The sequence below is a fragment of the Brachypodium distachyon genome, chromosome 3 (genome assembly GCF_000005505.3).
Source record: "Brachypodium distachyon strain Bd21 chromosome 3, Brachypodium_distachyon_v3.0, whole genome shotgun sequence".
Lineage (NCBI taxonomy): Eukaryota > Viridiplantae > Streptophyta > Magnoliopsida > Poales > Poaceae > Brachypodium > Brachypodium distachyon.
In genome coordinates this window covers 4,776,285-4,845,113 of record NC_016133.3, presented here as the reverse complement: position 1 = coordinate 4,845,113, position 68,829 = coordinate 4,776,285, and the positions used below count along the sequence as shown (strand labels likewise).

The 68,829-nt window shown below is 43.8% G+C and overlaps 9 protein-coding genes, 2 long non-coding RNA genes and 1 other non-coding gene across 13 annotated transcripts in view; 8 read left to right on the top strand and 4 right to left on the bottom strand.

Moving 5' to 3' along the window:
- Positions 1-4,060: 4,060 nt before the first annotated feature.
- Positions 4,061-4,804, bottom strand: LOC104583959 (E3 ubiquitin-protein ligase RNF38). Its single transcript, XM_010238004.1, has one exon. The coding sequence runs from the start codon at positions 4,802-4,804 to the stop codon at positions 4,061-4,063; it is 744 nt and encodes a 247-aa protein (XP_010236306.1).
- A 5,580-nt stretch (positions 4,805-10,384) lies between these two features.
- LOC104583958 (acidic leucine-rich nuclear phosphoprotein 32 family member B-like) lies at positions 10,385-10,882 on the bottom strand. The gene has a single exon (XM_010238003.1). The coding sequence runs from the start codon at positions 10,880-10,882 to the stop codon at positions 10,385-10,387; it is 498 nt and encodes a 165-aa protein (XP_010236305.1).
- A 4,495-nt stretch (positions 10,883-15,377) lies between these two features.
- LOC100824702 (amino acid transporter AVT6B) lies at positions 15,378-18,996 on the top strand. Its single transcript, XM_003571023.4, has 6 exons — positions 15,378-15,808; positions 16,224-16,795; positions 17,372-17,524; positions 17,628-17,831; positions 17,917-18,382; positions 18,479-18,996. Exons 2-6 carry the CDS (start codon positions 16,372-16,374, stop codon positions 18,609-18,611), a joined length of 1,380 nt encoding a protein of 459 aa, XP_003571071.1. The 5' UTR covers positions 15,378-15,808; positions 16,224-16,371; the 3' UTR covers positions 18,612-18,996.
- Positions 18,997-19,413: 417 nt separating this feature from the next.
- LOC100826555 (biogenesis of lysosome-related organelles complex 1 subunit 2) lies at positions 19,414-28,263 on the top strand. Of its 2 annotated transcripts, none has more exons than XM_024460718.1 (3): positions 19,414-19,595; positions 27,326-27,610; positions 27,786-28,263. In XM_024460718.1, exons 1-2 carry the CDS (start codon positions 19,488-19,490, stop codon positions 27,593-27,595), a joined length of 378 nt encoding a protein of 125 aa, XP_024316486.1. In that variant the 5' UTR covers positions 19,414-19,487; the 3' UTR covers positions 27,596-27,610; positions 27,786-28,263. The 2 variants fall into 2 exon arrangements, with proteins under 2 accessions (XP_024316486.1, XP_003571077.1); XM_003571029.4 differs by having other exon boundaries at positions 19,416-19,595; positions 27,724-28,263.
- On the top strand, positions 23,627-24,174 carry MIR7711 (microRNA MIR7711). Its single transcript, NR_126991.1, has one exon. It is a non-coding gene; the product is annotated as a microRNA MIR7711 (primary transcript).
- Positions 28,264-30,258: 1,995 nt separating the features above from the next.
- Positions 30,259-35,367, top strand: LOC100822551 (alpha/beta hydrolase domain-containing protein 17C). The gene is made up of 6 exons (XM_003571016.4): positions 30,259-30,779; positions 33,201-33,237; positions 33,319-33,555; positions 33,626-33,673; positions 34,446-34,879; positions 35,026-35,367. Exons 1-6 carry the CDS (start codon positions 30,433-30,435, stop codon positions 35,096-35,098), a joined length of 1,176 nt encoding a protein of 391 aa, XP_003571064.1. The 5' UTR covers positions 30,259-30,432; the 3' UTR covers positions 35,099-35,367.
- A 3,455-nt stretch (positions 35,368-38,822) lies between these two features.
- On the top strand, positions 38,823-39,772 carry LOC104583957. The gene is made up of 2 exons (XM_010238002.3): positions 38,823-39,133; positions 39,227-39,772. Exons 1-2 carry the CDS (start codon positions 39,040-39,042, stop codon positions 39,439-39,441), a joined length of 309 nt encoding a protein of 102 aa, XP_010236304.1. The 5' UTR covers positions 38,823-39,039; the 3' UTR covers positions 39,442-39,772.
- A 1,422-nt stretch (positions 39,773-41,194) lies between these two features.
- On the top strand, positions 41,195-43,053 carry LOC104583450 (lycopene beta cyclase, chloroplastic). Its single transcript, XM_010235648.3, has one exon. The coding sequence runs from the start codon at positions 41,301-41,303 to the stop codon at positions 42,774-42,776; it is 1,476 nt and encodes a 491-aa protein (XP_010233950.1). The 5' UTR covers positions 41,195-41,300; the 3' UTR covers positions 42,777-43,053.
- Positions 43,054-43,092: 39 nt separating this feature from the next.
- On the bottom strand, positions 43,093-50,052 carry LOC100845909 (protein STRUBBELIG-RECEPTOR FAMILY 8). The gene is made up of 16 exons (XM_003571009.4): positions 49,514-50,052; positions 49,283-49,415; positions 48,556-48,627; positions 48,416-48,481; positions 48,273-48,344; positions 48,092-48,163; positions 46,913-46,984; positions 46,764-46,829; positions 46,617-46,682; positions 46,205-46,533; positions 45,386-45,642; positions 44,612-44,883; positions 44,389-44,524; positions 44,151-44,290; positions 43,923-44,079; positions 43,093-43,582 (listed from the first exon to the last, which is right to left on the bottom strand). Exons 1-16 carry the CDS (start codon positions 49,590-49,592, stop codon positions 43,424-43,426), a joined length of 2,148 nt encoding a protein of 715 aa, XP_003571057.1. The 5' UTR covers positions 49,593-50,052; the 3' UTR covers positions 43,093-43,423.
- A 4,839-nt stretch (positions 50,053-54,891) lies between these two features.
- Positions 54,892-57,261, top strand: LOC112271761. The gene is made up of 2 exons (XR_002965120.1): positions 54,892-55,215; positions 56,815-57,261. It is a non-coding gene; the product is annotated as an uncharacterized LOC112271761 (long non-coding RNA).
- A 9,181-nt stretch (positions 57,262-66,442) lies between these two features.
- On the bottom strand, positions 66,443-67,580 carry LOC112271760. The gene is made up of 3 exons (XR_002965119.1): positions 67,439-67,580; positions 66,967-67,342; positions 66,443-66,884 (listed from the first exon to the last, which is right to left on the bottom strand). It is a non-coding gene; the product is annotated as an uncharacterized LOC112271760 (long non-coding RNA).
- Positions 66,826-68,829, top strand: part of LOC100843472 (putative multidrug resistance protein) — an 8,912-nt gene continuing 6,908 nt past the window's right edge. The window contains exons 1-4 of the mRNA XM_003571001.4: positions 66,826-67,224; positions 67,311-67,365; positions 67,509-68,145; positions 68,235-68,778. Of these exons, the coding sequence (XP_003571049.1) occupies positions 66,991-67,224; positions 67,311-67,365; positions 67,509-68,145; positions 68,235-68,778 (1,470 nt within the window). The 5' untranslated portion in view covers positions 66,826-66,990. The remainder of the gene's footprint in view (positions 67,225-67,310; positions 67,366-67,508; positions 68,146-68,234; positions 68,779-68,829) is intronic.

The window sequence follows — 68,829 nt, the reverse complement described above, 5'->3', positions numbered from 1 at the left end:
GCTTCCTCCGGGGACGTCCGAGGCGGCACCTAGGACGAGGGAACATGACCGGCGGCGACGGGGGCTTCGGGCGGTGATGCTCCGGCGACTGCAGTGCGAGGGAGAAGAATCCGCGCGCGTCACGGGGTGCGCGAGGAGGTAAGAAAAAACGGGCATCAACTAATTTGGAGCTATTGCTCACCGGTTAACCGGCGACGTCTGCGGGATTCCGGCGTCGGCAGCCTGGCGGCGAGATTTTGATCGGGCGAGAGGGGGAAACGGCTACGGCGTTCGAGTGCTTTATAGTGACGCGCAAGGTTCGGAGAAAGGTGTCGTGGGCGAGCACGACGCGGGTAGCCGTCGTCCGCGACGCGGCCGGAGAAATCAGGCTGGGCAGTTGGGGAAGAAGACCCTGACAGGTGGGCCCCACCTGTCAGAGGCTAGAGGTGGTTCGGCGCGCGGGGTTGGGCCGGTTCGGTCCAATTCGGTCACGCGGCCGGTTAACAGGTAAGTGGGCCGGTTCGGCCCATTTGGCCGGGCCGGTCTCGGTTTTCTAATTTTTTTTCTTCTTTCCTTTTTCTTTTTTTTCTATTTTCTGTTTTTGAACCCCAAAATTGATTCAAAGCTCCAAATCACTCCAAATAAATTGCAACAAAATTTCTAAAATCAAATTTTCATATGATCTAACTTTTGGGACAAGAATTGCCTCAAAATAAAATATTTAAAATACATTTGCCTATAAAATGGCTTTTAGGGCATTTTAACTATCAAAATAATTTGTTCTTTCAAAACAAATTCAAAAATCAAATTATGGGGTAGCTGTATATATGAATTAAACCCCTTTTTATGCCAAAACCCTCATGGGTTAAAATGCAATTTAACCAAAAGCAACAACAAAGACCAAAATCAAATAAAAGCACTTTTACAAGGGGTTTTCTGGGTAAATTTTAGGGTTTTGAAAATGATTAAATGCAAGGGTGACATGATGCTTATGCAATGCAATGCATAAGGAGAGTTTTGAAAATTTGGGATGTTATAGGTGTAAAACCCTACGTCCTGCTTCTGAATTTATATTAGCCAATGAACAGGTGTTTACAGGTTGCCGGGGAAGCCCCCGGGTGTTCTCTTCCCTTTCTGCTAAGTGGCTACTTGCTACTTTTAGCTAAAGACCCGAACTCTAACTCCACTGGAGTGCAATCCAAAAAAAGAAGCTCCCAACCGTTGGCGTTGGTCCTCCTTTTATACTCAAGGGGATACCACAGGTGCCTCGGTGCATGGGGGACAAGTGTCGAGCAAAGACCCTAGGTAGCTTGCCCTCCCTGCGCTGGCATGCATGTATGGTGCAAAGTGCTGTAGCTGGGGCGGTACGTGCCTTAGATTCACTGCGAGCCACTGTCACTCACTATGGGCTGACTAGACAGGGAACCATCCTTCTGTCGGAGCATTTAATGCTTGTTTGTGCCATACTCCACGCCCTAACCAATCCTGCACAAGAGGAGCCTGCCGAGCGGTCACGTGGCGCCAATACTCTGCTTGCATTGGGCGCCGGTCCTACTGTAAGCGCCTGCGCCGCCAGGGAACACCCTCCTCGGCAAGTGACCTTCCCGGGGGGCACCCTGACGGGAACCTCCACGCTGCCACCCGGAGCAACCCCCGCAGCCTGACTAGTCCTGCCTGGCTGGTGGCTTCCCGGGCAGCTTGCACTGCGCTGTCCGGGGTGCCGTCCTTACGGGGAACAAGTGAGGCGACCCACGCGTTGGGCAACGGTGGTACCCTGGTGCCACTGGTGCGACACCTAGCTATCAGCGTTTGTTCTGCCATTAGTATTGGAAAAGAACAGTGTTTTGCCTCGCACACTAGAAATAGCATTGGAAAAAAAAACAGAAGTTTGTCTCACAAACTAGAAATAGCATCCGAAAAAATAGTGTTTTGCCTTGCACATTAGAAACAGGGGGAAATTGGCCAGGGGACACCGTTATTTTGCGGTCATTGCCCAAACACACTGCTCGATTGTGGATTTGCCCAGTATACCGTTACAATTTTCGGGCCATTTGCTGAAACACACCGTCCGTCCAAAAAAGGAAACTCCCATGAAATTACAGTCTTACCCCCTTCTCATGTTTCTCCGACCCGAACCGTTCCCTGTTCTCTTCCTCTTTTCTTCTCCGGTCACCCGTGAAGAACCCTAGCTGCGGCCGTGCTGCCCCCGCTACTGCCTTTGCTTCGGCCGCTGCATGCCCGCCCTGCTCCGTCGCCCCCAAGACCGCCTTCCTCCGCCTAGGACGTCCCCATCCCACAGCAGCCTACCGGGACCCAATAGAGACCAGCGTGGCAAGGTGTCGCTGTGCTGCCCCGTAAGGATTTGCCCTCAGGACCATCTCCTGCCTGCAATGATTTGTTGATGATATGGTGTGATTTTTGACCCTGAGTGTGGTGGTCCAAGTTGGCATCCACCTCACCTTATTCTTCTTCCTCGTCCTAGGCATTTGGTCGAGCAATTGGTGTGCAGCAGAACGTGACCCATATCCTGCTCCTGCAGCTCGCCGCTGCCAGCCCGCGGCCTCGCTCGCAATGACCATCGCGGGAGAGAGCACATTGGAAGCGCTCGGGTCCGCCGCATGGTCGTACATGGTGCTTGCGTGCTCGCTGCCGTCGATGGAGAGCAGCCCGAGTTCTCACCCGGGTCCGGCAGCAGCGGGCGGGGCGACGAAGCCCTGCACCGTGAGCTTATCGCCACGGCTTTGCTGAACCACGTGATGTTAGTCTGCTGCTACTGCTCTTGGCTGTGACCCGGCCGGTCGAAGCCATCGATAGAGAAGTCGTTGAACTCGTCGACGAGGGTGTTAACTGGGGCAGCACGGCCGCAGCGGTTCGTCACGGGTGACCAGAGAAGAAAAGAGGAAGAGAACGGGGAACGGTCCGGGCCGGAGAAACGTGAGAACGGGATAAGACTGTAATTCGCGGGACTTTCCTTTTTTGGACGGGCGGTGTGTTTCAGCAAATGGCCCGAAAATTGTAATGGTACTGGGCGAATCCACAATGGAACGGTGTGTTTGGGCAAAGACCACAAAATAACGATGTCCCCTGACCAATTTCCCCTAGAAACAACATTGGAAAAGACAGTGTTTTGCCTCGCAAACTAGAAAATATAGCATTCAGAAAGACAGTGTTTTGCCTCACATACTAGAAATAGTAAACTAGAAATAGCATTGGAACAAATACTGTTTTGTCTCGCAAACTAGAAATAGCATTCGAAAAACAGTGTTTTGCCTCGCGTACTAGAAATAGTATTGAAAAAAATATTGTTTTGCCTCGCACACTAGGAATAGCATCGGAACAAACAGTGTTTTGTCTCGCAAACTAAAAATTATTAATAGCATTAGAAACAACCAGCACTTGGTACTGCAGCTGCTGGTCAGTACTGTACAGTGACCTATCAGGCCTACGGTTTGAACAACAGGCGACCAGGTTGCCGCTCGAGCTGACAACGCTTTGCTCACCTAATTACGTACATACGGTTGTGTGTATATGATCCCAATGTAGTAAACAACCGGATGGACGGCAGCGATTGTAGGTACGGTGTGGTCGAGACCAGCCGTTTCTTGTTCTTAATTTCCATGTGGCACAAGTATGGGTGCAAAAAAACTTAAGGTTTGTAAGCTGCTTGAGATGGCCTCGTATTTTAACTCGACTCGAAAGACTCTATTTTATGTGGTTGTTAAATTATGACCAAAATAGCCAGGAAAGTTATGTTATACATGATGAGTGAATCATGAAATTTTCATCTATCTAGCTCGAAAATGGCTTGAGATCGTTTGCTAGGACCTCTCCACTCTACCTTTTACTCGAGTCAGAAATTAAACTCAGTGGTTAAATAATTTATTTACATTTTCAATTACTGGATCGACAAAGAAACAAACACAGCCAGTAGAGCCTAATAAGATTGTGCATAGCTAGCATAGCAAATTTATATAACTGAAACAAAACGAATCATGCACACTAACAATTCCACTAATTAAGCTAAGCTATACCTGTCACCGAATCGCAAAAACAACCAATGTCCAAGATCATACCTGCGGAGCTAGGCCTGAGGTGCTGCACCCTGATCATCAGCCCCGCCTGCAGCAGCATCATTCCTTGGCAGTTGGCCCCGGCACACAGGGCAAGTATCCCTGATTGCTAGCCAGGGCCTGATGCAGTCCCCGTGGAAGTAATGGTTGCAGGGGAGCCACACGGCGAGCTCCCCCGCCGCGAAGACCTCCCTGCAGACCGCGCAGGCGCTCAAGGCCTTGTCTTCGTTCACCGGCGCCTCCGGCAAGGCCTCCACCGCCGCGGGCGACGCCGGCAGCGCGGGGAGCTCCTCCACGACGACGTTGTTATTGGCTACGACGTTGTGCTGCCCGTGGCCGTGTTCGTTGTCGGAGTCGGAGTCGACGATGATGATCAGTTCTATCTCCTGATCCGGGACGGGATGAGGCGCCTCCACCCCTATCTGCGGGACGGGATGAAGCTGGTACCCTATCTGCGGGACGAAATGAAGCTGGAACACTATCGGCGGGACGGGATGAACAATCTGGACGGAGCTGGAGTTGGAGTTGGAGTTGGAGTTGTCGGAGTCGATCTCGATCACTTCTATCTCCTCGGGGACGGGATGAATCTTGACGGCCCCCTCTAGCTCGGGGGCGGGATGATCCTCCCCGACGGCTAGCTCGGGGACGGGATGGATGGAGGAACCTTCCGCGGCGCCGGCGCCGTTGACGGATTCGTCCTTGCTGGAGCCGTCATCGTCGCTGATGACCATAACCTCGTTGCTGTGGTCCGACATCGACTGTGGAGTGTGGAGTGTGAGAGGAGAGGGGAGAGAGAGAGGCGGCGTCGTCGGGTCGGGGAATCACACTGGTTACCCTAGTCTCACTCTCAGACCAAGTCTTTAGATTTTCGGGGATCTCTCGATCGGGCTGGGCCGGATCGGAGCTAAGGCCTCAATAACTGCTTGGGGATGCATGGGCCTTAAGCCCTTAACAGGAATTAAATGACTGGTTTTAAATCTTTTAGATTTTGCAGTAATAGAAAGAATTTTATTGAAAAGAATTAATTGGTTTTTAAATATGATGAAAAAAGTTGGTTTCAAATCTTTTTGATTTGGCAGTAATAGAAAGAATTGATTGGTTTGAAATCTTATAGATTTCTCATTCTCAACGTCATGCAAAAACACTTCTTCGAGGAGCAACTCGATCATATATATCATTCCAATGTCAGTAAAAAAAATATGGTAAGCTTGCGTCTAAATTTTGATATCTGCAGGACGAATCATCGAGTTTTGTGTACTCAAGTGTGTATCAATATGTAACGAGCTAGCTAGTGAACCATGAAATTTTCATATTATCACACAGATCGTTATAGCAGCTCAACCTTTTGCTCGAGTCAGAATTGAGCTGATCTAGATATCGCTCAAACTCAACTTGTTTGAACCTCTAGGCACAAGATCAAGGTCCTTTATATGGGACACAGGCCAAGATCAAAATTTAGTTAATCTCAAACATCTACACGGTACAGATGGAAATCACATCATATGCTTAAAAATTATAACAGACATTAGAGCATTGAGGACCTCCAAAGAAAAATCTGCATCGACAAATGGTTGGTATAAAAATATTCAGCCCTAGACCTAGAAATTCATTCTTCTTAGATATGCTCCTATTTGTTTCTTTTCCTCTCTTTTTTGAGGCCTTCTTATTTAGTACAGCTGTAGTATATGAACTCACGCAGCAACTCACACCATACAAACGCCACACACGCACGCACACCACTTGCTGCGTAAGCTAGATCTTACGAACTATACCTATCATGCACGCTCTAATAGATTCCTAGAGCAACTAGGCCCCGTCGGTGATCCGTGCACGTCACACTACCACCAGAGTGCACTAATCGTGGACCATCTACTAGTAGAAACACTGTTCAAATGAACAGTGCCGCTGAGGCAAGCAAGTCTGAGACCTCAGTCTTCGAACTCGCGAGGGCGGGCTGCACCATCTGCGCTAGGTGCAGTCCTCAACGTGTTTCTTTTCCTAAATCCACGAAATACAGTACATGGCACATTTCTTTTTTACTAAAACACTGATTTTGTTTGATAAACATGTCCCAGCAGATATAACTAAGTAACACGAAATATAGTCTGCCATTGTCTGATCGGCTACACCAAGCTTCCGCATCGTGGCGTAGAGGTCTTTTTTGGGAAACTTTCACCTTAGCAGCCTGGTCCCTCTGGCAGACACGCAACGCCAAGATCTTCGAGAACAAAACGCACACTGGAAGGCCAGGCTCAAAGCTGATCTAGCACTACTCTCGTTCAGGTCTCAGAATGAGGAATTTAAATCTAATCTAACTATAATCCTTGCTACTTTGTAATCTGAAAAGACCTTAGCTCTCGGTTCCTTTTGTTTCCTTTGTTTCCTTCTTTTTGCTTGTACATATGTAACACATCTTGTGGTTTTTAATTTAATACAGTAGGAGCTTCTCCTGCTGTTTGACCCCGGTCAAAAAAAAAACTAAGTAACAATGACTAAACCACATTGTCATATATAGATTAGTACTCCCTCCGATCCTAAATTCGTGTCATAGTTTTAGTTCAAATTTGTACTATAGTTCAAATTTGTACTATAGTTCAAATTTGTACTAAAACCACGACAAGAATTTAAATCGGAGGGAGTACGTACCAGTTTCTTCAAGTATAAACAAAGACTAGCTAGTTAGTCAATTTCAATTAAAAAGTGCATTAAAATTTGTTTTTGCAGGCAAGTACCGGTATAGATCACCTTGATTGACCTTGCTGCTTGGTTTGACAAAAACTGATTTTGTTTGACAAACATGTCCCAGCAGATATAACTAAGTAACAAATGACTAAACCACATTGTCATGTATATCATATAGATCGTTAGCAGCTCAACCTTTTGCTCGAGTCAGAATTGAGCTCGCTTGTTTCATTATACGAGCTGACCAAGCTTAGGACCTAGATATCGCTCAAACTAAACTTGTTTGAACCCCTAGGCACAAGATCAAGGTCCTTTATATGTCACAAGCCAAGATCAAAATTTTGTTAATCTCAAACATGTACACAGTAGAGTTGGAAATCACATCGACAAATGGTTGGTAAATATTCAGCCCTAGACGTAGAAGTTCATGCTTCTTAGATATGCTCCAATGTGTTTCTTTTCCTAAATCCACGAAATACAGTACATAACACATTTATTTTTACTAAAAATCTGGTTATGTTTGATAAACATGTCCCAACAGACATAACTAAGCTAGTAACAACAAAGACTAGTTAGTCAGTTTCAATTAAAAAGTGCATTAAAATTTCTTTTTGCAGGCAAGTACCACCATAGATCACCTCGATCGACCTTGTTGCTTGGTTTTGACAAACATTGTGGTCCGATGTTCATGCAATAAGATGTTAGGGTTCTAAAATTCTCCTTCTATGAGGACTTCCTTTCTACTTCTTACAGTTCATATGTACTACCTCCGTTCCATTAATTCTTGTCAAAATCTTACATGTATCTAGACACTTTTTAGGAATAGATACGTCCATTTTTTAGCAAATTTTAGACAAGAATTATGGAACGAAGGGAGTATGTGAGACTTCTGCTTGCCTCAGATTGTCAGATGCAATGGAATCCAACCAAAAACCTAGTGGTTAAATGATTTATATTTCATATATAAAGAACCCTTCCTAGCCTCAATGATCATTCTTAAATTAAGATGTTTAACTAGGCAAACAAACAAAAGCCAGTACAACAGCATACTAATAATTACTAGCCAAATAAAAACTAGCCAGTAAAATAGCATACTATAATTTCATGAGCACAACAAATTTGAAACTAGAACAAAAGGAATCACTAAAACATTTTCGCTAAGCTGTACATGTCAGTACATTCCAAGACAAATAACATCCAAGATCATACCTGCTGAGGTGCATCCTGACGGGCCCCAACACCAGAGTTGGCGGTCGCACACGTACATGGCAAATGTCCTGGAAAACTCAGTGGTTAAATAGATTTATATTTGAGATATAAAGAACACACCTCGCTAGCCTCAATGATCATTCTTGAATTTAGATGTTTAATTAATTAATTGGTAGGCAAACAAAGAACAATACGTAGATGGGGAATATATACTAAGAATTGCATGAGCATAGCTAATTCTAAACTGAAACAAAACGAATCATGCACTATAACGTTTTCACTAAAGCTATGTATAACCTGTCAAACAAACATTGTCCAAGGCCATACCTTCTGAGGTGCACCTTGACGAGCCCCTGCCATCTCCCGTTAGGAGTTGGCAGCACAAGACAGGAATAGTGTCCTAGAAAAAACAATGGTTAAGTAAACTTATATTATTATTTAAGAAAGAGTGCTCCTAACTAGTTTGGGTTATCATTAATTCTTGAATTCAAATGTGAATTGCATGAGCATAGGAAATTTGGAACTGAAAAAAACAAATCATGCATTACATTTTAAGCATATGATGATACATGTCACAAATTCCAAAATAACAATATCCAAAATCATACCTGCTGAGGTGCGAGCCCCAGCATCATCTGTTGGGAGTTGGCAGACCCACACAGGGCAAGTGTCCTAGAAAACTGAGTGGTTAAAGATATTTATATTTGATATATAAAGAACACTCTAGCTAGCCTCAGTGGATATTAAATCTACATGTTTAATTAATTACTAGGCAATTAAACAACAATGACGATACATTATACTAAGAATCACATGAGCACATAGCTAATTTGAAACTAAACAGAATAAATCATGCACTAACATTTTCGCCAAGATATACTCCCTCCTTTTCACAAAGTTTGGCGTATTTGGTTTTGTTAAGAGACAAGGCTTTAACCAAGAATTACTTTATTAATATGTGATTTTTAAGACATGAAATTTATATCAATAGATTCGTGTTCAAAAGTTCTCACTGATAATTATGATTTCCTATCATATAAATTATATATTGATAAAGTTATTGTCAATGTCTTGTCTTAACGAATCCAAATACACCACGTTTGTGAAATGGAAGAAGTATATAACAAGTCACTGAGTTTGAAAACAAACAATGCATGTCCAAGATCATATCTGCTGAGGTACCTTGACGAGCCTCAGCATCATCCGTTGGGAGTTGGCAGGGGTAGACATGAATATAGTACTGTCCCAGAAAAAACAATGGTTGAGTAGATTTATATTTGATTTATAAGAACACTCCTAACTAGCATATACGATCATTCTTGAATCAGGGCGGAGGCAACATGAAGCCCGTGCGATGTGGAGGCGATGGCCGAAATGCCACGGAGGCAACGCCAAGACCGTGAGGGAGCGATGGAGCCATGTAAGTGTTGGAAGCCGAGATATTGGCTGAAGTGCACCTTGTTTCCTTCCATGTTGTATGTATGCCTCGTTGATCAAAGCGCCCAATTCAAGGTGCTACGAATTTATTGTTTGGACTTAACCCGCCAACAGTTACTTATATTATATTCTCTTTCAAACCTCTTAGGCTGATGTGGAAGGAAAAAAAAGCAAAGAAACTGTCTCTTGCAGAAGAAACGGCCTTGGCACACAGACCAATACTCCGCTCGTTCGTTTCAAATTAATTAGTTTTACATGCAGTCTTTTGAAGACAAAATAAGCCTAAGGGACAAAGTACCAGTTGATCTGCTTTATCATATTCCCATGCAATTTATTGCATGATGCATTCGATCTTTCTCCGATCTCTACTTGGCCTCACTTCCATTCATCGGCTAATAGATTATAGATTAAAATCGTTTGCCTAGGAAAAGTGAGAGGCAATTATTTATAGGCATTTTGGAAATCTAAATGTACAAGTATTTTGAGAAACTTGCAAGGCCTATATGTGCAACTCATTTGAAACGGAGAGAATACTTTGCAAAGAAAAGTAGATAGAGAAATGAGTATGATCGGGCGTGGGTCCAAACCAAAACAGTGTCTTGGGAGAAGACATCACATATTTGTATAAGAAGCAAAATAATTGAGGAGGAGAGACAGATGAGACGAGGTGGATGTCAGAGTGACGCTTGTTTGTTCAGGATGCTCTAGGAGTTGGGCATAACAACGTATGCTTGTCTTTTCCCTTGCTCCCCAAGTGCCGCTAAGGTTCAGTAGAGCAAGCTACCATACTCAATAAAGCAATAATAATACAGTAGAAAAGAAAAAAAAATCGTAGACACCAAAATATGCAAGTCCAAACTTTTGTAGGAGACATAATAAAAATCAAATCACAGAGTTTGTTACTCCACATATAATGTGGTCCATTTCCTCATCTTCATAGTAGGAGTATTCATATACCACGAATCCTCGATCCAGCTCTCGTCCTCTTCCATGTCTTCTTCTTCATCCTAGCTGGAGTCGTCGCCAGATTCCTCCTCGCTGTCCCGATCTTCTTCCTCCTCCTCGCTGGAGCCGTCATCGTCTTCTTCGTCGCTGATGTCCATCTCATCCTCATCGCTCTCCAAGTCTTCGTCTTCCTCCTCTTGATCTTCCTCGCCGGGGATTGGGCAATAATCCTCGTCGTTGCTGTCTTCGTCGCCGTCATCCGAGCTGACACCGCCCATCCGCTCGTCCTCGTCGTCCTCTTCATAGCCAGAGGGAGGGTTGTAATCCTCGTCTTCATCGTGGCTGCTCATGTCCATCTCACCACTCTCCAAGTCTTTGTCTTCCTCTTCCTCGCCGGGGATTGGGCAATCATCCTTGCCCTTGCTGTCGTCGCCGTTGGAACGGCTGCCACCGCCCATCCGCTGATCGTCCTCGTCCTCCTCTTCGTGGTCAGAGGAAGGCTCGTAGTCCTCGTCGCTGTCGTCGCCATTAGAGGGATCGCTGTCGCTTGCGTCCGACATGGCTGTGGAGTGGGAGAGAGTGTGGCGGCGTGGTCGGGGATCTGAGCAAAGGAACCGCACGTATATACGTACCCTATTCTCAGACCAGGAGGACTAGGGTATAGGTGGCGCTCAGATCCAAGTATTTAGATTTTTGGGGATTTCTCGGGGCTGGGCCGGATCGGACCTAGGCCTCAATAACTGGCAGTCCAAGATTAAGCCTGGTTAAGGATGGACCTTAGGAATGGATGGTGGATTTGGCAGTAATAGAAAGAAATGATTAGTTTTAAATCTTTTAGATTTGGCAGTAATAGAAAAAATTGATCAATTCAAATCTTTTAGATTTGGCATTAAATAGAAAAATCATAAATCTAAATTCTTTAGATTTGGCATTAAATAGGAAAAATTAAATGAGTTTAAATCCTTTAGATTTGGCATTAAAGTTGAAATAAAACCTGATCTCATTCCTTTTTTTCGAGAATGAACTGATCTCGTCCTCAACGTCATGCAAAAGATACTTCTTCCATGAGCAACTCCCAATGTCAGTTAAAAATATATGGTAAGTTTGCATACTACGTTTTTTTAAAGGGCATACTACGTTTTGATGTGCAGTAAAAATCATTGAGTTTTGCGTAGTCAAGTGTGTATCAAGCTTTGCGCAAAAAAGAATAATGTGTATATCAAGCTGAAAGTCTGAACTCTATCGACTATCGTATATGACTTATTACCTAGGCTCTCGACCAGGCAGCCGTGCCCAACATACATCAAGACGCATGACTCGTCGGCATCTGCTTCTACACTTGCCCAAAATGTTTAACTAATCTAAGTAATTAACCATGCTTTCGACATCATTTGCGATAGTTCGGCAAATTCTCTATATCTTCTCTTCTCTCCAGCAGATTCAGTGACCGTACTATCCTGGTCGGCAGGCGCGTAGGCCGGGTCAGCGACGGGCCCATGTTGGCCCAACAGCCTTAGGCAGCCCACGCAAGAGAACCGATGCCCGGGAGGCCAAGAGATGAGACAGCCCCAGGTGGGTCATTCCTCGGCAGCGCTCGCTACATGGGCTGGGTGTAACGAAATTAAACCATTGTATAAATGGAGAATCTGCTCACAAAAATAAGGGAGACATCTTACTAACTTTTGCACATAATCCTAAAATATCATTGAGTTTAAGCGGTTGGTGGGATTTCTGCCTTTGATCTGAACCGTGCGATTCTGTCCAATAACTTAGGATGATAATTACAAGTTTGCACTGAGTGAGAACATTTGATACATCGCCGGTTTATAAGGCAAGAAAAAAAACACCTATATTTTGCCCTATTTGGTTAGGTTTGAAGTGTGAAATTTGACTTTTGGCTTATAAGCTTAAAAAAAATCTATTTATGTGATTTTGGTTTTGACTTTTTGCTTATACCATCGTCTAATAATATATCCAGTTAAAAACCAAACACATAAATAAGTGTTTTTTTATATAAACAAAAAAACAGAAATTTCTCCTCCTGCTCCTTGTTCCAGTTGGTTTATAGCCAGAGCTTGCTGCCATGGATGCTCATGGTGGAGCTTCAATTGAATCTCAGAACGAAGGTACTGTATGGTGTCAAGCTCGTAAAGACAGATATCAAGGGAGTATGTCCGCGGAAGACCGATCCAGTTTCGACGAGGCTCCTGCGAGCTCGATTCGTCGCCAATGAACTTGAATCGGCGAAGGTGGCTCCTCATGCATGCCAGTGAAAGGCTAGTGGTTTGAAATTTTTATGTTGGAAATGGTACAGAACATTGTTATTGTCCAATGATTTTGTGCGTGTTGTGATAGATTGATTTGATGCTACAAATATATTCATTGCTACATACACTACAGCTAAATGTTGCATACGTTGGTTTTTGTGTTGCATATGTTGCGGTCTTTTTTCTAGATGTTTTCCTACGATAAATGAGAATTTATTACATGTGCATTATTATTTTTGCTACATGACCATAACTAAAATATTGCAAAATTTGCGGTGTTTTTCGAGAGATAATGTTGCAGTCATGTTGTATATACAAAAATGCTACATGCCAGAGTTCGATGTTGCGACGATCGGATGGATGAGATGTAAGTAGATCGGACGGTTACAATTGATCATGCATTGTGTTTTTCCAATCAAGTTAATTGTTAAGCATCCTATATATCATCATGTGTAGTTTTTGTTTATATCTACACGTATAGGTGGCCAACGGACCAGGTCCTTTTGAAACCCCATCGGGCATGACAATCCTAAGTGCTTTTTCTAGCCTAAAGGCTAACTAGTGCAGCTGCACTTTTAGCATCTCACGAGCGCACACCCGAAAAAGAAAACAAACTACGCACTCAACACGTGCACCCGCGGTGGTCCATGTGCAGTGAAAATTAAGCATGGTCATCGCGCAGTAAACGGATACACGCCGTGCCTCACATGCGTGCACGTGAATTTTCTCTGTGCTACCTCCACTAATGTGTGAAGTACACTTAATTTTGTTTCTTAAATATTTCAAAACACGATAACTTTTGAACCAGGCATCGGAATTACGAACCGTTTTCACCGTTGGATCTGTCGTGACGAGATCTTCAAAACTAGACCACACATGGGCGCATTTCAATGAATATTTTTTGAGAAGCAACTTTTTATTAAGAAATAGCAATTTTGACTCAATTTTTGCAACTTTTTCTCCACAACATTCTAGACAACCATAGCACAACATACAACTTTGATTGCACTACAAACAACTTTGGCTTCTCTGCATTCAATATGGCAACCTTAGCTTCACTACACAACAGACAACGCTAGCTTGTTTTGCTGGCAACTTCACGCCACAACAGGAAACTTTAGTGCTAGAGTTGCTAGTACGATAGCAATGGTTGTGAATATGAGAGTCAAAGTTGTATACAAGGCAAAGTTGCCTGCATGAAAGTTTCTAGTGTATCAAAATTGCAACCGGCGGGAGCCAAAGTTGTTATTATGAGGTCAAAGTTGCCAGTATAGGAACAATAATTGCACATATGGAGTCCGAGTTGGCTATAAAAATCAAAGTTGCTAGTACGAGAGTCAAAGTTACTAGTATGGGAGCCCAAGTTGCTAGTATAAGAGTGAAAGTTGTCTACATAGGATGCTAGGAGCCAAAGTTGCTCGAATGTGAGTAAAAGATTCTAATATAAGAGAAAAGTTGTTAGTATGACCATTGCACCTATGGAAGCAATAGTTGCTATCACGAGAGTCAATTGCTAGTATGACAATCAAAGTTGCTAGTATGAGAGCAATAGTTGTTAATATGACTATCATGTCCTCACAGAAGAAAAAATTGCCAACACATTAGCGAAAGCTGCTACCGGGGACGAAAATTATTTATGATGGAGTGAAAGTTGGTTGGAAGGAGCCAAAAAATGCTATTTGGTGGGATCCAAAATTGATAATATGAGAGTCAAAGTGACCAGCATATATAGAAGTGAAAGTTGCATGTATAGGAGAGAAAGTTGCCGGTATAGAAACCAAAGTAGCAAACGTGGGAGTCAAAAGTCACAAACACAAGACACATTTGTCATAAATTAGTAAAAATCGCGACTGAATGCGCCAAGATATTTGCGATAGAGTGAAAGTTGTCAGTATAAGAGTCAAAGTTGCCCGTATTATAGTCAAAGTTGCTCGCAGACAATGCAAAGTTGTCGACACAAATGACACAATTGCCCACAGACGCTTGCGAAAGTTGTCAGCGGGCACACCAAAGTTGTTGTGATGGAGTGAAAATTGTTAGAGTGGATCAAAAGTTGATACCCGTCAGAAAACCAAAGTTGCTACTATGAAGCCATAGTTGACAGTGTGGAAACCAAAGTTGCAAATATAGGAATGTGAGAAAGTTGCAAAAAAACCTCGAGAAAGTTGCATTGTTTAGCACAAAAGTTGATTTTGAAAAAATATTTGTCAAAATATACCCAAGTGGTATCTAGTTTTGAAGATCTCGGCGCGATAGAGTCGACAATGAAAACATATCATATTTTCAACGCTTGGTTTGGAAGTTATAGCATTTTAAACTTATTTGTAAATAAATTGTCACGTACTGTGAGAACTGCATAAGAGGAGAACAAATGCTTGACATACTTACGTGCGGATGTTGGGTTTTCTAAATGCTTGCCAACGAGAGGTTCGGAATCGCATACATCCGAGAGAAACGGTTCTTTTAGTTGGACTGCAGTTTCCTAATCGGTCGTTGGCTGTCTAATTTAAGCGAGTATGGCTAATGTGCTAAACGCGCCTTGCCTGGGATTCGCTGGAGCGGGCCTGCACGGTCCGGCCCCTTATAAACAGGTCAAGCAGGCCTGGGCTGTGCGGATTCCGTTAAGATTCGGCCCGGACGGTGCGGAGTGTTAAGACGCGGCCTGGGCCGTGCTGGCCCGGACCGGCCCGTTGGCCCACTCCGGAGTACGGAACAAAACAAATCTCACCGACGCGTTCTCCTCCTCGCTCGTCTTCCTCGCGGTGCCATCGACCCGTCTCGACTTCGCCCACCATTTTTGTCGTCTCGCTGCGGATAAGGGCCGGCCAGAGACATCCCTGTCACGAGAAAGGCGAGGCAGCAAGCAAACGCACGCGCGGGAATAATTTAATCGGGAAAGTGAAGACCCAAGCGGAAGCAAAGATAAACTGCGCAAGGCAATACCGGGAAGCAATACGAGATCGGATTAACTTCCCATTTTTCCGTGGAAAGTGGGGCGGCGTTGCGGCGGCCAGGAAGGCAAGAACTTGTCCAGATTTTGGATAAGCGGAGACGGGGCGGCCTGCCCGCCCACACGGCATTCGCCTATAATAAGAAGGCCGGAGGTGGGAGAAAAGGAGAACTCTGTCTACACACGCGCGCACGAAATTCTTCTCTCCGATTTCTGTCTACTCTGTTCTTTGTTGTTGGGGTCGAGCAAGTGTGGGCGTTCTGGGAAAGGTATGATCCGCTCTACCATTTGTGCTTGTGCCTTTTGGTTGTTCATTCACATGGATCCGTGGTAATGGGATTGAGTTAGCTTCGTTTGGGGCTTGATTGGCGGAGTAGCCCCGATTGTGTCCTGGAGAACTTTGTTGGGATTTGGAGAAATTCCAAGATTTTAATGTTGTGCTGAATGCTTGTCCATGGTTGCACTGAACGGATTTTGAGTGATATTCCTGTATGAGTTCTGCTGGTAGGATTGGGCCTTGGAGTGGCCTACGTTATTTAGTTCTTGGTTATCATCAAATCATACTTTGTATGTCCTGTCAATAGTAGGTTGTAATTTGAAAGCTTACTTATTTCCTGAATAATTGCTTCCACCATTTTCTCAAGATAATTGAACTTGGATTCTGTTGTCTTAACTCATGACAAGGTGGATAGTGGATACTCCTAGAAAAGAAGGCTTGAAGAAAAGTAATAAAGGATTCGGGTTCAAAATCAAGATTCAGTTGTCCTAATTGAGAATCTGCTTTCAGTAAAAAATTCAGAATCTGCACACACAAACAGGAGGTTTGAAACAAATGGGAATTGGGGATGGGTCAACTGGTGAAAGCCAGTATGCAGCACACAAGGAAATGCGAGATGAGACCACCCCACTTCTCCCGGTCAAGGCAGAAGAGGAAGAGGGGATTCATGAGTTCAATGGAGCCTCTTTCTCGGGTGCAGTTTTCAATCTGTCAACAACCATCGTAGGGGCTGGAATTATGGCCCTGCCAGCGAGTATCAAAATGCTAGGCATTATCCCTGGTATTTTGATGATCATCCTTGTGGCATTGCTCACTGAGGCGTCCATTGACATGCTGGTCAGGTGCAGCCACCAGGGCAAGATCACATCCTATGGGTGGCTGATGGGTGACACGTTTGGTCAATGGGGAAGGATTGCACTACAAGCATCTGTGGTGATAAACAACATCGGCGTCATGATTGTATACATGATTATCATAGGTATGCCTGTTGCAGAACCCTTTTTTGTTATGCTTAGTTACGATGTAGAGTTGTACTGTCGAGTATTGAACACTGGTAGTCTGGTAGTATAAATTCAGGTGCTACTTTGAGTTGCTTGTAGGCAAAATCTAAATTCCATTGGAAGCTATTTAGTTTTGTAATTACTCAGGTTGAACATCGCAACACGAATTCAGGAAAACATCCCTATTTGGTGATACCATACTGCTTGCAATGTTTGGTACTTGTACTTATTTGGTTGAGTTCAGCTGATTATTGACTTAGATTATTTTCACTAGAGATGGGTTTCCTTTTCTTTTTAGTAATTAACCACTTAGGTACTGTTAAGTGTTAACATTGAACTGTACTTGTAGTTTGATCGACCTTTTTCCACTGTACTACATGATATGCTCCAATTCGTGTCCAAGTGCTGTGCTAGATGGTTACTTTCCACTTGTGATAATTGGAATAATTGCAGGAAACGCCGAAATTATCTCTTATTAGTAATCATTCTATCCTTGTTTAGACCTTTCAATTTTCCTCAAACTACTGTTGATACTGTACATTCATCTTTACTAGGGGATGTGCTATCCGGAACATCGACTACAGGTGTTCATCACCGTGGTATCTTTGAGGGGTGGTTTGGACCTCATTTGTGGAACTCTCGTCCTGTTGTCCTCCTTGCCACGACACTTTTTGTGTTTGCTCCATTGGTGAGCTTCAAGCGATTGGGTAGGTTGTCATGCATTGAAGAAAGATGTGCATTATGTAAAAAAAAAATCCTTTATGGTACATGAAATCAATTCATTTGCTAATAGAATATCTTTGGACACAGATTCATTGAGATACACATCTGCTCTATCAGTTGCTCTGGCTGTGGTCTTTGTTGTCATCACTGCTGGAATTGCTATCGTCAGGCTCATAGAAGGAACTGCAGAGATTCCCAAACTGTTCCCTGAGATACATGAAATCAATTCCATCTGGGAACTCTTTACAGCTGTGCCGGTTCTTGTCACTGCCTACATTTGCCACTACAATGGTGTGTCTTCTGCTTCCTACATGGTTTGCTCTTGCTGTTGTGAATTTCTCTGATATCTAAAACGTTTGTTTTCATGATTGGACAGTTCACAGCATTGATAACGAATTAGAAGATAGAAGTCAGACTAAGACAATTGTGCAAACTTCACTGGCTCTCTGTTCAAGTGTTTACATAGCAACAAGCTTCTTTGCATATCTGCTCTTTGGCGAGGGTACCCTGTCCGATGTGCTTGCTAATTTTGACTCCAACCTTCATATTCCATTTAGCTCTGTCTTCAATGATATAGTGAGAGTTAGCTATGCAGTCCATGTCATGCTCGTTTTCCCTATAGTCTTCTTTGCTCTTAGGCTAAATCTGGATGGACTTCTTTTCCCCACCTCAAGGCACATTTCTCGTGATAACCGAAGGTTCACCATTATCACAATCTCTCTCCTTGCTGTAATTTATCTTGCTGCCAACTTCATACCAAGCATCTGGGACGCGTTCCAATTCACCGGTGCTACAGCTGCTGTCCTGATTGGTTTCATCTTTCCAGCCATGATCATACTGAGGTAATTAGCATCATATTTGTGTGATGCACATCTCATGTTTGTAGGTGCCCTTTTGGTTTATGTGTTCAATAATTATTCCGCTTGTTGTTTCTGTAGGGATGCTTACGGAATCGCAACCAAGCGTGACAAGGTTTTAGCTGTCACCATGATTGTGCTTGCTGTGTTCTCCAATTCTGTGGCCCTATACAGCGACGCTCTTAACATCTTCTACAGGAAGGTGGAGGCCTAGGCTCCATACTCCAAGGGAGCAAGTCCAGCCTACGGTTAAGAGTGAATATACGCTAAGTTAGTATATTGCGCAGTCAAGCAGTATGATTTCATGGTGGCCAATTATTTTTGTTTTGGACACTTGAGAGGATTCTGTTTGCTGCATTTGTCTAGTGTTCTGAATACAAGTTGGCTCAACATCTAGATGAGCAATTTGTGATAAGACCGCGGTGTTTGTGCCTATGCCAAAAGAGAACAATTTTTGTTCTGTAATTTTTATTCAGTCGTCTTGAGGAAGCTGTTTATACGAAATAAAGCATCCTGAAAACTTGAACCAATTGAGGCACTGTTGTGGTTATGTAATTTAAATTTCCAGCAACTGATTTACACCTCTGAATTCAGTTTAAGAGTCGTCCAGTTCTGAGATGTGTACAAGTATTGACTTCTTACATATTAGGATTGTACAGAGGGTGTTGAGATTTTTAGTTTTTTTAGTAGCTGTGCTGAGATTTAGTTCGTGGTAAACAAAACATAACACGAAAAATGTAATTGAACTAGATCTTTGAACTCAGAAAGAGAAGAAAAAGTTTTTTTTTTTTAAGAAAGAAGAAGAAGAAGATTACTCTCGGCACACGAAACATGGCTAAAATAAAAAAAAATTAGAACCGTGGCTAAAATAAATAAAGGCCTTTACCTTTTAAGGTTGGGCCCCCGTTATGGGCGGCCCAGAAAACTGGAATTTTCAGCTCCAAACAGAAAAATCGTCAACACAAGCGGACAAGCCCAACCCAAGCTAGGGTTCTAAATATTCAAAAAAAAAAGGCTAGGGTTCTAAAATAAAAGAAATTAGGTTCCTGCCCGAGACGGCGTACGGCGCGGGAGGGAGTGAGCGCCGGCGATGGCGACCCCAGCGAAGGTGGTGGCGGCGGGGCAGAGAGACGAGCTCGCGGAGTCGCTGGCCGAGCTCTTCACCAACGTCTCCCTTATGGTCCGCGGAGAGCTCCAGGTCCGTTCACCCCCTCGCGCCCCCGCAGCTCCCGCGCCGTTTCCCAGCTTCAGATGGTAAATCGCGGGTCTTGTCGTCGGTCGCTAACTGCAGATATATGTATAAATTGGACCTAGAAGAAGAGAGATTTGATTCTTGCGCTGCACGCGCCCAATTGCTTAGTTGTTATTTGATCAGCTAACGCGGTAATTTGATCGCGCCATAACCCTAGCGTAGGAACCGTAGCTGTCCGTTGAGGTTTCATAGTTAGACCGACGCATGGATTGTCTGCGGATTTGCTATCATGGGGCTTCGTTACAGTACTCCCATTTGTTTTCTAACGCCTCAAATCTAAGAACGGGCAGCATTGGTGTCCGGTAACAAAAGGAAAGTAATCTTCCATTGGTGTTGAAATGGCTTTTGTGTTGTTGAATTAGTGAGACTAGATGAGTTCTCATCCATTGCATACATGCAGGGTCGGTCCTGAGGGCGAAACTAGAAATTGGCCCCTTACATTAATATAATACTCCCTCCGTCCCATATTAAGTGACTTTCTATTACATGTATTTAAACGCTTTTTAGGCATAGATACATCCGTATTTGGGCATATTTGAGTCACTTGATATGGGACGGAGGGAGTAATCAATATATGTATAAGGGGAGGGCTACATGGTGCGTGCGCACCCTTTAGCTCTGCGCGGTGCGCCCTTCTAACATCCTGACCGACCCGCATTAGGAATCTCCATGCAGCCCTCTGCTTTCCAGAAACTGCTCCCACACGCCTTGGGTTCATTTGTTGTTTTGCCGTACGAACAGGTACTACTCGTTCATGGATGTGTGCCTTGCTTTTCTTCCTCCGGTGCCTCACGGCATCTCTTCCTTTTTTTAACTGGCCTCACGGCATCTCTAGCAGTGACAAAATTTACTTCAGTAGAAAAGATAAACACGTACACATCAAGAAGTTACTACAGCTGGATTTTTATTTCACATATACACGTCAGCATAAGAGCACAAATTGCTGGAGCTAATTAACTAGTTGGTGTAAATCTCAGAACTAAACGAGCATGTAATTAACTACTTGATGTAGACCAAAGTCACGATTATGTAGAACTAAATTCCATGCGCCTCCTACATCCATAAAAAAATTCACAACTCTGCATAGCTCTGCTACCCATCCAGCTTTGACACCCACCTGTCTTGAAACCTGGCAGACAAAACAGGTCCCCAAAACTAGTAACATGAGATATAAAGTTTGCAGAGAAAGTAACAAAACTGAATTTACGATAATTCTAGAACACAATCTAGAGTATCTGGATGTAATCCAGAATCTGATGTGTTTAAATTAAGAAGAAATTGAAAAACTTAAACAACAGGACAATATAGTTTACGATCTGCCTTTATGTATGAAAAACGCTTAGTTGTTGTGCTTGGTATTCCCTCCGTCCCATATTAAGTGACGAAATATTACATGTATCTAGACACTTTTTGGCGGAGGGAGTACTTTTTTACACTTGAAGAGGCTAACAATAACTGGACATGACCCAAACTTGAACTTAACCAAAAAGTTACTTCTAACAATTATAAGAACTACATCCACTGAAAAGCTTACATACAGTACATATAATAAGCAAGGAGCAAGAAAATGCATGTTAAACTTCAGGCAGTTCACTTATAACCACAAGGAGAGCATGGTAGTTCAGTATCACTAGCCATGCTTCAAAAGTTAAAGTACAAAAGAAGAAGAAAATCAGACTAACTACAAAAAGTTACATCTGAGTAAGAGAACTACATCGTGTGCACACATAATTACCTCTATTGACTACAAAAGTACATCCAACGAATCACATACAAAAAACAACAACTAATCCTAGTAGCTTGAAAAGGAACTCCACACATCTACTAAAATTTACTTTGTCCAAGTTCAAAGTAGATGTAACTTTTAACATCACAATTACATCTAAAAAATCAGGAAAGTAATTCTTAACATCAAAACTACATCTACTGAACCCATGAAAGTAACTACATATATTGAAACTACATCCAACAGAATCGTAAAGTAACTCTTAACCTCGAATTTACATCTAACTCACTTAGATGTAACATTTAAAAATGAAAACATCCAACAAGAAATGGGATCCAATTCTTTTGCAGTGGACTAATGGAAATGGATGCATCATATATGAGCTACTGCCGGTGCTCGACGTAGAAGTGCCCGGTGAAGAAAGCGGAAAGCTCGTACCAGGACGCTGCCGTGGTGATCAACACATAGAAGGGCAAACACAACCACCCCATCTTGGCCAACCAGCACCAACTGCACGTCCACCTTCGTCGCCGCACATCACCCCCACTTGAACAGAAACACCAGGTCCGGATGTCGGCGCTGCCCGCCCCCTTATTCCCTCCCGCTCCGGAGCCAGCGCCACCTTCCTTCCATCGCCGCCGACGCAGCAGCACGGAGGGAGGCGGCAGCTGTGCACGCGGAGGAGGGAGGCGGCATCGGTTTGCGGAGGGAGGTGGCAGCGGCTCACACGGTGGAGGGAGGTAGTGGCAGTGGTTCCCACGGAGGAGGGAGGGGGCGGCGGCAGTTCATGCAGAGGAGGTGGCGGCGGGGGCCTGGTGCGGAGGCCCTCGTGGGATGAAGGCCGGGGAAAGGAGGGCGGTGTGCGGCGGCCTGGTACAGAGGCCTTTGCGGGAGAAATAGAAACGGGAGAAAGAGATGTTACATATCTCAAATGGATCTTCAACTATTTCAGCTTTGAAAAGCTTTTTTCAGCTGATGCCATAGTCACGGGCATGGTGAATAAGATCCGATAAGCAGTAGAAATATTAGGATAACAAATTAACAATCCACTTCTCTAACAAATTCAAGAATCTCCACATATGGCAAAGTCAACTACATAACACTTAAACTCGGATATAGATCATTTAACTCCTTATCAGATGAACCACCTGGAGAGAAAGTTGTTGCAAATTTAGTGCAAAAGTCTTTTAGTTCAGAGCCATCCAATGACTTCAAGATTGTTGAACTCGTTCAAAACCCAAATATACTTTTGAATAATTTGAAAGGCCATTTTTTTAAATCTACTTGTCATTATTCTAATTGCCACATCTACCAGAACCAAAATGTAATCTCAGCTTTACATGATTGTTTTATCGCAATCAATTTCATCAAACTTCTTCCTAAAAGCATGATGTTTTACTGTAAATGATGGCTCTACAGCCATATTAGATGCAATATCTTTGGCAATGATGACGCTAGAGACAAACACTTCATTTGCATAGGTATCAAAAATAATTATACATACCTTTTGTTTGTTGTAAAGTAGACTCAATGCACATGGATGGTAATTGCAACTTCTTGCCCACTGTATTTACATAAAATAAAATGTCATGCCAAATAACCGTAGCAAGCATCAACTCCAAGCCGCCAAGCGGCTTCAAATAGTTTTTTGCATCACTTATATCCTGTTTCGATACCACCATCTTCACTTAACTCAAGGAGAGCTGATCGTACCTAATGAGCTTGATATCTAATTGTTTTGACACTTTTCATCCGACTCTCCCAATGAGTATTACACAAAGGTTTCACAATTAAACGGAAGTTAATCCTTCCACATGATAAAGCAAAACTTCTCATCTCTCCATATAACCAACGAAAAATACATATATCTGTTGCACAGTTCCAAAAAGAAAAATTTACCACGACATTTATCCATATCATAAAGAATGATATTAAGATTGTGGCAAACACATGGCGTATACGGAGCTCTTGGATTTATATGAAGCAACCAATTTTGCACCCCCTTGTGATGTTGCCCTTCCATATTAAAACGATGATCATAACCTTGAGCCCTAATGTAATCAATATTAAGACCAACGAATTTTATGAAATCAACCAATACACTAAAAAGTCCTCAACTGAACCAGATGTGTCATGCACTATCAAGAACCCAGGAAAGTACTCCTTAGTTTCTATTTTGACATCAAACGTATCAACACATCGAACTAACAAACTCATTTGATCTTGTAACTCACATGTGGGGTACAATCAAGGATAATAGAAACATACTTAGCCTCTTTGACAATCTTGATGATAGAATTTCTAAATTAGAAGCCATAAGTGAAATCAACTCATTCTGAATTTTATGACCAAGATAACGATAATGAATCTCTTTGTTTTAAATGTCTAAGATGTTTTTGCATTACCAAGTCAAATTCTGCAACTATCGCAACACAAGCTAAGAAGTTACCCTTAAGGTATTGTGAACTTGCTCACTGGATCTTCTAAAAGGCATAGCGTAAGGGATGTCTTATTACGAATAATTGCCATTTTGAAATTTCTTGTTGAACACAATTGGCTTTTAGAGGAGCCATCGAGCAACTTTACAATGAACTTAATGGTAATTTCTTAGCTTGTGATGGGATCATTGCAGAATTTGATTTGGTAATGCAAGACCATCTTAGGCGTATTAAAAAACAGAGAGATTCATTAGCATTATCCTAGCCATAAAATTCAGTATGAGTCGATTTCTCTTATGGCTTCTAACTTGCAAATTTTATCATCAAGATTGTTAAAGAGGCCAAGTATTTCTTTGTTATCCTTGATTGTACTCCAGATGTGAGTCACTAAGAACAAATGAGTTAGTTGGTTCCATGTGTTAATATGTTTAATGGCAAAATAGTATTTTAGTTGTTCCTTGATAGTGCATGACACGTCTGGTTCAAGGCTTTTTAAGTCTATGGTTGATTCCATAAGTCTTTTAATATTGATTACATGAACAGACAAGGTTATGAATTTATGATAACAGTTATAATATGTAAGGACAAACAAAACGGGGTGCAAAGTCGGTTGCGGACCTTTGTTTTGCCATGTGCTTGCCATAGTTCTAGTCTCATTCTATGCGATATGGCTAAATCTTGTGGCAAGTCGTTTCCTTTTTGGTAAATTGTGCAAAAGATATATGTATTATTTGCTACTTCTACCCAAAGATGTAATGTTTTGCTTGACCGTGTAGAAGGTTTAACTGTGAAATCCTTGTGCAATACTCTTTGCGAGATTCGGGTCAAAAGTGTCAAAGCAATTAGATATCAAGCTCCTCGGCTAAGGTCCGCTCTACTTGAGTTAAGTGAAGATAGCGGTATTCTAAAAAAGGAGAAAATAGTGGTACAAACCCCAAGGATAGGAGTGATGCAAAAAATTATTTGAAGTGGTTGGCAGCTTTGATTTTATACTTGGTATGGTCATTTGGCATGACATTTCATTTGACGTAAATACAGTGACCAAGAAGTTGCAATCATCATCCATGTTCATTGAGTCTACCTTACAACACATACAAGGTATAAGGAATTAGTTTCACACATATATTTGATACCTATAGAAATGAAGTGTTTGCTTCTAGTGCGATCATTGCCAAAGATATTACATCTCAAATGGGTGTAACATCATCGTTTCCAGTAAAGCGTTGTGTTCTTAGGAAAAAAGCAATTTGGTGAAATTGATTGTGATGAAGCAATCCTGCAAGCTGAGATGGATTTAAAGTTAAGTACTTTTTGGTTAGGCTTGATATAGAATCAGATCTTTGACATGTAGATTTCAAGAACTCTAGTCATTCATAAATTTGGGTTTTATGAGTTCAACAGAAGTCATTGGATGGTTCTGAACTAAAAGAATGTTGCACTAAATTTGCAAAAACTTTCTCTCTAGATGGTTCATCTGATGTTGAATGAAATGATCTAATTTGTGAGTTAAGTGTTATACAGATGACTTTGCCATATAGACCAATGTTTGCTATGGAGATTTTGTCTTATTCACCATGCACGTGACTGGCATCAGCTGAAATAAGCTTTTCAAAGTTGAACTTGTTGTTGAATCATTTGAGGTATGCAATATCTCAAGAGAGGTTAAATGGTTGCATCTAGGAATGTTTGAAGAATTTTTTTAAGTTAATATGTATAAACTATAAGATATGAGTATTGTTTTTAGATGCACTATGTGTTTATTGTGAAACTTCATATATACATATATTGCTTACTATTTTGATGTTGATATTAAAGGCCTGGGTTGTAGTTTTTCCCTGGACCCCTGAAATCTCAGGACTGGCCTGGGTACACTGCTGGGGCTGCCGCTTTCCCAACATAGAACAATATATCATATCATGCTCCCTTAGAGCTCCAGAATCATGTCAAAGTTTGTAATACTACTCCTTCTCTCCACCCATCTTCAACTGATGCTCTTTGCTGGAAGAGTTCAGTTAGCCACTGCGCTCTGTTCCCTTCTGTTCCCCTTCATAAGCATTGTCAGTTGGATGGCACAGAAATCTGCACTAAAAAAGCAACCTATTCTGACACGCCAGCAACACCACATTTCACCACAAAGCCTATCCATAATAGGTGACATTCTCTTGTCGGCACTGCCTGAACCAAGCCACAGAAACTCTCTCTGTTTAGCGCAGACCAGCTCCAACCTAGCATCTTTCGATGGCAACTCCACATAAACTGAGTGAAAGCACAAGAGCATAATGTGATCTACAGTCTTGAACTCCCCACAGGGACACTCCCTGGCTCCCCTATCTCCTTAGGAGTTGCTTCCCCAAACGCAAAATATATTTTTCTCACTTGCCACAGAAAATAAATAAATCATTTTCATTGGTCACTTGATCGGTCAGAAACTCCCCTTTGCAACATGTTGTGCCCTAGCGTGGTCAGCTTCCCGTACATTGAGCTGGCAATGTGTACTCCTGATCTGTCTGAAGTCCACGAAATTTCATTTCTCCCCTCTTGCAGCATCTCATCTTGTAAAAGTGTCATCAGGCCCTCTCAGCTTTTCATTTCAACCTGACCAAAAGATCTTATAAATCGTATGTTCAGCCTCAGCATTATGTTCTGACAGGAAGGAATCAGCATTCATCGAGTATATCAGTCTACAATTGTGTATATGAGCTTTAGAGCCTGCTCCCCCAGACGCCATTCCTCCAAAACAAGTTTCTCACTCCATTCGTATCTGATGCCAAGCTCTCAGCTTGAACAAATGCTTGATTTTCTCCAGTACTATGACCCCCAAGCCTTGTGACAAGAGAAGATATTATCAACCCTCAGGTACTTTTGATCAATGATTCTCACTCCATTTCGGGTCTTATGCCGATCTCCCAGCTTGAACACATGCTTGATTTTCTCCAAAATATGACCTCCACGCCTTGTTACAAGAGAAGATAACACCTCTGCTCAGATACTTTTGGTCAATGATTCTCACCCAGAATGTCTGCTGTCCAGGTGGAAGCTTCCAGATCCACATAATCATCAGTACAACATTCATAACTTGGTATTTAAGATGTTATCAAGGGACCTTTCCAGAAAATGGAAGCATCCCACTTGGTGCGGTGTTTCGTATTAGGCCATATACCAAGCATCTTTTTGGTACTGTACCTCTCCAGTAGTGAGATTATTTTCACCTTGGCCAACTAAGTGTTACCGCGATTTGAATAAATGGACTGTACTATGGGTTTTTATAGAAAGTGTTTTCGCAGATTACAGTACTTAAACAAATTGTTAATATGTTAACCACTCCATTCACTAAGAAAATTAACTTTTCTTGATGTGAACCTCTAAGCAAAAGAAAACAGATTTATTTCTAAAAGTTTAACTCTCCCTCATTAATGTTCATTGGTGGGATACTGAGATGTACCGGTGAGGTTGCTGTTATCAACATTTTATTTCTCAGTTGTTTTTCCTTCAAGATGTCTCGTTCTTTCCAGGGGACTAACAACCAGCTAGCACTACTTGAAAAGATGAATCACCGTGTGGCAGAGGAATACAATAACAATGGAGACGTTGCATCCGGCCTTCGAGTCTTTGTAGAGCAACTGAATGAGAAAAATCAACGGTTTGGCGAGTACACATCGCAAATTGATGCAATAGACAAGCAGGTGACGGAGTTTGAAGCAGTGGTGTCCATGCTTGATAAGCATGTCTCCCTCTTGGAAAAGAAAGTGAAGTCTGCATATCACATCGCTCCTACACAGTGATTCATCCCCAAACATGTAAATATTTTACTTCTCACTTTTCCTTTACAATACTTGAGCATACCTAACTGGCCAAAAAAATGTGGATGACATACTTACGCTCTAATCCTAATGTTTCCACCTTGTTGTAGTGCAATTGGATGGCCAAGTTGTGGTGTTACTTTCTGGCATTTGTTCCTGCTTGTGCTTGCAGGACCAGGATCCTAATTGACGGGATCATACTTAAGACCCTAATCATGCAGTGCCCAGTGTGTAGCTCTGACTGTTGGACCGGCATTCTGATCTGCACATTCTACCAGGATTCCAACAAATTTTCAATTCATGGAATCGATCTCATGGACTGGTCAATGACATGTGAAGACAGTGGAGCTGAAGCCTCTGTCACTGAAATTTCTTGATCTGGAGCGTTTTCACATGCAACCGGTATCATGCTTCCAATCATTGCAGTTGTAACTTGTAATGCTGGACCGATTTTCGATTGCAACGTGGTTGTCCCGACTCAGAGATCTCCGACTCCAAATATTCTACACATTAAGTAGAGAAAATCAAGGAGTGCAATATCCAAATGTTACCACGAATTTTTTCTTTTCATGCTCAGTGCACCAGAATGTTTCGATCCATAGGATATGTTGAGAAATTGGGAGGGCAACCTTGGAGCAAACCTTCTTGAATAGTACTCTCTGTGAAGAGCTCGTTCAAAACCGTGCCAGTCTTTATGGAACTGACGGAGGAGTACTATCTCTGTTTCTAAAACGTTTTGGTGCAGCGATGCCGTGAATTGGAGTAGTCAACGCGTCGAACCACTGAGAAGAAGTAACCCATCCGCCCGTCCTGCTGCCAAGAGGAGATCACTGCTACACTCTACTGTCACCGAGTTTACTATCACAACTGATGGCAAGGATAGGACGGAATGAAAACCACATATTTAAGCAATGGTCAGAAACAAATCATCCCCTCGGCAGCAGCTGAGCACCATATCCCTTCGAGTCCAGGATTAACAAGCGGTTGGGTGAAAGAGTGACCTATTACATTGAATTTCTGCGTGACAGTGTTAAAAAAAAGTGTTCAAAAAAATAATTCTGCGTGACATGTTCCATCCATGGCCGAAAATCAGCCCCAAAAATTCAGTTCAATCAGATAACAGATCCAAAGCGCTAGCACACGAGAAAATTCTCCGTCGATTTAAAAACAAATAATGTCAAATTCTTGCTGGCCAAATAGTGCCTGAACTATATATGCACACATCGGATACAAACCCGTCGATTTACCTCGCTTTATCTGCCCAGATGCGAAGGCGAAAGACTAAATTAGCAAACTTAATTTCTTCAATCATCACAGTCAAACAAGACCTTTCGGCTAAAACGACACTTGCCCGTATGAGAAGTTAACAAAGTAAAGTAAGAAAGCGATTGATGTAACTAGGTCAACACTCGAGACTCTCACACGCTGTGGTTTTCACAAACACTGACGGTTGGCCCATGAAAAGGTATGGCCCATATTCGTCTGAGAGAGGGATTAGTCATAATCAATCTCCTGGCCGAAAATAATGGCGTCCCCACGGCTGGGAAGCTGCCTTCCCGAGTTCCCAAGTTCCCATCCTGTCCAGCGCATCTCCTCGAGGTTGTTTGCTGGATTGGCCCCTCAGCATTTTGGATAATTGCACTATGAATTAGTGTCGGCCTAAAGGCTAAAGCTGCGTGCTCATTCGGTGATTTTACCCTTTTTTTTTCTTGGAACATCGTTTGTTTTAGTTTCTTTGTAGGTAGAGAGATGCAGGTCTTCTTTGTTTAGGGTCGGAGGAATATATTGTTTGATTGCATAGTTTCTTTTTCTTCTTTTGGTAATCTTTGCATCAAACAAGACTCGCCAACTTTGGAATGTAAATTCAATCCACACATGAAGAAACAATGAAGACAAGTCATTCATAGTGTAAATCAATTTTTTGATGTAAATAGTAAGTTGGGCAACTATTGACAATAGAATGTGTCTTTACGTTTCTTGATTGAATTTGGATTTAAAATTATGTAACTTATAGGTATTTTTGTATCACTGATGTCAAATTTTTCAAAAAATTGCGACTTTTTAGTTGTCCAATCACAAAGGACGATAGCACTAGATACTTTTCTCTCCATCCAAGCCGAGAGGACATGAAATACTCGGTAAACACACATAAAATGTGATCCTAGTCCTTGCAGGTGGAAGAGAAAAATGTTATGTCCGTTAGGAGCATTTGACACGGAATATGCTATACCGATAATAGCATTTTCTGCAGCTGATGTCATCTTCGTTGGAACTTTTTTTAACATCATCGACAAAGCTATAGCTTGAGGGAGCGACTTTTATTATGCTCTTTTAAGTGGAACTTGCAATTCAATTTGATAGAAATAAAATGACCGGCAATATTAGCCTTTCGCGCCAAATGGTTACTGCACTTCACTTTTAATGTCTCGTCATTATATGGTGCATATATGACCTGCTAAACTTCTCTTACATTACACAACTCTTGCTCCTGGAGCGGATTCTGCCTACATATTCTATTTTCCAGGTTTGTAGGAAAAAAATCTTATCCGCAAAAATAATAATCTGTTTTTTTGTTTCGTTTTCATCAACTGCTAGGTCCCTGTTTTGCAAAACCACATGAGCTTTAAGCCTTTAACCACCAAACCACACAAATCCCAACCTCCACAGTCCTCCTTTCCCATCTTCCCCTTCCTCTGCAGCGGAACGGGAAAACGCCCGACCCGACGCGCTCGCTCCTCACCGTCGTCTTCCTCCCCGTTCCTAGTCCTCCTCCGCGATCCAAATCCTAACTAACCTCAGCCTCCCCCCGCCCCCGCCGGATGGGCGCCGTCACCTCGACGGTCGCGGCCCGCTTCGCCTTCTTCCCGCCGAGCCCGCCGTCGTACGGCGTCGCGCAGCCCCTGCCCGCGGCGGATGCCGGGGCGGAGGTCGGGAAGGGGAAGGAGGGAGGCGGCGGCGTGGTCGAGCTCACCGGCGTGCCGCGGAGGGGCAACGTGGAGGCGCGGCGTCTGCGGACGAAGCGTGGCACGGAGGTGGTCGCTATGCACGTGCGGCAGACGGGCGCGAAGCTCACGCTGCTCTACTCCCACGGCAACGCCGCCGACCTCGGCCAGATGTACGAGCTCTTCGTCGAGCTCAGCGCCCACCTCAACATCAATCTCATGGGGTACGCACGCACACCCGGATGGGCGGGATCGGGTTGGGTTAGATCGGGATACTGTGAAGCTAGGATGCTGGATTCGAGTGTAGTCTTGGATCTTCCAGGCCGAGTTTTTCAGGATCAGGGTTACACATTTTATTTGTTAGGTTTAGAAAAACGGGACTTGCCTGCCTAATTGCCTTGGTGATGTTGGAATTTTCGGGGGCAAGTCAGTAGGATGGTTGCTGCGTAGATTGGATGAAAACTGCAAACTTTTTACAGGTAGTGCCTAATTGTGTTGAGGTTTTGGTGTGGGTATATTAAGTTATGCTAATTTTGGAACAGTGCTCGATGCTGTTGGATTCGCTAAGGGCTAGCCGTAGTCTAAATATAAACTCTTAATTTATCCATATATGGCTTGTCCGCCTTGATTGAAGTTTCATCCTTGAACTTATGTAGTCTGCTGGTCGTTTGCATCTTGGCATGGGGACACTGTTGGGTTTGCTAATGGGTTTGTATGGCTTGCTTTGAGTGACCGCTTGAAGTATCTGGAACTTGTTCCATCTTGGGTAACAAGGATATTTAGATTTAGATATCTGCCTGCAGCTGAGCAATTCATCATTCACTTGGTTTTATGGGAGGTGGGTGAAGGCCTGGTTTTGTTAGTTAGTTAGTTACAGGTTTGGAGAAATTCTGGATAGGTTTGTTCAAATTAGTTGTTGCAGATTATAACTGAAAGATTTCTTTAAATCTGTTCACCAAACACCAATGGATTCTAGTGAAGAAAAGTGGGAAACCAATACTTAATGAAGCTCTTCATGACATTATTGCAGGCTCTCAGTGTGTCTGCCCCGTAGCCCTCATTAAAGCATGGATATAAAAATAAGTGATCAATGTTGTCGTCTTTCTAGCGTAACCTTTGTGATTGTTTTGCAAATCTTCCCCTTTAGGCTTTTCTATGTGTTGATGCAGGAAATCAAGCTAGGTAGTTTGGTCTAATGAATCTTTTGGTGGATGTGGGGTTGGGTTGGGGAGAACCATTGATTTATTGAATCTGTTGATGGATGAGGGTTGAGTTTCTGATGTAGAACCATTGTTTTATTCAGTTTATCTAGAAGCTCTAGCAAATTTAAAATTCTTTCCTTAGTAGTGATTGACTTGCCATTCATTGCTTTTGTTACACTCAAGCTGTCTGTTTGTTTCCTATCATGGTTATAATATAAACATTTTTGGTTTATTCTTGTGTGACAACTATAGGTCTGCCCGTTGAACCTAGTTTTGTCCTTTTGTGTGGCCATTAATTTTGGTGCAAGACGTCGTAAATATCGAGAGTTTACATTATTGCTACTTACTAGTATTCAACTAAATAATATAACTTCAACATCATCGAGGATATCTGCAGGCATGGCCTATAAGGTTTCTGTGCCCACATCGGATATAGCGACACAATACTGTGTTATTTAACTGTATATGGCTAAATACCCTTGCTTTGCTATGGTTAAAAAGATTCATATTGCCCCAGCATGTTAAGCCATTGCCGTCAGGCTCAGCTTCCTTCACACCCTTCGCTACACCAGTAGGCTCGGCCGAGCCCTTCCAAGTTTGGCCTCTTAACTCCCTTTTCGTGCTTGGCCTACAATCCTATACAGTTTCCTTGGCTTTTCAGCAATGCCCAGCCGAGCTTGTTTGTGACCTGTGTCGTGCTACAATCCAGGTAGAGATATTAGGGAGGTTAGGGGGGGTTTCTTTGTGGCAGTGAATTAGTTTGTTAGGAAGATCTTCGTTGTATTTAAGTTTGTGCAGTTGCTGGTTTTTTAGAAGTTATTTAGAAAGGTGGAAGAGGGAGGTGGGAACTGGAAAGTGTGGATGAACCACAACTGCCACCAACTCAGTCTTCTGTAATTGTAAAGATCATAAATATCTATGCCTCAGCTGCCCTCTCCTGCTAATTAGTAGTGATGACAAAAGGGGAAAAAACGTGGGGAGGGGGATAACAAAAGGAGAGAGTAAGGCGACTAAAAATAGAAAGTGTCCAGAAGGACCTTCAATGCAAATGATAGGACTATATCGATTCATCTCAGCAATATGTCAGATTTCTTGTTGGGAAACTTGAGCATGCCCGCTTTAGTCTCGCTCTTCTGAAAATGATAAGTATCAAGATATACAAATTATTAAATAAGCAAACAACTATACTAACCATCTCTAGTCTTGTGCTACAATAGGTGATGTAGTTTGAACTTTTCAAGTCGTCAGTTTGTTCCTTGTCAGTTTACTCTCGCCGCCACACTTTTTATTCTGTGATATTAGTGCCTTAAAGGTTTTGTTATTCACAATTAAGAGGATGCAAATGAAGCCACCAATTTTTATAATGGAAATCACTCGATGAACCTCATTTACGTGTTTTGAGACTATTTTGGTGAAACATTAAATATTTTCTCTCTTTTGCAGCTATGACTACTCTGGTTATGGGCAATCTTCTGGAAAGGTACACATGTCTTTCTTTCTTTTCTTCTTATTCTCCTTAACGTGCATAACACTAATCACATTTTTTCATCTAATACTGCAGCCCAGTGAGCAAAACACATATGCTGATGTAGAGGCTGTTTACAGATGTCTCATAGAAACCTATGCAGCCTCTGAAGAAAATATAATTCTTTATGGCCAATCAGTGGGGAGTGGTCCTACTTTGGATTTGGCCTCCCGTTTGCCTCGTTTGAGAGCAGTTGTTCTACATAGCCCAATTTTGTCTGGCTTAAGAGTGATGTATCCTGTAAAAAATACATACTGGTTTGACATATATAAGGTAATTAATTTGCAGCTAGCTCTTCAATCTTTTGCATTTGCCTGCATCTTATTCTTTTTTGTATCTGCAGAACATTGACAAAGTTCCATTAGTCAGGTGTCCTGTTCTTGTGATTCATGTGAGTGTCCTTTCCTTCTTATTCCTACCATACACAGTTTTGACTTTATATGTTCATGACAAGTGTGTTTTCCCCGTATTTTTGACATGTCGTTTCGTGTGCTTATGCACTTGTATCATATATTTATTCCTGTGTCAGCACACTTGTGCATTCTGGTAGCGTTACATATGTGGACTTGGACATGAGCATTATGGTGATTAGTTACTAGTGGAGAAAAATATCAAGCTGGTGTAATTTTGGTCATGTCTACAAATGGTTATTAGGTTCTTTTAACTGAAAATGGTTATTAGGTGGTTTAATCACATAATAGTCTTCTAGCACAGCACATTGTCAAGCACCCAATCGATGTGTTTGGGAATAGCTGGAGTTTTGAGTTGAGAGAACCTGCTAGTGGTGAAGTGTGATCATGTGAATGTGAGCAGTAGTGCTATCAATGTCTTTCTGGCCCAAACACTAAACAATGCTAATTCCAGCAAAAGTTTGTTCACTGGGACTAAAAGAAGTGACAATGGAGATAGCATGCCCTTGGAACATGTGACTAATATTCCATTAGCAGGCACTGCTTTACCAAAATAGTTTTTTACTACCTGTGGAATTGTTGCTTTAATTAATTAACAGTAAATTTACTTTGTGAGATACGGTCTATTTACTCTAGTCAACATGTAGAAGAACAAAGCTGATACTATTCTCGCAAAAAAACAGAAAGTTGATACTGACTACAACTGCTTCCTGCACAGGGTACAGTTGATACTAATGTAATCTTTTCTCTCAGGGTACAGCTGATGAGGTTGTTGACTGTTCCCATGGGAGGGCATTGTGGGAACTCTCTAAAGTGAAATATGAGCCTCTGTGGGTCAAAGGGGGAAATCACTGTAATTTGGAACTCTATCCAGAATATATTAAGCATCTAAAAAAGTTTGTTGGAGCCATAGAGAAATTGCCACCCCCGAATGATGAATCTCCGGAGAGCTCTGGCCCGTCAAATAGTAGTCAAACAGAACCTGTAGGTGCAGAGGACTCAAGGAAAAGTACAGACCACAGGGAGAAACCAAGACCAAGCATAGATCATAGAAAGAGCACAGATCGTCGAGATAAACCAAGGGGCAGTACAGATAGGAGGGACAAAAGCAGAAAGAGCGTAGACCATCCAGACAAACCGCGTGCTAGTGTCGATCAATCTGACAGGCCAAGAAAAAGCATTGACCGGTATGGTTTACCTAAATGACATACGAAATAGTTCCTTTTCATGTCATGTTATACACGTGCGAAACTGTACAATGGTTGCTTGATTTGTGTTGCAAGAAAATCATTTTGCTTTAGTTTTTACTAATATGATCAAATGGTGTTCACAGATTTGGAGGGATGATGAAGGCTGTCAGGTTACGCAATATCGACTGTTTCAAAGTAACGACTTCTGGGAGCTGATGACACCAAAAAGGTTAGTGTTGTGGGGGCCCGTCTGTATGTATTCCACTGTGTAAGTTAATTCATTTGGGTGATTGGTTCGGTTGTAGGCGGTATATCTCATACAGTGGGGGGTTGTGATGTTTCCTGATTTTTTTTGTTTCTTGTGAGGTGAAATAATAACTTGTTTATAACCTGTTCCATTTTGCTTCTCCATATGAATTGTTCGAAAAGAGATATCGATGCAGAAAAGTAAGCTATCTGTGACAAAAGAGCTGATTCGTTTGGTATTTACCGTGTTAACTTTGTTATCAGAGGTAAGGACGGTTTCAGGTTCCAGATGGTTTCAGCTAGCTGTAGTTCTGTGGGATGCGTCTCTTGTTATTCCAGTTTTTTTGTAACTTGGACCCTCCGTCCCTAGCTTGAACTCGTAAGCAATGGTAGTGCAGCTAATGTTTACAGATCAGCGTGTAAACATGTTATGTTTTGACAACATTTCGCTTGAACCTTGATTTTAAGTAGAAGGTGGCAGACTAGGCGATCAACATATGCAACTACAGACCATTTTCAGTACTGCCGTTTATGAGTGCCTCCCTATAAGAGCAATTTCTGAATTTGAGAACGAATTTTTGGTTCCTGATTCCCACAGAGCACTTCATTAAAAAAAAAATATTTATAAGTTCCTAAAAAAATCTGAAATCACTTGTGTATACTACGTGTCTATAATTTTTTTACGGAATGTATAAAATTTCATTAAGAAATGATATGTGATGTGAGCTTGTGTAATTTACAAGTTAAAGTATTTCTGAAAGAAGTTTTACAGATACGTATTATACAATGTAAAACATGTATATAAAGATTTTCTTTCAGAAATAATTTACACTTATAATTTTATAAATACGATTATTTTATTATTTAATTTAATTTTCGAGCGATTTTAACTGCCCTGTGTTGTGAATTCTCTCCACAAGAGAACTCTAGTGCCTCTTTGAAACGCAGAAATGGGATGTGACGGCATAATTGCTCGATCCTACTTGAATTGGAAACAAAGAAACTTTCTTTTAGAGTCTGAGCTCATGATGTACATGTCAGATCATCTTCAGTACTACGTAGTACGTACCGATCCTTCTGAAGTTCTGAGGGTGCCCTCTCTCTACACAGGTCACAGGAGAACTTTATCTAGTCTAGTTTAACTGGGGGGGGGGGGGGGGGGGGGGGAAGGCTCCCATCGCGTATGGAAGAAAAAAATGGCTCCATCGCGGGAACATGGAGATCATTGTTCCGTTGGAGTATAAATTTGAAATCAGACCGCAAGTATCCGGTTCAGACCGATTAGGCTCAATTTGCACAAGTTAGTACGACGGGTGGCAGGGTGGATCGCAAAAGTGGAGTTGAGATGGGCACGTCCGCTCGGCCCGGACCCAGGGTCTTTGACTCGGACACACGCCGCCATGGGAAAGAAAGATATACGGACGAAAGCTTGGATTCGCAGCGCGCGCGGCCTCGTGTCCGTGTCCCATCCCCAAAGGCGTGGTCGTTGAGGTGCGGAGCGGAGCCGTGCGCCCGGTCGGTCTGTCGGTCGCGCCACGTTCGGCGACGGGCTTGCGGCGTTCCCGAATCCACCGCCACACCCACCCACGGTTTTGGAGTTTTCCCTTTCTTTCCCAAGGCAAACACCGATGCGGCCGAGACGGCACCGTCCTGCCCGCCCGCATTCTCGGCGTGGGAACGACGCCCCGGACTCACACCACCTTGGTCGGCCCGGTGCCTCCTCCTCCTCCTGTGTCAATCGCGGGCCACGACGTGCGCCCGGATCCGCCCGGTTTGGGAGCTTCACTTGCAATGCCACGTCTGCTCCTGATTGTTGCCGACGTGTAATTCGTTACGGCAGATCTAAAAGCTCCGTTCCAAATCAACCAAAACTGGCCCAACTAGATACGCTTGAAGATACATCATCATCAGGGCAAAGATTCTTGAAGCCTGTCGGTCCCCAAGTCGAGAGACGAGAGTGCATCGCCACGAGTCCTGCGCGCGAACATTTTCACTTCTTTCTACTATTCATTAAATAAAACCCATGTTTCGTCGCGAAAAGAAAAAAGAAAAAGAAAACCGAGTGTCGTAGCCCAGGGCTTAGACACCGGGGATGCGAGGCACCCTTTTTTGGTTCGGCAGTGGGCGTTCGGGATCGCTCCGACGATCGTCGGCGAGGCCAATGACGAGCGTACAATACACAAGCTCGTTTTACCCAAGTTCGGGCCACCCGGGGGTGTAAAATTCTACGTCCTGCTTCTGAGTTTATATTAACCAATGAACAGATGTTTACAGGTTGCCGGGGGAGCCCCCGGGTGCTCTCTTCCCTTTTCCGCTAAGTGGCTACTTGATATTTCTGGGTTAAAGACTTTTCCTCAAACTTCACTGGAGTGTAACCTAGAAAAAGAACCCTCCGACCGATGGCGCCGGTCCTTCTGTTATACTCAAAGGGATACCACAGGTGACTCGGTGCATGGGGGACAAGTGTTGAGCAAAAACCCTAGACAGCGCTGGCATGCATTCACTGCGAGCCACTCACTGTGGGCTGACTAGACAGGGAACCACCCTTATGTCGGAGCATTTAATGCTTGCTTGTGTCATACTCCACGCCCTGACCAGATCTGCACAAGAGGAGCCTGCCGGAGGGCCACGTGGCGCCAATACTCTAGTTGCATTAGGCGTTGGTCCTGTTGTAAGCGCCTACGCCAGGGAACACCCTCCCCGACAAGTGACCTTCCCGGGAAACACCTTGACGGGAACCTCCACGCTGCCACCCGGAGCAACCTCCGCAGCCCGGGTCTTACCGCAGGGAGCAAGCGAGACGATCCACACGTTGGGCAACGGTGGTATCCCGGGTGCCACTGGTTCGACACACGGAGAGCACGTACGAACCGGAGGATATGGAAAACCGCGAAGCACGTGAAGACCGAAGAGCCAACGTGCGCGCGCGCAATGCACAATGCTAGGAGCACATGGCACGGGCACGACCCAGAATCAGCTCAAGCTGTTTGCGTCGAAAACGGGGGCTGCCTGTCTGCCTGTCCGACACGCAAGCCAAGCCACTCGGAAGGCGGAACCCCCTTCCACAAGACCGAGCTGACTGTCTGTCTCATCGACCAACCAAAGAGCGCAGCCGAGATCTAGCATCGATTCTCCACTGGGTACGTACGTTGAGACCGGTTTTGATTAGCAGACGCCGTACTTACGTGCTCGTTTTGCTTAATCACTCGGGCAAAACTCGGGCATGCTCGGAATTCCACGGGATTTTGCTGATCATCACGCGTTCAATCGCCGCCACCACACAGTGCATGATTAATCAACGATGCACGGTGGTTACGTACTGATTAACCACGGTTTCAAGGTTTACGTGTTTCTCGGTGGCATCGGAACAATTTAACTACGGAGCAGCAGCAGTACGAAAACCCCGGCACCGCATGGGGCTCTGCGAATAAGCTGTCACGCCATCGCCTGGCTAGCTTGGTTTACACAGCTGAATGCTCCTCCCTCGGAGAGCGTTTATTAGTACAGTTTATACTACACAAATCGACGACGTCTTGATTCTTGGGAGTAGTACTTACGACGCAGCGTAAACAAATGACAACTTGACAAGGGACAGACTTTCGCCCCGAGCTCGTACGGATCAAGATTTTAACACATGCATGCCTTGCATGGGGACACGCAGCACAATCAAACTTTGACCAATCGTGTGCGTGTCTCTCGCAAACCAAACTGCCAGCCTAGTTCTGCTAGCTTCACCCTATAAAAACCAGGCGCTGTCTTTCCAGTCTTGCTTTCTCCTTCCTTCCTTCCTTTCTCCCCTGAACTGTACTCCTGCACAGCTGCTGCACTGCACCGGCCGGTATTATACGACCTCAGGTCAAGCCAGTAAAGATTCAGAGTTCGGTAATCGGTAGTGCATTTATTAGTACATAATGCAGCCAGCGAACTGCGTGAGCCTGCTGCTCCTGCTGGCCGTCCTCCTCTTGGCTGCGCTCGGCCCCTTCGCCGCCGCTGCACACAGATCAGGTAAGAATCTTTGCAAGCATTTGCGTACGAAACAATGTTGTCTCTTGTTCATTGCTCATATATAGCCGCGACCTGGCACTGTCTGTTTTTCAGAGTTGGTAATGGCGGCCGCCGGCGACAGGATGGAAACAACGGCAGCGGCGGAGAAGGGTTCAGAGGAGAGCGCGACGACGTACAGGAGGAGCCTCCTCGCCGTGCACTTCAGAACAAGAAAGGTTCCTTCGGACCCCAAGAACTGGCTCGACGGCCGCGTGGCCTTCACCGCCGATTACCACGCCGTCCAGAGGCACCCGTCCAAGCACAACTAGTCAACTAGTCCTTTCGATGGACGTACCAAGCTGCATTGGCTGGATAGCGGGCGTGCTTCGCTTGGTTGCTTGGAAATACAGTAGCTATAGTTCTGGTTTTCTTTAACATTTTCTCGAGAGGATCCTCTGTTTTCTTTGTCAGTTCTAGGTAGTACCGTCAGCTATGGCTTTGCTGACATTTTGTTAGTTACAGTACTTCCTACATCCTCCTAGTAATGACATACTAGTGTCTAGTAGTACTAGTACTACACATGCTGTTATATGTACCGTTTTGTATGCATCTGATTGGTACAGGTAATCCTCAAAACAAAGCAGTGCCAAATGCCCTATATCTAGCTTCCTGTGTTCATCGTTCCAAGGACCATGTAGAAACTGCCAAACTGGGACCCTATATCTAGAACATTCAGAGAATTTATATCTTGGGTTCTTAAACTGCAAAACTGCCTTCTTTCTTAGTAAAATCTCGAGGGATAAGAAGTATGGTGTTGCTACTGTAGTTCGGAATCTAATTCAAGATGGCGAGCATGTTGAGTTTGTACACCCATTCGGGTTGACACACCGGTGACGGCTCACTGCCGTCGATGGTCCAAGATTTAGTGGAAGAGATTGTCTCAAATTGGCTCAGTGATGTTTTATAGAGATCTACGGCTCAATTGCCCCTCAACCTCAGTGCAGATGCAGCCGTTGGCTCGGCCGGCAAAACATGTTGGAGGTCCCTTAAAGGCTCCAACTGTTGTTGTGCATCAGTTTTATCAGCTAACTCGCGATGAGGCTCCGGAAGAACATAGTCTTCCTCGTCTTCTGCAGGTTTCCTGTTTTCCTTGTTTCCTTTTGTCCAGCGAAGCAAGATTTGTTTTCTGAGAGCCTTATTTTTGCTTAATAATATATTGAAAAATACGAATAGTTCATTTAAGGGGAAAAACAAAGGCACATACGGCAGCAAGACCAAGACCGAACAAATACAGATTATAAAAAAGAAGAAGAAAACAAGTATTCCCCAAAATCTTTGCACTTTCAAGGCTTGTTTGACACGGGTGAATTTCACAGGATTTCAATAGAATTATGGGAATTCTAGTTTAAAATGAACTAGTACAACCGGTAAAATTTCAGAAATCCTGTGATATCCAACCATGCAAAAAAAAGCCTTGGAAGAGAGCCTCGAGTTTTTGCCCGCAGATACGTGCTTCCTTTATCCATCCCTATATATGACGTGGAGTAATTTAAGGTGTAATTCCTTTTCCAAATCTGTCTACGGCGTAATTCCTCTGTCGATTTCTGTTGCCGTCCATGCCCGGCCGCCCTGACTGACACGGACTCGTCGTTTTTAGTCTGGCGACAAAAAGCCCACCAAACTTACCTCCATATACGAGCACGCAACATCGCGGGGATGGGATCCTAATCCAGTGCTCCGGCAACATAAATATCGATACGAATTTGGACGGTTTGAAAAGTGACAAGTGTGTTTGATCATGCACTCTGCTTCGTGGCTGTGGAACCAATGTTCTCCCTCCACCTCTCCTTTGTCCCTTACCTTCGCACCCCTTCGTAGGATCTACCTGGTGGAATCCCCAACAGCGTTTTCACGAATCGCCCCTCCATACTCTCCCATTTGACAACACGAATGCGTTTGAAATGTTCCTTGAGAAGTATGGGGGCTTGTTCTGCGGAGTGGGAATAAATTGAGGTACTTTGATGAAAGAAAGGCCACGGACGGCAGTGGTTCCCCTCCCCCACCACACCACCACCACCACTCCGGAGGCGGCCCCCTGACTCTGAGCTCAGCGGCTCAGTTCAATAAGTAAGCGGCTTATCGGCTCAGGATTACACGGCCACGCGGCGGCAGCAATTCCCCACCTCCCATGGCGACCGCGCTCCTCCTCCGCGCGCACCACGCCCGCAACCCGCCGCCGTCCCCTTCGCCGCCGGCGCGCGCCGCGATCGTCTGCCGGGCCATGGCGGCGTCGGCGTCGGCGTCGGCGTCGGCCCAGGCGCTGCGCTCGCTGGCCCCGCCGCCGCGGCCGGAGCTGCTCTCCCTCGACCTGCCCCGCTACGACCCGGCCCGCTCCCGCCCCGTCGACCTCGCCATCGTCGGCGGCGGGCCGGCGGGCCTCGCCGTGGCGCAGCGGGTCGCCGAGGCGGGCCTCTCCGTGTGCTCCATCGACCCTTCCCCGGGCCTCGTGTGGCCCAACAACTACGGCGTGTGGGTGGACGAGTTCGAGGCCATGGGCCTCGCCGACTGCCTCGACACCGTCTGGCCCTCCGCCTCCGTCTTCATCGACGACGCCACCCCGCCCAAGTCCCTCGACCGCCCCTACGCCCGCGTCGCCCGCCGCAAGCTCAAGTCCACCATGATGGACCGCTGCGTCGCGCACGGCGTCCGCTTCCACCAGGCCAAGGTCGTCAAGGCCGTCCACAACGACGCCTCCTCCCTCCTCATCTGCGACGACGGCGTCGCCGTCCCGGCCACCGTCGTCCTCGACGCCACCGGCTTCTCTCGCTGCCTCGTGCAGTACGACAAGCCATACAACCCGGGCTACCAGGTCGCATACGGCATCCTCGCCGAGGTCGACGGCCACCCGTTCGACATCGACAAGATGCTCTTCATGGACTGGCGCGATTCCCACCTCCCCGAGGGGTCCGCGGTCAGGGAGCGGAACAGCCGGGTGCCCACGTTCCTCTACGCCATGCCATTCTCCCCCACGAAGATCTTCCTCGAGGAGACGTCGCTGGTGGCGCGCCCGGGCCTCGCCATGGACGACATCCAGGAACGCATGGCCTCGCGGCTCAGGCATCTGGGGATACGCATCCGGAGCGTCGAGGAGGACGAGCGCTGCGTGATCCCCATGGGCGGGCCGCTGCCCGTGCTGCCGCAGAGGGTGGTCGGCATCGGTGGCACGGCCGGGATGGTGCACCCTTCCACGGGGTACATGGTGGCGCGCACGCTGGCCACGGCTCCCATAGTGGCAGACTCCATTGTGCGGTTTCTTGATTCCGGCAATGGCAGCATCACCGGGGATGCGCTCGCCGCCGAGGTGTGGAAGGAGCTCTGGCCGACAGACAGGCGGAGGCAGAGGGAGTTTTTCTGCTTCGGCATGGACGTCCTGCTCAAGCTGGACCTCCAAGGTACACGCCGGTTCTTCAACGCCTTCTTCGACCTCGAGCCGCATTACTGGCACGGCTTCCTTTCGTCCAGGTTGTACCTGCCAGAGCTCATGATGTTTGGGCTCTCGCTGTTTGCCCACGCTTCCAACACGTCGAAGCTAGAGATCATGGCCAAGGGCACCGTGCCTCTTGCCAAGATGGTAGGCAACTTGATACAAGACAGAGATAGGTGATAGACTTGAGAGGGTATGTGCCTGCATTTCTCATCTCAAGATCCCCACGGGGTCTCTGATTTTGGCATAGCTTCTGTCCAATGTATCTAAGATTTGCAAAGAGGATTTATCAAAACACCATTAGCAACAGCAGCATAGGACCTTGCAGGGAGATGCAACAATTACTGCTGCGACATACTGAGAGCTGTATAGTTCATATTTGAGGCACGGTGTATCACTCCATGTATTATACAGTATATGTCATGATAGACAAACACAGATCAAAGTTTACCCCAAATGTAGCAATTTTAAGAACATGAAGTAGGATGGAGTGAACTGCCAGGTAAAAGGTATATACTTGTGACATCCATGAAAGTTGTCCCATATGTGCATGGCTGCAGTGAGGTGTAAGAGTTTTGGAGCATTAATATTTCTTTTCCCTACCAGTGACCAACATACTATACATGCCATTCATTTTAGCCACACAGTTTATCCTTCCCAACAAAAAACTGAAAAAGAAGAAGAAACAATGAAGTACCAAAATTATCTTCTCAAATTCATTTGATCCTGAACTCGTTTCTCCATCTCATATCCATTGCCCAATCCTTGTATTTATCGCCTCCGACTATCTGAGTTTCCTTCCACTTGCTGCGTAGAAGAAAAATTCCTCAGAAGGAAATGTCTCTCATGTCTCCTTCGCGTTCTGGAGCTCTATACGAAAACCCTAGTTCTTCACCTGATTGTCGCCTTACTATGCTAGCCCTCTGCATCAGACGCACAAGTTGCTGGACAACCTCTGACATAGGAGGACGGAACTCTGGCTCCGGCTGCAAAAAGAGATCAGAGAAACAATTCTTAGGCGTTTGGACAAGCTTTTGACAGCAAAAAAATTGAGACAAAATAAGCCAAGACTGATCCAGGATTAATGTGTAATGCATGGGTTTGTTTTGTTAAGCAAAGGGGCCCAGCAATGAGTCAGGTAATTTAGCACTTGCAATACTAATGAAATTAGGTACTATCAGAAATTCAAAATAAAAGAATCCTAGCAAACTTTGCAAGGCAGCTTATTCTACATGTATTTTTTTTTCTTTTTTAGATTTCTTGAATGTCATCATGGTTATGGGTCACTACATAAGACTGAAGATATGCCTCAAAGCAAGAAGGTACCTGAACGCAGAGTGCAATTATGTCTGCAAAGCGGGAGAGCGATTTCGCAGGGTACATTCCATTTAGTGCTGGATCAACCATCTTAGCAAGTGCATCAATATCATGAAGCTGAGGAGTAGCCCATCTAACAAGAGACTGTTCTGACCTCTCTCTAGAACTGCAACAGCCATCCAACTAATTATAAAAAATGCAATCCACCAGAATCAGAATAGAAGCTAGATGGCATACCTATCTAGTGGCTTCCGTCCGGTCAATAGCTCTAACATCACTACTCCAAAACTGTACACATCACTCTTTACAGTATAAATTCCTGACATGGAATACTCTGGGGCGCTGTATCCAAACGAGCCGACCACTTCCGTAGAAACCTGGAAGAACAAACAAAGTAGTTAATGCAAATCACACCTAAGATGCCAAACATGGCATAATCTGAAAACCACACTTGATGTGTTTGTGCGATACTTGCCTGTCTCTCAGTATTGGGTGTCAAGGCAGCAAGCCCACAGTCAGACAAATGTGCATTATGCTCTTCATCAAGTAGGATGTTCGAGGACTTAAAGTTTCTATGAACGACAGAAGGCAAGCACACCTCATGCAGGTATCTGTGAGAAGGTTCGTAAGATATCATATGTGTCTTCCATTGTAACCTTCAGAAAGAGTGAAAATGCAATGAGATCCAAACAACTTACTCTAACGCCCGAGCAGTGCCTAGTGCTATCCTTACACGGATATTCCATGTAAGCTTCCTGCTCATCTCATCAGAAAAGTGCAGCATGTCATGCAGCGTTCCATTTCCAATGTACTCATAAACAAGAAGCCTTTGCGCATGCTCAACACAATACCCAGTAAGTGGCACAATGTTTGGATGCCTAAGTCGTGACATGCTTGATACAACCTCAAGGAAATTATCTTCTTCCTGCAAAGAGAGTGCAGCACTGTCTATCTTCTTGACTGCAAGAACCTGCAATAGTGGCACAAAACTCAGCTGCAGTTCACAGCATTACAGAGGGAAAAAATGCGGAAGGGGGGAAGGGGTATAAACATCTAGTTTATTGCCTTCAGAGTAAAGAGCTACTCCCTCCGATCCTAAATTGTTGTCGAAATATTACATGTATCTAGACGCTTTTTAAAAATAGATACATCCATATTTGGGCAAATTTGAGTCAAGAATTTAGGATCAGAGGGAGTACAAAACTATAGGGGCTTGGCTGTGTAACCAGGTGTTATTCTTTGAACGATGGTTAAAAAAATCTGCTATAATTGTAAACCTCAAGTCCATAATGCATAGAATAGCTTGGCAACTGGAATTGGCTAAAATGGAAATAGAGCTGATTCGACCACCCACTAACTTTAAGGTTATTGACTTTTGAATAATAGCAAGAAAGGTATTGTTCATATTAAAGTAAGGTATTGTTCACACCCATTATATATTTTCCTTTGACAAGACAAGAAGCACATTTTACCTTTCCATTAGGGAAATCAGCCTTGTAAACCCGACCAAGTGAACCCTCGCCTAAAAGCGAATCTTGACAGAAGCTATTAGTAGCAACTTGTAGGGAAGCAACGGTATAAGGCGTCGCAGTTATGGGTACCTTTGCCTTTCTCATAGAACCATTAATACCATAAACCCTCTCAGGAGTCATTTTCTCAGCAGGCAGGACTTTCATAGCTGCTACAGAGGTATTCTCATGACCATGCTCTGCGATTTCCCTGTCAGAAGCTACAAAACCAAAATATAATAAAAATGAAAAAAAAATATTATGACCGGGGAGCGTGCAACAATTCTGTTAGAAATGCTAAAGATTATCAGTGAAGAGACATTGGGAGTGGGAGTGGGAGTGTTGGCAATTGTTCTGCATTCGCCATTCCATATGATCTATTGAGTGGATACTGCATACTATCAAAGATTTCAGGCTCTCCACTAGCAGACTTAGTGTCCTAACTCAAAAACTAGATTGTGATACTGATTACTATACTGATCTTTGAGGTCAAAGGCTATGCATAAAAGGGCAGCAAATGCTACTAATGTAGTAGCTCGTATTGAAGGTTCCATGATGTGCCTTGTAAGTTGAGTTTACGCAGGCAAAGGCAGCAAATGCCACTTGAGCTCTACCAATGGCTGCGGCCATGCTTTTCATTACTGATACCTAAACTGTGTGGTTTTTTGACAAAGCAAACACTGGTTTCAGGTTACCTTATCAAGAAGTTGCAAAATAGCACAAGATTGCGCAAGAAAAATATAGCAACAAGAAAGAATGCGAGAATAAGAACAAGTGTGGTACCTTCCTGAATGTTCACTGATAGTGGACCCACAAAATCTTTGGATTCACTGCTACTGTCATCCTTCCTTTTCCGAGCATTACGGATGCATAATACCAAAACAAGAAGTACACACAAGGCAGCAAGTATTGAACCAACAATTATCCCGACAAGTGCACCTGTCTGCAGACCTTGCTTCTTGTCACCTTGACCAGTGGAACTCTCAGAGCCTTTTGGAGCATTTCCACTTCCCCCAGAATTGTTAGGACGATTGCGTGGCCTTCTAGGGGGTGGTGGCATAAAAGGCGGTGGTGGGGGTGCAGGTCCGTTGGCAAATGAGTTTCCTCCAAGTCTACAGTTGTTATTGTAACAACTCATTAAATGTTTCAACGAGCATTTCCATATAGAAGGGCAGTAAAAGGTTTTGGCACATACATCACGTCTGGGATTGAGCTGAACTCTTTTGGTATCCAGCCACTGAAATTGTTATTTGCAATGTTTCTGTGGAAAAAGAAATCTAGGTTACCATTTTCTCAAGCAAGCACAAAAACCAGTTGAATTTTTGCCTGAAAAGTTGCTTACAGTGTAGTAAGGCCTAGACCACTGAGAACATTGACAGGACCTGTTAATTGATTGTTTTGCATATAACTGCAAGATGTGTTAGAGTGCAGCAACATAGGCCAGCAAGTTGAACACAAAGTTTACTTTAAAAAAATTCACTGAATACTTACAGACTGGAAATATTTGACAGAGAGCCAATAGAATTGGGAAGATCCCCTGTCAATTTGTTGAAAGATATATCTCTGCAATGTAGTATAATAGCAATAGTATAAGATGGATTCACAAAACCAAGGGAGAGTATGCACGTCAGTATCAATCAAAATGTATCATTTTATGATTGTTACACATTTCAAGGGTACAACTGCATGTCGAAACATATACCAAGTTTGGCACCATTCTAAATTTAAATCGTACTCCCTCTGATCCTAAATTCTTGACTCAAATTTTCCCAAATATGGATGTATCTATTCTTAAGAAGCGTCTATATACATGTAATATTTTGACAACAATTTAGGATCGGAGGGAGTAGCTGTGTTGTAAGTATGATACTTTCACGGACTCATTGCCCTTAGATACTCTAAAGTATAGAAGGTTGTGAAACAATGTTGACTAATCTGAGGGGAAATACCTGAAACATTTACTATACATGTGTACAACTGTACATAACTACCTCTGTTTCACAATATCTGTCCCCCACAGATACCTAGTGGCTAGTAGGCACAAAATGGAGTAATATTTGACAGAATAAATACCATACTCGATCTTACTAGATATATTAGTAGCAAGTCCAACATAAGCAAGAATGATCTAATTTCATCAAATATCACTCAACTTCATTGGCTCCTAGGTATGTGCACGGAACATATATTGTGAAACATAGGGAGTATATAAAATACCCAATGTATTAAACCACCCAAACTCCAATTCCAATCATCAAGTTGACTGGTCCTTCCCTTTCCATGTCCGATGAAAATGACGGATTTGGATTAGTCAGTAGAACATACTCCCTCTGATCCTAAAGTCTTGACTCAAATTTGTCCAAATATGAATGTATCTATTCTTAAAATGCATCTAGATACATGTAATATTTCGACAACAATTTAGGATCGGAGGGAGTAACTTCTAATGAATTATATGCCTTATCCAAACGAAATGTGAAGCAAACAAACCTTTTACTGTATTTTACAATAGGCTGTTCTTATAAAGGGTTGAACTAGATGGTTTCAAGAAGACATGTTTTGTGTTGTGGGGAAGGTTTTTTTAGTAAGTCTGTGGGCAAAACTGCCTAATCGGTTCTTTTAATATATCCAAGGTTTGCAAATAAAGAGCAAAGTTCCAAGATGGCTTACAGCTCTGAAAGTGAATTGAGGTTTCTGAATAAATCCCCAATTTGTTGAGACAGTGAGTTGTGGCTGATATTGCTGCATACAAAGGTTAACTGCAATTACATTTTGCTAGCAAAATTGAATGCTAATACATTAATAATTGTGCATATAAAAGGGAGAAAAATTGAGAGGAACACGTGCTTACAGGTACTCAATTGAAGCCATGTTGGATATGGAGTATGGAAGATTGCCAGAGAAATTGTTGGTTGCCAGATTCCTGCGTCACGATTTAGAGTCAAACTACCAACATAAATGACTAGGGAACATTATACTAGGTAGAACGCATACAGATATGTGAGATTTGGTGGTAGCTGGTAAGGAATTGAACCATGGATGTTGTTGTTGCTCAAATCCCTGCAATCAAATAAATGTCGATCAAAATATGGAATGAAAAAAACAAGAAATGTAACCAAGTTGTGAGCTCTCACAATGTTTTCAGTGAGTACAGATTTGAGAGCTCGTAACCCAGAGAACCATTCAGCCCTGTCCCAGCAAGCTTGCTGTTGAATATGAGACGAGAAGAATAACGTAGTAAGAGTGCTGACAGCATCTTGTAAATTCCCCATAGTCACACAAGTAAATAAAGGAAACACAATTAAGGATAAAAGCATGTTTTGAAACATAATTTTTGCCACTATTTCCCAGTAAGGAGTTGAGAGGCTAATGAAACAAACTGCTACTGTATGTTGTGAGCTAAATAACAACCGCTATGAAACAGCCTGATTGCTAGGCTGTTCAGACCCGATTTGGGCGGCTCAGCCAAACCGCTGGAACAAAAGATGCAGTAATACTTTTATATAGGAGCTTGTAAATTCACTAAAATGGTACTAGTCATTTTCACGGGTTGAATGGATTGGTGAAAACCAGGAAAAACACCCCTGGCAGTCGCTTTCCACACAGCATGGATGTCTCTTTTATACTGGGTAATGATTTTGGAACTCCTACACCTACCCCGGAAATCAATCAAGTTCGCGGCATCAAAGCAGATTCTTCCTAAATATACACATTTCGATCAACTTCCAGAAACTGAGAACGTAATAAAAAAGAATAATCACCAGCCAAGAAAGAATTAATCATTTCCCATCAAAGACCTAACACGAAGCACCGACTAAAAAAAGCAAACCAATCAATCTAGAATCATGCAAGGATCTTCACATTTCGGTGACGCCCGAGCCGTTGCAGGAGACGCCCTGCCACCCCGCGCCGCAAGGGTCGCCGCCGCTGGCCGACCAGCCAGCCAGCTGCGACGGGCTGTTCCAGGAGGTGTACAGATTCCCCAGGGCCGCAGCTGCGAGCACCGAAAACATTAATCGCGCCGCAGGAGACAGAAGAAAAGGGGAACTACCAGGAACCAACGCCGGGATCGGACGGCCTAAGGTGTCTTACCGTCGGAGGACTCGGTAGTGGCTCCCGCCGTCGCCGCCGCCGCGAGAGCAACGAGAAGGCCGAACAATGCGGCCGCCATTCTCGGTCCCCTCTACTCGCTCCCCCCAACACCAGCAGAACCCCCTGACAAAACCGCAACACGTTTCCTCGCCTCCTCGGATGCTTCTCCGCTAGGCCACGGCCACGGCCACGGGGATCACCATGGGCGCGGCCAGCGGGGCGATGCTCTCTCTCTCTCTCTCTCTCTCTCTCCCCCCTCCTGTAGTCCTGTTCCTCCCACTCGCAACCAGACCAAGAGCAATACACTAGAGGACAGCTAATGTGCGCAGCGCAAACAGCTAGGAAGAAAGAGAAGAGGAGAGGAGAGAGGAACGCAAACGCCGGATGCGAATGCTTTGCTTCCTTGCGGCTTCCGGCAGCAGATTTGGATGCCTGCGGCATGGGCGTGGCAAACTGGCAATGGGTCGGCCAAAATTAAAGAGTCCAGTTTAGTTTCTCTATCTCCTTTCCTTCCGTGCGTTCTTAATTTTTTGTTGGTTCTGGGATTTGCCCCCAGCCCCCCCTTTGGGTGAGTCTCCGGGCGCTTTTGATTTGACCGAAAAACGGGGAGCAGGTGAAAGGCGAGGGGAGAGGCTGCCGGTAGAAAGCAGAACTGAGATGCTCGCTAAAATGGCGTGGGCAAAAGTGTTTTTTTACTTTTAGTACGGTGATTCTGTGCTTTTGTGTTTGACTGAGGAAGGCTGTTGTTAAACTCGGTCAAACGTGTTTCTTCCGTTGCTTCCGGTTCCTTTGTCCTTCCTTTCTTCACAAGCCACTGTTTCCGTGCATCATCCTTTCGGTAATTAGCGAGAAAGCAAAAACTGTTACAGCAGGTCCACGTCGGAACATGACAGTACGTTGGGCACCACTAACACTAAGCCAACCTGGCTACTACCACCTGGCACTCTGCACACGTTGCCGAGAAGGAAACCATCGTTGAGCCTGCCAGCAGGTGTTGTAACACCTTACTCATTTTGAGCTGTCATTATGTTTTCACCACCAATGTAGCCCCCACGGCAATAGCCGCACGAAACCCACGTTGGTCAAGAAAGTTGCAAACCTTAAGCTGGAGATTGTCGAACACCAAAGCCACCTCTCATGAGGGATCGTCGTGTCATATCGCCCATGACAGTATGACACCACAACCGCAACTTGATCGCTACGTAACAAAAGCACCACAAGGAACCAGAATACCAGCAAGCGGTCGATGACCGGATCTAAAGCCCTGATGCACGTGCCAATAGAAAATGAATCGTATGCATGGCACACCCGGCCATCGGCCTCTGCACTGTTCTCGCCGCCGAAAGCTGCAGAGGACAAGTCGCCGCAAATGTTGTCCAAGAAGAGGAACGTCTTCCGACCTCACTAGAGTGTGTTAGCCGCCGAAGACCATGAACACCTCGGCACCTCGAGTCCAGATCAGAGAGAAACGATCGACAACCCTCATCGACGGCGAGGTGAGAAGGCAAAAGAAGGGCGGGTGATTCTGGGGTTGGGATGTTGCGGTGCTGCCCAGGATCGAGTAGCACAAGAGTGATATCTGCATCTTATTATACTCCTCCGTTTCTAAATATAAAAAGTCCTAACTTTGTCATACCTTCGTAGTATATTTATTTGATATTGTACTTCCTCCGTTCCATATTAAGTGACGAAATATTATATGAATCTAAACGTTTTTTTATAGATACATCCATATTTGGACATATTTGAGTCACTTAATATGGGGCGGGGGAGTAGATGTTAGCATGTTTTTTTTTATAAACTTGATCAAACCTTAAAAAATTGACTTCAGAAAAAAAAATAGGAGTTCTTGTATTTTCAAAACGGAGACAGTACTATTTAATTCTCTAATTTTAAGTAAAACACCATTGCCTTGTTAAAAATTACTAAATATTTCTATTTCAATTGGTTCTTTACTTTGCATACTCTCATTGAACCCTGTCAAGAAAATGAACTAGTAATACGGGTCAATGAGTCGACCAGATCGGACCAACTCGCGTCATTTACGACCATCTTAGTTAAACCAGCGTATATAGTATATTGTTTCGCCGAGGCTGATGCACACATGCAGATATTTGTCTCCTGCTAGATTCCAAACTCTGTTTGGTACATCATGCCGGTTGCAAGTTAGGTGCCGACTGCTGACTAATTACAACAAGTGAACTGCTGTTTTTCCTGTCAGGCTGTTACAACTCACCAATACAAGCTTTGTGTTCTTATTAGCTTGTCCTTTAATTTCTCGCTATACGAGTTTTTTGTGCATAATGCATTAGCCATGCGATGAGGAACATGGGTAACTGTTTTTAAGACGTGGCAGAAGCATGCGGTAGAGGTACTCATGTCCATTTTAACATTTTGTCAAGCAGCCAATGAAATCGTAGCATTGTTCTTAATTACTGGACAGTTTTAATTTAGGCTCTCTTTGACCTGCCGGTTATCTGAAACATGGGGAAACAATCATAAACATTAGAAAATCCTACGAAACAAACAAGCCATGTAGAAAAATTCTAAGAATTCGAATTCTCCATTAATGGGAATATTCTTGTCCATTTTAACATTTACTATCAGCAAAGAAAAAGAAAAGAAGACAACAAGACTATGTTCAGTGTGGCTGTTTTTAGGATGATGTGAAACCTTTTGCCGAAACATTGATAAGTCAATGCTATTGAAGAAAAGGATAGAAGACAGGACAATGAACGTTAGGCACGAAATAGAAAGCGAAGTGTGGAGCAACCGACACATGCGTGTAGTTAGATATCGCATTCACAGTTGACCCAAAGACTTACCTCTATCATTAATTAAACTAGTTATTAGTAGAATCTTTACAAACAAATTGTAGTAAAAGAATTCTGCGCACCTTAAAAAGGATATTTTCAACGAGCGTCCGCGTTTGGAGCTTGGGTTCAATCGAGCCTGAAATTTTACAAAAAGTCAAAAGTAATCTTTATAAATTACAAAACATCTTGAAAAAAAATTACATGTGCGTCTGAATGTATAATATGCCTGTAAAATTTCATTAAAATAATTTAACATATGAGCTACTAAAAAGATGATATTTTTTGCAAATATTAACTACATTGAGGCTTCAAGGTATACTATATTTTAGAGGTCGTCCACGTTTTACCGAAGCATATGGTATGTAAATCAAAGACACCTAGCCATCCGTCAGGGGATCGATCCCCTGATCCACTGCCTTCCCAGGCATTGGATCCCACTAAACCTCGAATATCTCATCGTCCGATCGTCGCAACATCAAATCCCAATGACCTCCCACTAGGCGCTGTATCTGGTAATTTAAACTCGCCAGTGACAAATTCAGCGCCACCTGCGACAGCTCGAATTCTATTTATGGTCATGAAAAAGAGGGCGGCAATCCTCAGCCGTCGGAAATAATGCAGAATTCAGGGAATGCTTGGCTAAATGTAGCTTGGAGGACATGGGATATGTGGGCGATTTGCTCACTTGGCACCGAGGGATAGAGAGCGGCTCGATCGTGCTGTTTTGAATGAAGAGCATGTAAGGTCTGATCACGCCCAATATTGGTTGATTGGGAGTACCATTGTGTTGGAGAGAGTTAGTTTAGTTATATTCTGGCCTATTGCCGGAGTTGTCTCTTTTTCGAAAGGAAAAAAAAAATGATCATGAGAGCAAAGCAGGCCTAAAGTATACTACGGGACTCCCAATTTTCCATCTATTTACCCCTCCGAGTTCCAGAACAAGGCGTTCAGCTCGGCCAAATCTGAAGCACAAGCAATTAACTTTACTCGTACCAGTTTGCGTTGCCCATTATCTGCTCTGCTTACACATTATATAGCCTTAAACTATATCCACCAACCTCTGCCGCCGAGCTCCTGTAGGTGCATTTCTGCTCGTGCACTCCCAAATGACAGAGACCAACTCCTTCCTTTGCAACGGTAGCATCCATGACACCGCCAGTATTATTATGCTGTACTGTTCCTGTCTGTCTGGACCATCGCATATTTGCATGATGATGCATCGCTCTGTCTTAATGCAATGCTCCTCACTGCATCCGTCTAACCGCTGGACTCCAAAACTCATGAACCCCAAATCATTGACGGCTGCTCGCCTACACTCACCTACTCTACCTGCGGCTGGACCAGCAGCAAGGTCTTGTTCCTTGGTTCAGGTAACTATTTCTGAATCCCCTTTGTCCAGTCCGATTGGGAAAACAACCATGATGGGAGTGAGACCCGGTGGTGATTGGAGGGCGTGGATCCAGGTCAGGCAGCAACATGCATGGAACAGGGATGTAGGAATCATGGTTCTGGTTTGAGACCTGGTTAATTCCTTGTGATCCAATGATCAAACATACCTTGTTTGTGCCATCATTACAGTGTTCTGAAACATGGTGGATTGGTTGTGCTGCTGATCATGCAGTGTTTGGTGTCCTGGGCTCTGGCTAATTTCAGAAATGCATGGTGTTCTCTTTGCTCCGAGGGGATTTTTTTTCTTCTTCCGGAAACACGGTACAAACGCAGACACTCACAAGGACGCACGCACACTCACCCCTATGAACACACGCACGCACACCCTTTCCCTATGAGCACCTCCGAGAGACTGGTCCGGCACATCATCTTAAGATTGACGAAGTTACCACAGACGCCTCGTAGTTGACGGGTACGTCACTCCCACTGAAAGCACAACGCCGATTAGTTTTGAAATAAATTCAGAAAAATGCGAGCACCCACGTCAAATCGGAGACTTGGACCTGGGTGCTCCCAGGGGATCTGACACAGCAGATTTGAAGATTTGTCTTTTTTTACTAATCCTAAATTCTTGTCGTGATCGGAGGGAGTAGTATATAATAGATATACCAAAAATTCTATGCTAATACATGAGAGCAAAACAGGCGTAAATCATAGTATCACTCCCAAATGTTCATCTATTTTCCCTTTCGAGTGCCAAAGCAAGGCGTTCAGCTCGTCCGAATCTGAAGCACTGGCTATTAACTCGTGACAGTGTTTTCCCATTTTTTGCTTTGCTTACCCTAATCAAGCAATTTTATTAGGTTTGGTATCAAGTGTCGCAATTTTATTTAGGTGCACATGTAACCTTAAACTATCCATCAACCTCTGTTTTGGAGGGTTGACTCCTACATGGGAGGCCAAATCGTTTGACGGCTTCATCTGATCATAATGTGATGCTAATTAGAGGGTTACTCCGTAATACGTAACGTCCAAGAGAGATTTGGGTTATCAATGGAGAGTGCTGACCCAGAACCAGTAGCAGGCCAGGCCAGGGGATACGGCCTCGTATTGGTTCACAGGCCTGCCACTGCTTATGGGCCGCGTCGCCCAGGCCCACATATGAGGCCTCTCTCTTCTCCTCGTCTACTGCTGAGCAGCACTCGATCGATCCCCGAAATCCCGATTCCCTCGCCGGAGCCACCGCTCCTCGGCTCCTCCTGCATACCGCCTTCCACCTGCGAGCCTATTCTTCTCCGTCCAAATCCGACGCCGGACAAAGCCATCTTTCAGCCGCGAAGGAAGTGCAGATCTCGACAATGGCGGCGGTGGGGCGAGGGGAGATCGAGGTCTTGCCCACCTGAGCGTCGGCGGCGACGTGGGGTAGCAGCCTAGCAGGGAAGAGCGGCGAGAGGGAGGACGCGCGGCGGAGCGGGACGGGGTGCCGGCGGGGCTCGGGTAAGATCACCAACTGCGCCTGAAACCTTTTAGTACCATACCGCTCGCTTACTGAAAATTCAACTGGTTCTTAAACTTTCGCTTCAGCAACGTTAGCAACCAAGTAGCGGTACTTTGTCCGTCCAACAAAGGGATGTTTTAACTTTGACTTAAATTTGAATGCATCTATACACTAGTCATATCTAGAACTCTAGATACATTTAAATTTTGATAAATTTGAGACATCTTTTGTACGTCGAACGGAAGGAGCAGTAGAATAGAGTTAGTACTCCCCTTGTATATAGATGCATGTGAGCCCACTTGTTAAGATTTTTGAGAAACAAGTTAAACGGTCAATAAAATTGCAAAGCAAGTGTGGTCTAAATTCTAAAATAGACCTCATATGGATTTATTAAAATTAATAAAATAAAAAAATTATTTGAATTTTGGACAAAAATTAAAAAGAAAAGAAGAAGTTGTCCATCTAAGCCCTTTGTTTCTTAACACTAACGTTGGGCTGGCAACCCCGCATTTAGCTCGATCGACTCTCACGTGCTTGGAAGTTGGAGGCGACTTACTCCACTGCCAGATGGTCAAGCAACGGACGGATAGAATACTCTCACGAAGTATGCAAACCTGCAGTACTAGGTACTCCCTCCGTTGTCATATTAAGTGACTCAAATTTATTCAAATATAGATATACATATGTCTAAAATACGTCTAGACACATTAATAAAAAGTCACTTGATATGGGACGGAAGGAATATACATGTACAGGAACGGGACATACAAATCGAGTCCTTGATAATATTGGCCGGGCTAAGTCTAGCTTGCAACTTGCGGTGATATAAGGTGTGTGCCACTGCTTTCAGGTCTTACGGAGCAGTCTCCGGCCCCCAGACCTTTCGCTTCAGTAGTAGAGACCTGTGCAAATTGCGCGCAAAAGAATGTCGTTGTTTGCTCGATTGTGTGTGGATACACGTGTCGTAGCTAAGGATTGTTGACCTCGAAACGTCGACCTCACATGCATCAGCGTCGTCTAACAGGAACTTAACACCTCCCCGTTGGATAGAACTAGTACTACTACTCTGGTAGCCCTTTTCCCTTGGATGCAAGTGCAACACTACCTCCTTTAATTTGAGGCTGTGTTTAAACACTCAGTTAGCCAGTTGCTCCCTTAAATTGTCATACACTCATACTATGCTATATATATGAAAAATAAATATTTCGTGATGTATTGACACTGAAATAACCTGAAAAGGATATTGATTTGCAATCAGATATGGCAACCATGCATGACCTTATCATACATTACCACATCAATTAAGTTTAAACTAAACCAGTAGTACTCAACGAAGCATGCCAAGATGCCATTGACATATATAATTAATTATCGACCAATTAGTTATTGATCTCACTCCTACTACGTGTATGGACCAATGGATATGGACAGCAAGAAGCTACCTATACGTGACTAATTGTGTCATGCATGACATGAAGAACGAGAGAGATGTCAACGGGCTGGTTATAAATGTACTCCCATGCATGCATTCATGCTCACATGTTTAAGAATAATAAGCAGTTATCTAGATGGCATCTTAATTAAGGCATCATCTGCAGGTGGTATGTAATCCAGACAGGCAGAGGACTTGGCTGCAGCTTGTGCTTGTCCATGTCCTTTTAAGATGCCAGAGCTGTACATCTCTTCTAGAAGCTGACCCCTGCTGTGGTCACCGTCTCTAATTATAAATCAAGGGAATGGCGTCGCCAATCGCGCGCCATGTTAATTGTGTAAGTGCTAGTGGCACTATAATAACAATTTTCCGTTTTTTGAAACTAAATAGTGTAGCGTTTGATTGCTGAGGTGGTTCGCTTCTGATTGCTAGTTATACATTCAGTGGCAAATTTGTATCAAAATAACAACAACGACGAGATGTTGGCGCTTGGATGACACACCTCTAAATCGCCCTACTTTAGCTAGTTTTAAGATACAAGTATATGCATGACTGGTGAATTTATTTTTCATGTCCTCTTTATGAAGAAAAAAATGTGACCGGTGATTTTGGAGGTTCTGTGAGTCATGTCTTTCAACATCTTCTCAAAGTAACAACAAATCTTTCAAAGATTGCAGGATCAAGAACTCAATTGTGACACAAGCACTTAACTATGTGTGTGTTCAGACTATTGTTACTGCACTAAAAATTGCAGTGATACTTTTCCATAAACAAACTGTACTAATATGACCAGGCGAGAAGATCAATAAGGCCACGTACCGTTTATAAATGCTGGGATCGACGTATTCTTCGATCACCGATAACTTTTTTTTGCAGTAAGAGCATCTCCAAAAATCTATCTAAGCGTTACTAAAACCATGGCATGTCAGTATATGGATGATGTGGATGTATAAAAAAAAGGAAGAGAGATGTAGAAACTGGTTCGCCTTAGAGAAACCCACATACCAAGACCAGAAATAATGAATATCGTTGTTGGATAAGTAATTACTTGCACCAGGTTTTTGGAGGTCAACTGTGATAAACTAGCAATAGTTTGCATGAGGTTATTTACTCTCTCTCCTCCTAGTAACAATATAAATAAACTACCTGTCGGAGAGGTTGTTAGTTTGCACGAGGCTATTCACTCTCCCTCTCCTCTTAGTAACAAGTAGTTTGGTAATGGATTGTTAAATATACTCTAAGAAATCGATCTGAAGGTTTCTTATAGAATTAGTAGTAGCTATAGTGCTACGTATGCAATATGTTGGTAATTTATTGTTTGTAAAGGCCAACTGCATCGTTTGTAAAGTTTTTGACCTGCATTTTACGACGAAAGGGACTTATTCTCGTCTGGATCCCCTTTACATGAGTCTATTTTCATGAGATATAGTACATTTAAGGATTTTATTTACATCAAGAATCGATTCCATGCTCTTTTCCATGAGAATAATCTCACCCTAATGAATGCATCATATGCTGAGGCTTTTATTTAATCAAATAGCTAGGCAACCGGTATTGCTACATAGCACCTGTAAAAATACACAATGGAAAATGGAATCATGATCATGCTAATTGCGGTAAGAATACATTGACAGATCATGATGTAGCAGTAGTCGCAACCTTCCAATTTACACCTAGATTAAAGTAATTTTTTAAATATTAAGATTTGCATTACATTGTAACCTTAAGTATATAATTTTAAGGAACTGTTATTTAAATGTGCAGTTATCTTCTTTTGGCAAATGGTGCCATTGTACACGTTGTATCCCGATTTTTTTATTTAGTTAAATGTTCAGGCTGGCTTACGCCAACCGTCTTTCAACTAAAAAAATTGTGTATTTAGGAACGGAGGGAGTAGTTAGGTGATAGTTTGTACAACACACTTGGAGTTTTTGCAAAATTTACTCTATAGTTAGTTTCTAAGACAAAAAAGGTGTAATGTTTGATTGATAAGGTAGTGCAATAGGTAGTTAATTAATTACTAGTAGTCGGTAAATACTTATAAATCAAATAAACAACACCACTGTGATTTCGGTGCTTGCTTGTCCCTCCAAATCGCTTGGTTAAGTTCTACTAATGAGGACATAAAAATTGTTTTATATTTCCAGCTGAAAAGCATGTGTGATTACTGTCTTTTTGCGATGAGTGTAATTAGTGATTTTAGGACTCGCGAATCATGTATGGCAAAGGAGTAGTTTTATAATACTTGCCTCAGATCCTTCAAGATCTTCTCTGGGGAAAAAAAACTGAAGTTTTTCAAAGATTGAGTATCGAAGCTCATCAGCGGTACAAGGACTTGATACTAACGTGTGTTCAGACTATATTATGGCTGAAAATAGTATTGTATAATCAGGCGAGACAGCTAGTCGCGATTCCGTAAAACAAAATTCCAGCAAGAACTTAGTACTTTATTTAGAAATGGTAGTGCTACGTGTGTACAATATATGTTAAAAATCTAATGTTGGGAGTAATTAACAACTAAAAGGATTCTTATTTTTTTACATCAAGAATATGACCTTTCCCACGAGAATAACCTCACCCTAAAATGCATCATATGCTGATGCTCTGTGTTAACTAGATAGCTACCGCCAACCGGTATCACCACATAACGTACGTGTGTAAGAATTCGTAATGGGAAATGGCCGTATATGATCAGAGACTAACGACTTCAACAATGACTAGGGAAGCAACATGTGAGTGGAAAACCGTAATATAACAAGAAGGGAGATATCAATCTTGGTTGGATTAGGTTTGTTGGAATTTCTGTTGAATCTGTACACGTACGAATTTGGGTTATAGTTGGACTTAATTGTAATTAACAAATGGTTAGATGTTTGAGTCGAGCATGTATAACCTAGACAATAATATATGAAGGCACAACGGGTTAACCAAAAAGACTATGTCAACATAATAGCACACACGCATGGAGAGTTGGCGGCATGTGTCGACACCTGCAAGGAAACGTGATGCAGTATCGTGGCGGTATCAATGGAGAGGAACACGCATAACCAGAGCCCCTGAGATGTGGCCGGCAATGGTGAACCTCGTGAACAACTATCGTGGTGTCATGTTGTGGTGAGTGATTGTTCCTCGGTAGATCATGGCGGCTAGGGATTTTGTTGTTACAAGTGGTATCAGAGCTCAGCCCTCAAGATACACATCTTGATGGACTCAAGGTGGTGGATCGGAACACGGTTGGTGGGCTGGGACGCTGGTGTTAGTAGGTCGGCCATGGTAACCGGTGTGATCGAAGGAAATTTGTTTGGTTTAGAGTCCCAAGACCGTTGTGGGAAGAGGTAGAAAGGACTTAAAAGGATGAGGGTAACCCCTTCTATCAGGCTAGTCATTTTTGTTGGAGACATGAAGGGGGCCACGACCTCTTATAAATTTGTATTGGTCGGTTTGGTCTAATTGGTGCATGTGGGTCGGAGATATATCATCCTCCGGAAGACATGGTGTGACATATCGGTATCAACGGGGAGGAACGCCGTAGTCAAAAACCCAAAAATGTAGCCGGTGACGATAAATCTCGTGAGCAAATATTATACATCGGTGTCATCTTATTACACAGTACGAAATCCTACTGATGTTAAAAATTGTGCGACGCATTGGAAATTAGTTTGTATAGTAAGTGAAAGGCAGGAGGATATCTTGTACATGTACTTAATTAATCTGGGACGCGCTGGACAGTGTGCGGTCTCACACAGAAGTAGGCCCTGAATGCACTCCCACTAACATACATGTATGATTAAGTTTTTTGACATACGTAAGGAGGATAACAATGCCGACGCACCTAATTAGTTTGTCGTGCAAAAGGAAAGCACACAAATTTAGACGTATTTTGTAGAAGCAACCTCATGATTAGCCCTAGGAAAGAAGATGTCCTTGCTAGGCTAGCATTCGTGCACATCAATTTTGTCCCTTTTGGTGCATGTTACGAGGCCAAGTGTATGAGGAAGGAACGGCCAAGAATGCTTACTAGGTAAGGCTTTCATGCAAAGTAAACGAAGTGGGAATGAGCATGGTCCTAGCACAGAAGAAGATTGAGCTAACCGGATAGCTGCTCTCTCTTTTCCTTTTGCCGCCTCCTCAAAGGTCTTGATTTACACATAGATATCATCAAAGCAGGAGGCCAGCAAAAGGCAAGAAAAGTAAGTTAATTATATGTTGGTGTCGAGCTTTTTTCCATCCTAGAAAGGAATCCATGATCAAAGCAGCCCCTAGTTTAGCTAACCCTTTTTGTACAATGCCCATGAAACCTTGGTGATGTTCATATATCATGTTTCTTTTCTCTCCCCCGTCCGGTGTATTTTAAGCTTTGCATGTCGGAACGATGCCTTTCAGATAATTACTGATGTAGATTGGCGTAATCCGTGACGTATTTGGTTTTGTTAAGATGATGCTTTGACCAAAAATTACTAAATTAATATGAGTTTTTTCATACATGAAACTTATATCGATAGAATGGTCCCCAAAAGTTCTTTCTCATAATTGTGATTTCTTATTATATAAATTTTATATAATAAAGTTATCCTTGGTCAAAGCCTTGTCTTAACGAGATCAAATACGTCATATGAAAACACTATAAACTTTCAGTCTAACTATCTTATCTATTGTACTTGGACAACACGTACAACTGAATAAAAGCTCTACTCATCTCTCTGCACTCAAAAGATGCAGAGCCGCCAAATTACTGCTAGTGTTGACGCTGCTGTTCATTTTAGTTTGTCCATCTCAAAGTGTTTAGTCCCATATATGTAAAAAACAACTGTCACATGTAAATTGTACACATAAAAATATGACATCTGTGGCCTACATTAAGAAAATAAATAAATTTGAAGGTCTAGTATCGAACTTATGCATGCTTAAATTTGCGTATTTTTGGGGAAGGAACTATATCTATATGTACAGAAACATTCTACCATTTGAAGATCTAGCTACTATATATATAGCTGCTGCTGTTTCACGGGGAAAGTTCATTTGCAATGCCTTAGCCTAATGGACATCATATGCAATGGAATGGCCAAAGTAATCTGCTTTTGCAGGCGGCAGGTTACATCAAATCGTTGAACCGTCTCCAACTTGGACTTTGGTGGCTGCTTTCGATTTCCTTTTGGATCGGAGCCGTTGATACGGGTCCTCTGTTCTCTTCCAAGCCACACAAAAATATCAGAAAAGTTGGAGAGATTTAGAAACCGCGGAGACTGACTGTTGGTGGTCATCGAATTTTCTGAGTGTGACACACATATATATGCATGCATTGTACTTTGAGATCATTCTATGCTTGCAACATATATCTCAAATATGTGCCGATTCTTGCCGGGGAACCCCTGAGGGGCTAGGACGTGTTTGGTTTCGTACCACAATTTTGCTTCAACACATTTACAGGTGCGCTTAATACTTCCCATGCACGCTTAAATCTAATGGCAATATATTCCAATCAATCATGCCATAAATTCCCATTATATCACTCACACAACATTGAGAGCTTCAACTTAACGTGCATTGAGCATGGCTCCGGGATTTGGACTGATTGAAATGGTGGAATTTCGTCCATTTAGTTAGGGTCCGAATCGAACAACACGGGTAAAGAAAATCTTCAACATGAACCATGTTGTCCAGAAAATGTCAGATTTATACGGTAAAGGAAACAGTCTGTGAAATTTTCATTTAGTTGTCTATATTGGATATTTGAAAACTCAAATTGTTTGGTTTAAAAAATTCAAATTGCCTATAGTAGGATTGTTAGAGGCAACTGAGTATTGTTAGGGATCTAAAAAAATGGCTTTCAAATCCGAGATAAATTTCACATTAATTGAAGAAAGGGAGGCTGTTATTTCGCAGTCTATATTATAACGATGCATATTATTAAAATGTAACCAAACCCTTAGAGTTGTATAGATGCACTTATGTTTCAACTCTATGAATACTCCCCCAGTTTCAAAATAGATGTCCTTGGGCATCTCCATTTTCCTCGAAATGCTTGTCTTTTTTACACTTCTAATGCAATTTTAGTCATTGTGTTCCTATTTTGGCCTTCATCGATATCCATAAAAGTACTCCGTTACTGAATTCTTTTTTATTCCTGCACTTTCAATAATTAAATTTTTCTTTGAGAAGAAACTAAGAAGGTTTAAATGCTTTGGTGAGGAAAAATAAAAGGACAATGAGTATGGACATTTCATCGAGGGTGGACGTTTGGCTCCCGAGCTCCGGTGAGCCTTGTAACTTTTTAAATGGAAAATATATATTGGTATGTATACAAAGTGTCTGTAACTTTTTAAAAATTATTATATGTAAAGTTTCGTCAAGAATTTTTTTTAGGAAAAAAGTTTCGTCAAGAATTACTTTAATTTGTTCTATGTTCTAAGATGACAAATCTGTGGATAGACAACGGTACATCTGTTTAAGATGTATGTATTCTTTTTTATGTAGCTCATAATTAACAATATTTTCGTAGTGAAATTCACTGACACATAATACCTCTCTATATCTACACGTGAAGCTTGACAAAACGCTACGGAGTACGTATTTCATATGGTACTGCGGAGAGCTCACTAGTCACTGCCAATAAGATCGAAGAAAAAGGACACGTTGACGGCGATTCCCTTGTCTCAATCAGTAGGCTAGTGTACAAGCAAAGAATATGGAATGATCGATAGTCCCAGCTCCCAATTTACAACCGAAGAACATTGATCCCACTAGACAGGAGAGCCGGGAGTTGGGGGGGTAAGCCTACGTGCCGCTTTGCTGTTGTAGCAGCAGTAGAAAGCATGAGATTCCAATCTTTCACTTTTTTAATCTAAACATAGCTGCACATATATAAAAAATTATCTCCCCAACTTGCAATCTGCATAAGAATCTGCACAGAGAGCATGCATGCATGCACTTTTTGTGCATAAATTTTAGGTAGGATCTATTCCTATTCCTCCAGCCTTTCTATCACCTCTTAGTTTTTCAGTGCTCTGTGTGCCTCTCTTTTGGCAAGGTGCATAGATCTACTCCTAGTTGCTAGCATCTGACCTTCTGTAGTTCCTTAACCACATAGCCTCATAGGTGTGTGCACTGTACTGTACTCATCAAAGTGTTGCCTACTTTCACATTACTTGGCCTAGTCAGCTGGTCTAGTCTTAGTCTAGTGATTGATCCTCCTTTTTTTTTTTCTTTTTTGAAAGGGTTGATCCTCCTCTTAGCTTGTTGTGTGACTCCTGCCTAAAGACCATGTGTACGTATGAATTCTATATGAACCACTCATTCTGCTGCATACATATACCATGTTGTACTTTCATATTAGTCTAGTACTGATTGATCCTGGCGATAGGCAAGTCACTCTTGCGTAAAGGAATACTCTTGTATGGAGTATGAACCACTTATTCTGCATTTTTCTCCCCCGGAACATGTTCCCTTGTCATTGGGAAGTCCTGCTGAAGAAAAGGAAAAAAGATCTCCCCAACTAGTTATTCCTTGACCTTGCATGTTTCTGAAATGTAGTGCAAGCTTTTACTCAGATTAGCATTCACCAACTTTCATCTACCCACTTTTCTTCAAAAAGAAAAACTTTCATCCTATCAACCCACCACACGCCCCTAGTTTGTCGGTTCATCGAGCGGACAACCACACGATATATAATTCGTGGAAGTAAGTAAAAATACACACCTTTTTTCAGGCTTTTTCCAACACCTTGCGTCTTGCCATGCAGAGATTGAGGAACCTAATTATTTTTTCCAGTAATTAATTGTCTAAAATCAAATCTTGCTTGCTAAACGTACACAAACTTGCACCTGATTTTTTGTCTGTACTATCAGCTCGATCCGTCGGTGATCGATCCGGGCGTGAAGCTCGTGTCGTCCTTTCCTTTGACGCGGGACGACCTGCACTGTGCCAACCCGTTTGAATTAACCATTGGAGACAAATTCAGTCCACACGTCTGCTGCAGAAAACGCGAGACTAGCTAGCGCCGCTGGCTGCCGCGTTTATAAGCCGATAATCATAGAAAAACGGAACCGCGGAAAGCGAGATTAGCTTTAGGGCTTGGAGCGTAGTAAGCCATGCGTTAAACTAAACTAATTCAGGTCGCCGATCTGTTGTCGTTTCTTAGTAATATTATTGTTCGAGTGGAGTCGCAGTCCCAGCTGGATCAGCTGCTTCTGCTGCTCCGTAGCCTTGGCTTATCGAGGAGACGAGAGGCGTAGGCAGGAGCGTCACTCCTGACGTCTTAAGCCTGCTCCCGATCTTCGTGTTCCCATGTCAACTTTGCTTTCCCTGGAGCCGTTCTTTCTTTACACTCTGCCTCTGTCTCCGTTTTAAAATTAATACGGTTACTCTCTGTTTCTAAGTCGACTGAAAAATAATTATTTCTTAGTCGACAATCGTAGCCATGCAATGAAGATGTTTTTATCCATCGGACCTATATTAATCTTACACGAATCTCAATGATTGAATCAAAAAGTTGTTATCATCGACTAAGAAATAGTTATTTCTCGGTCACCTAAAAAATAGCAAAACCGTTTAATATAAGCATTGTCTTCCTTTCGAAAGGTGTTTTTTTTAGAAAAACATGCAACCAAAATTCCACATGTTACTCAACTATCACTGAGAGAATATTTAGTTTGGTCACAGGAGAATATAGTATCGTTAGATTCATCGTCATTAATGACAGACACAAATATGGTTCTTCAATTTATATGTTGATGAAAGTTTGTATATTGCTGATTGTGAAAGAAGCAAGAACACCCTTAATTTATTGCAGATCTTGATTTCTACAGTTCGCTTCACCCTCTTGCGTTTGAAGCCACCGGGGGAATTTCTGATAGCGAAATTTGGCATGCAGCTTTACGTAGCGCACGACACCTGTCAATTTACAATTTGGAATCTCACGCACGTGTAGCTTATTGTGGAACAATTGTAGCTCCGTTAACGCTAGTAAAATGTCTTGTCACACCAACGCTAAGTTAAATTCTAGACAATGATTGCTAGGTCACGCAGTAATTATTTTGTCTTTCCTTTCTGCCACTAGTGTTTAGCAAGGATTTTGTCTCTAACGTAGATCTGCGACGAAATAACGTTACGTTTTTTCTCTGTCTTATCCAGTCCTCCGTCCACTTCCTCTCTTCATTTCAATTTGCGCATGGTCCCCGTTTCCTCCTTGGAACCGGCACCAAGCTTGAAACTGGTGCCGGACTTTCCCTTTTTTTTTCCTAGTACATTTCCTTGTGGTACGTGTGAGTAACCAGAACAAAGAGTGTACAAGTACGCTAGCATTTCGTCGTTGTCATGGAACTAGAGGAGGAAGAGGGAGAGAGAATAGACATGACTTTTCAGGAAGGATCAACTACTCTCCAATGCTCACCGAAGCTATCCAAGAAGAGCTCTTTTAAACGCACATCAATTTTGAATCACAGCTGCGTTCAGAAGGTTGATGCTGGATTTTCTTTTTTTACCGCGCGTTACCTCCTACCAAAGATTAGGTGCAGGGATGTATAAATAAAGAAAAAAATTAATAAGTGATGTGAATTTGTATAAAAATTTTCTATACAAGTCCACCTCACTTATTTTAGGACAAAGGGAGTATATGATTTAATAAAGTGATGACAGATTTGATTGAAAGGTTGCCTAATTATTGTGCACATCTTTCCCTTCATTGAAGGGATGAATATTTGCTCTCTCGATATGATACGGTACTTGATATGGGGAGGACCTCGGGGTATCGATGGGACGGAACGAACAAACATATTTACCTAGGTTCGGACTACTTCTGATTAGCTAATATCCATACTTCTACTTTGATTGAATTATTGGATAACACACAAAGTACAATAGCATTTACACCGGAGGACAACCGCGAAACCGGTTCACATACGGCGAGGAATCATCGGTGTCCGGTTACAACAGTTGAGGAACAAAAAGTATACAAAAAAAATTAGGGACGTGTACATTTCAACAAGGTAGAAACCCCTGCAATTCTTTTGAAGAAATTCATAAATAAATATAAAAAGGTTGCATGTCTAACTGCCGGTACACACGAATGCACGAGCAAGATAAAACTGTGATTTGCATGAGTAGCAAATCAAAATTGCCAGCGCTTGCTTGCTCGTTGGCGCATGCCCCTGCTGGCGACCCGCCTATATAAGCCTCAGGGCATCTCTCCCTTCCTCCGGCGGACTAGCCTCACAGGCAGGAGGCTACCAACCAAACGACCTGAAAAGGAAACCAGATTATACTAGTGTTATTACGAGTTGCCGACCGATCAACGGCCGCAGCTTCGGAAGCAAAGGCTCACTAAGCGCTTCGTAGGAACAACGACATGGGCGGCGAGAAGAAGGGCGGCCCTGCGGCGGCGCCGGCGTTCGGGTCGTCGTTGGCGTCGGTGTTCATGCATGCGGACGCGGCTGACGTGGCGCTGATGGCGCTGGGCCTGTTGGGCGCCGTGGGCGACGGCATGTCGACGCCGGTGATGCTGTTTATCACCAGCCGCATCTTCAACGACCTCGGCGGCGGCCCCGACGTCCTCAACGAGTTCAGCTCCAAGATCAACGAGGCACGCACACGCCGGCTCAACCTCATTCCTATCCATCCAAATCCATGAATGGTTGATTAACCTGCAATTTCGTTTTGATATATCAGAACGCGAGGAACCTCGTCTTCTTGGCGCTGGCCTGCTGGGTCATGGCGTTCCTCGGTGAGTCCTTCTGTAAGAGAGAGAGAGAGAGAGAGAGAGAGAGAGATACACACGACGCCAATGGCGCACGTACCTTGGTGCACAGCAAATGTTTGCCTGAACTGAAACTCTGACACACTACGTATACGTGTGTGTGCTTGCAGAGGGGTATTGCTGGTCTCGGACGGCGGAGCGGCAGGCGTCGCGGATGCGAGCCCGGTACCTGCGGGCGGTGCTCCGGCAAGACGTGGAGTACTTCGACCTGAAGGTGGGCTCGACGGCGGAGGTGATCGCCAGCGTCTCCAACGACTCCCTGGTGGTGCAGGACGTGCTGAGCGAGAAGGTCCCAAACTTCGTGATGAACGTGGCCATGTTCCTGGGCAGCTACGCCGTCGGCTTCGCTCTCCTATGGCGGCTCACCCTGGTGGCGCTCCCTTCCATCCTCCTCCTCATCATCCCGGGCTTCATGTACGGCCGGATCCTCGTCGGGCTCGCGCGGCGGATCAGGGAGCAGTACGCGGTGCCCGGCGCCCTGGCCGAGCAGGCCGTGTCGTCGGCCCGGACGGTGTACTCGTTCGCCGCGGAACGGAGCACCATGGCGAGGTTCTCGGCGGCGCTGGAGGAGTCGGCCAGGCTCGGGGTGAAGCAAGGGCTGGCGAAAGGGGTCGCCGTGGGCAGCAACGGGATCACCTTCGCCATCTGGGCGTTCAACGTCTGGTACGGCAGCCGCCTCGTCATGTACCATGGCTACCAGGGCGGCACCGTCTTCGCGGTCTCCGCCTCCATCGTCGTCGGCGGCCTGTAAGCACCATTGCACATTACATTATATCATTTCCCGCCGCCATTAACGATCGGACTGATGGTTGAGTCATTCTGTCGTGCAACTGAAGGGCGCTGGGGTCGGGGCTGTCGAACCTCAAGTACTTCTCGGAGGCGAGCGCGGCGGGGGAGAGGATCATGGCGGTGATCCGGCGGGTGCCGAAGATCGACTCGGCGAGCGACGTCGGGGAGGAGCTGGCCAACGTGGCCGGCGAGGTGGAGTTCAGGGGCGTGGAGTTCAGCTACCCGTCGCGGCCGGAGAGCCCCATCTTCAGCGGCGGGTTCAGCCTGCGGGTGCCGGCGGGGCGCACGGCGGCGCTGGTGGGCAGCAGCGGGTCCGGGAAGTCGACGGTGGTGGCGCTGCTCGAGAGGTTCTACGACCCGTCGGCGGGGGAGGTCACCCTGGACGGCGTCGACATCCGGAGGCTGAAGATCAAGTGGCTCCGCGCGCAGATCGGGCTCGTCAGCCAGGAGCCGGCGCTCTTCGCCACCAGCATCAGGGAGAACATCCTGTTGGGCAAGGAGGCCGCCACGCCGGAGGAGGTCACGGCCGCCGCCAAGGCCGCCAACGCCCACAACTTCATCTCCCAGCTGCCGCAGGGCTACGAGACACAGGTAATTCATGAATTCCGCGAATCAATTTTCCTCTCTTTGCAAGTCGCTGTC

Excerpts from the sequence above, each read along its gene's own strand:
- LOC104583450 (XM_010235648.3), top strand. The coding sequence starts at position 41,301 with ATGGCGACCGCGCTCCTCCTCCGCGCGCACCACGCCCGCAACCCGCCG.
- LOC100845909 (XM_003571009.4), bottom strand. The coding sequence starts at position 49,592 with ATGGCGGCCGCATTGTTCGGCCTTCTCGTTGCTCTCGCGGCGGCGGCG. Across the intron at positions 44,080-44,150 it reads GGACGGAAGCCACTAGATAG|TTCTAGAGAGAGGTCAGAAC; the intron begins GTATGCCATCTA and ends TGGCTGTTGCAG. Across the intron at positions 43,583-43,922 it reads TAATTGCACTCTGCGTTCAG|CCGGAGCCAGAGTTCCGTCC; the intron begins GTACCTTCTTGC and ends CTCTTTTTGCAG.
- LOC100822551 (XM_003571016.4), top strand. The coding sequence starts at position 30,433 with ATGGGCGCCGTCACCTCGACGGTCGCGGCCCGCTTCGCCTTCTTCCCG. Across the intron at positions 33,556-33,625 it reads ACTGGTTTGACATATATAAG|AACATTGACAAAGTTCCATT; the intron begins GTAATTAATTTG and ends TTGTATCTGCAG. Across the intron at positions 33,674-34,445 it reads GTCCTGTTCTTGTGATTCAT|GGTACAGCTGATGAGGTTGT; the intron begins GTGAGTGTCCTT and ends CTTTTCTCTCAG.
- LOC104583958 (XM_010238003.1), bottom strand. The coding sequence starts at position 10,882 with ATGTCGGACGCAAGCGACAGCGATCCCTCTAATGGCGACGACAGCGAC.
- LOC100824702 (XM_003571023.4), top strand. The coding sequence starts at position 16,372 with ATGGGAATTGGGGATGGGTCAACTGGTGAAAGCCAGTATGCAGCACAC. Across the intron at positions 17,525-17,627 it reads GGTGAGCTTCAAGCGATTGG|ATTCATTGAGATACACATCT; the intron begins GTAGGTTGTCAT and ends CTTTGGACACAG. Across the intron at positions 18,383-18,478 it reads CCAGCCATGATCATACTGAG|GGATGCTTACGGAATCGCAA; the intron begins GTAATTAGCATC and ends TTGTTTCTGTAG.
- LOC100826555 (XM_024460718.1), top strand. The coding sequence starts at position 19,488 with ATGGCGACCCCAGCGAAGGTGGTGGCGGCGGGGCAGAGAGACGAGCTC. Across the intron at positions 19,596-27,325 it reads TGGTCCGCGGAGAGCTCCAG|GGGACTAACAACCAGCTAGC; the intron begins GTCCGTTCACCC and ends CGTTCTTTCCAG.
- LOC104583959 (XM_010238004.1), bottom strand. The coding sequence starts at position 4,804 with ATGTCGGACCACAGCAACGAGGTTATGGTCATCAGCGACGATGACGGC.
- LOC104583957 (XM_010238002.3), top strand. The coding sequence starts at position 39,040 with ATGCAGCCAGCGAACTGCGTGAGCCTGCTGCTCCTGCTGGCCGTCCTC. Across the intron at positions 39,134-39,226 it reads CGCCGCTGCACACAGATCAG|AGTTGGTAATGGCGGCCGCC; the intron begins GTAAGAATCTTT and ends TCTGTTTTTCAG.